General features: G+C 44.7%; 2 protein-coding genes, 1 non-coding gene and 2 pseudogenes across 3 annotated transcripts; 2 read left to right on the top strand and 3 right to left on the bottom strand.

Moving 5' to 3' along the window:
* Positions 1–4,247: 4,247 nt before the first annotated feature.
* CBR1 (carbonyl reductase 1) lies at positions 4,248–7,514 on the bottom strand. The gene is made up of 3 exons (XM_003263906.3): positions 6,979–7,514; positions 6,334–6,441; positions 4,248–4,962 (listed from the first exon to the last, which is right to left on the bottom strand). The coding sequence occupies exons 1-3, from the start codon at positions 7,265–7,267 to the stop codon at positions 4,526–4,528; spliced, it is 834 nt and encodes a 277-aa protein (XP_003263954.1). The 5' UTR covers positions 7,268–7,514; the 3' UTR covers positions 4,248–4,525.
* A 3,210-nt stretch (positions 7,515–10,724) lies between these two features.
* Positions 10,725–10,832, bottom strand: LOC115833180. The gene has a single exon (XR_004028627.1). It is a non-coding gene; the product is annotated as a U6 spliceosomal RNA (small nuclear RNA).
* Positions 10,833–19,021: 8,189 nt separating this feature from the next.
* SETD4 (SET domain containing 4) lies at positions 19,022–45,640 on the top strand. The gene is made up of 12 exons (XM_030806060.1): positions 19,022–19,085; positions 21,220–21,328; positions 23,058–23,153; positions 26,751–26,788; positions 31,954–32,042; positions 34,315–34,744; positions 36,356–36,530; positions 38,271–38,352; positions 39,500–39,580; positions 41,896–42,019; positions 43,932–44,098; positions 44,218–45,640. Exons 2-11 carry the CDS (start codon positions 21,256–21,258, stop codon positions 44,064–44,066), a joined length of 1,323 nt encoding a protein of 440 aa, XP_030661920.1. The 5' UTR covers positions 19,022–19,085; positions 21,220–21,255; the 3' UTR covers positions 44,067–44,098; positions 44,218–45,640.
* LOC105738741 lies at positions 28,207–30,306 on the bottom strand (annotated as a pseudogene).
* Positions 45,641–63,166: 17,526 nt separating the features above from the next.
* LOC100602178 lies at positions 63,167–63,784 on the top strand (annotated as a pseudogene).
* The last annotated feature ends 7,034 nt before the right edge of the window (positions 63,785–70,818 follow it).

The following is a 70,818-nucleotide window of genomic DNA, read 5'->3' as shown; positions in this document are numbered from 1 at the left end:
GCATGGGCAGGCAATCTCTGTGTGGTTCCTAGTATGCCCTCAAATGAGAGAGAATGTTTATAAAGCTCCTACTATGCTGTAAGCCATTTATTAGAATGTTTTATCTAATTGTTACATAACCCGTTTGCTAAAAGTGTCTGCATTTTTGTTTTATCCAAAGTCACAGTTAATATGTAAAATATATGGCATCTCCCCATGAAATGTGTACCCATGAAACAAAGGAATTATCAAAGGTGTGTCAAGGTACGGACGGGCAATTGGACTCCATTCATCTTCACTGTAACCCACGTGTTTGATCTGAGTGTGTTTGATTAGTGACTCTGAGATTAGCAGAGAGCTACCATCTCATCATGACTCTGCTTTACTCAGGCAGATCTGGCTGAATTGCCTGTGCCCTGCCACCCTGAGTCCACTTTCTCTATCAAAGTCAAGTTAATAGCTGGGCACCTGCTGGGTGTGGTTCCCTTTATGCCCCAACCAATATTTCTTTCTTTCCAAAGAGTATTTGAAACTTCACTTTACAGACATAGAGCTATTCAGGTTTTCCATTTCTTCTTCAGTGAGCTTAGTGTTTTTCTAAATATTAATAAATGTGTACATTTTATGTAAGTTGTTAATTCCAATGATATGAGGTTGTTAGTAAAATGCTTTTTTTTTTTTTTTTTTTTTTTTTTTTTTTTTTTTTTTTTTTTTTTTTATAGACAGAGTCTTACTCTGTTGCCCAGGCTGGAGTGCAGTGGCATGATCTCGGTTCACTGCAATCTCCACCTCCCGGGTTCAAGTGATTCTCCTGCCTCAGCCTCCAGAGTAGCTGGGATTACAGGTGTCTGCCACCATGTCTGGCTAGTTTTTGTATTTCTAGTAGAGATGGAGTTTCACCATGTTGGCCAGCTGGGCTTGAACTCCTGACCTCAGGTGATCCACCCGCCTCGGCTTCCCAAAGAGCTGGGATTTTAGGTGTGAGCCACTGTGCCCAACCCCTTATTATCTTCTTATTGATCATCATGATGCTACTTCTCATTCCTGACATTGGTAATCTGTCTTTCATTTTTTTTCTTTTTCTGATCTGTCTGGCTAGAGGTTTAGCACTTTTTTTTTTTTTTTCCTCTAGGAACGGGCTTTTGGCTTCATTGATTTTTTTTTTTTTTTTTTTTTACCTTTATTGCTTTCTTCTGATTATATTGATTTTTGTTCTGATCTTTATTTCCTTTCATCTGCTTATTTGGGGTTTCATTTGCTCTTATTCTAGTTTCTTACCATGGAAGCTGAGGTCATTGTTTGAGACAGTTCTTTTCTAGTGTAGGCATTATGTAGCATAAATTTCCCTCTAAGTACCACTTTAGTGCCATCCCACGAACATTGATATGTTGTGTTTTCAGTTTCATTTAGTTCAAAATACTTTTGAATTTAACTTTCAATATCTTTAAAAAAAATTTTATTTTTTGCTTTTTTTTTCTTAACTTTTGATATCTTTTTGACTAAGGGTGTTTGAAAGTGTATTTTGTTGGTTTCCAACTATTTGGGGATTTTCTAGCCATCTTGCTATTGATTTCTAACTTAATTCCAGTGTGGTCAGAGAACATACTTTGTGTGACTCAACTCCAGTTTTAAGAGCTGGGAGAGATATTAAAGCATGTTTTTATGCAGTGGTAATCTCAGAGAGGTGAATTTGGTGATGGGAAGAAAGGGAATAATTACAAGAACAAAATGTTTGGGAGGGCGATAATGGACGAACCAGGACTCCGGTGGGGGTCCTGCCTGGGAAGCAGTGTGCCTCTTCTTGGAAAGGGGGGAAGGGTGTGCTGTCTGGTTGCAGGTATGTTGAACGACTCTCCTCAGGGGCATCTATTTCTTTTCTAGGGAACAGATTTGAGGACATCCTCTAGCACAATCAGTCTGGGAGATATGCGGAAAGAATAATCATCTTCCAGAGGAGGAGAGTGAATTTCCTAGGGGAAAAGACAGCATTGGCTAGGAGAATTGCTTGTCTGTTTGGGATTGGGGTGGGAACATAAAAGAGCACAGTCCGCCTCTTGTTTCCTTTCTGCCCAGCATCATCATCTGTTAAGAGCTGCTAGAGCAGGCTGGCATGGTTATTAAGCATGGGGATGGGTGTTTGCCAGACTCACACAACAGAGTGAAGGGTGTTTGCAAGGCAAAACTCGTAGCATCGAACTATGGCCCTGTTCATTCTTTGAGATATTTTGCATCTCTTTCTAAATTGTAGGTAACAGAGGTGCAAGTGCTGTCCTGTCTAGTGGTGATTGAATTGACCTCCTCCTCCCTGTGAAAACACCAGTTTTGTCGTCATTTGCAATTCAGCTCAACATTTGTTGATTCCATATAATCTGTGCCCTTTTAACTTCTCCTTTGAACCAGTTATAGCATTTCCCTGGTTCCCTTATGAGTAAAATACATTTTTTTGAATATTATTTTTACATCTGTTTGACGGTCATGATTTTACCTTTTTCTGAAAATTTTATTTTAGCACCATGTACCTATCACGTGGTATAATAAAGAAATCCTTACCAATAAAGACAGAACCACGTGTGTCTTCCTCCCCTCACCCCCAGAGGTAAGCAGGTACTTGAATTTGGAACAATGCTTTCTCTAAATCTCTTAAAGAAGCTAGGTGTTATTTTTAAGGTATTAAGGGAAAAATATCTCTGCAATACAGGTATAAATTTCTAAACTAGCACTTGAGAATACCAGTCTTGCTGCAGACGTGGTTGTTTTCTGGTGTCTGTTTACAAAAACTAGGAAGAAATGAGCAGCCCTACTGAAAGGTGAAACTTGTTAAAGTAAACCTCACTTTTAACCTAAGGGACTAGGCTGGGCGTGATGCCTCACATCTGTAATCCCAGTACTTTGGGAGGCCGAGGCGGGTGGATCACTTGAGGCCAGAAGTTCGAGATCAGCTTGGCCAACATGGCGAAACCCTGTCTCTACTAAAAATACAAAAGTTAGCCAGGCGTGGTGGCAGGAGCCTGTAATCCCAGCTACTCAGGAGGCTGAGGCAGGAGAATCACTTGAACCCAGGAGGCAGAGGTTGCACTGAGCCGAGATTGAGACTCTGTCTCAATAAATAAACAAACAAATAAAATAAGGGACTCTTCTGAAGCAGTTTGGAGAATTAAAAAATAAATAAAAATAAAATAAGGGGCCTCTCCTTTTCACGGGTGATCGCTTTTTGTTTCTGTAAACCTTAATTCTCACTGGTGAAGTGTGAGAGATCACAACACTGTGATTCTGTGGAAGAAAGAGAATGGCGTGGATATTTACTGGGTGTTAGACAGTAAACACACACTTCTCATTACCAGCAGGGACAGCGTCAGGCCCATTTACAGGAACTAATGACAGCAGGGGCTGTTCTCAACACTTTTTTTTTTTTTGAGATGAAGTCTCGCTCTGTCACCCAGGCTGGAGTGCAGTGGTGCAATCTCGGCTCACTGCAACCTCCACCCCCTGGGTTCAAGCGATTCTCCTGCCTCAGCCTCCTGAGTAGCTGGGATTAAAGGCGCCCACCATCACACCCGGCTAACTTGTTCTCAACACTTTATCTCAATACATATAATCCTATGACTGTCATCCCAATTTGACAGTTGAGGAAACAGAGATAAAGCCAGATACAGTATTCTGCCTGAGGTCAGGAACTCAGCGGGCAGAGCTAGGAGTTTCCCCTCCCAACCCCCAGGTTTTGAAAGCTTTCGACAAACAGAAAAGTTTGTTTTTGCCTTACCTGTTCATCAGTCTGTGTATACTTTGCTGAAACACGTTGTACACCTGGGGCATACGTTGTACACCTCATGACACTTCATCCCTACATAACTAACACATTCCTATGGAGATCTGATAGGTCCCTTATCAGCTCGGTGTTTCACCCAAGTGCACACTCACGTTTCACACATAGCAACTGGTTGTTTTTCCCCAATGACTTTGGCTTTTTAAAGAGACCAGGTCAGCTGCCTTTGCCTTTGTGGTACTGTCCATGTTTTCCTAGAGGCTGGGAAGGGCCAGAGCCAGCTATGCTCACAGGCTTACATGCTGCCAGCTTTTGTTACATAATGTGGATTTGGGGAGTTCCAATGCATTGTTTGACCTACAACATTGAAAATATTGACTAACTGGCTCTTTCTTTACTTTCTGGGTTTGTTCACCCCCAAGTTGTACTGTCCCTTCCCTTGACCTTTTAGGTTGACTGTACTTGAGACAAAGCTTATTTAGCATCTAAACAATCTGTACAAATGGACACTTATAAGGAACCATTTATTCATCTGTTTTCATTCATTATTTTCATCAATTACAATTTTTCCTCTCCTGCATCAGAGGAAATCACAAAAGACCTGACAGATTTAGGTAGTCAACTGAGTGCGTAGGCTGCTCAATTAGTAGTACATTAGTGAGTGCTAATTGATAAGAGATCTTTTTTTCTTATATAAGGATATTTATGACATTGTAAATGCCCTTTGGACCAACTCAGGACAGGGTACAAATTGGGGCCCATGGATGGAGCTGTGAGCCCAGCTCACCACTGTTCAACTCTCTTCTCCGAAACAAATTGCCCATGGGGACCCTCAGCATCTGGGGGCAAAAGGGCCAAGTACACAGGGGTCTCTGCTCCTTCTTCTGGGCTCTTGGTGGCCTTGGGTCCCGCCATGTCAGTTCTCACCCACCCTGGGCAGCAGGCATTCAGGAGGATCTTGTCCGCTTTCCTCTGCTCACTCAGTTTCCTGGCGTGGATCCTGGACAGAACGGTGACGCCAATCTTCGTCACCCCGTATGCGCTGCTGGGCCAGCCCTCCTTCTGGTGCACTCCCTTCTTTGTATCCTCCACAAACTTGTTCATGAGCCCCACCAGCTCCTCCTCAGTGATGGTCTCACTGCGGAACTTCTGCTGCAGCTCTGGGCTGCAGCCTTTAAGGGCTCTCACACTCATGCTGCTAGATACGTTCACCACTCTCCCTAAGATACACCACAAAGCATCATGTAGAAAGGTGTGCAACAATCCCGCAGAAAGCCAAATTTGCAGAAATTTTGGAGCAGAAAATTTTCATATGAGAGACAGTTACTGGTATGAGTTCTAAGAGGAATAAGCATAGAAAGTGTGGTGGTAGTTGCATAAAGAACTTCATTCCTGCCTTCAAATTTTGGCTGAGTAGAGTCAGGTGAGATTTGGAAGAGCTGCCCTTTGAGGTCCTGGTGAACCAGAGCCTTAGAAGTAGCACAACTTAACAGGACGACAGGACAGGGAAACAGGATAAAAGCTGAGAGTAAGCTGTACATGCAAGTACCCAACTCGAAGCCACACATTTAAATTTTTCTAAAAGTGGCTGCTTGATTGCTGTGTTATTTAATGGGTGGGTTCATCTCCTGTCCCATTACTTAGGGTAACCATCACAGCAGTTTACAACCAAAGAAATGTGATAGTCATATCCAGCACCTTCAGCACGTTGAAGGGGAGTTAAAATGGGCCCAGAGTTAAGCAGCGGCAGATTATGGACATCTCTGTGAACCATGCTAAGGGCTTGGACTTTCCCAAGGATTTTGGGAGAGGCATGACCATGCAGACAGTATGCAGGATGCTGGGAAAGGAAAAGACTCAAGACCAGAGGTGCCTTGTGAGGGTTTGCAATTGTCCAGAGGGACAGGTGAGGGCCTGCTGTAGAGCCGGGATGAGACGGATTCAGGAGGAACTCAGTGGGCACAACTCCTAGGACCTAGTAAGTGATTACGAGGGGTGGGGCATGGTGATCTGCAGGATCCTGGTGGGTGGGTGGTGGGGTCTGTGTCCCAGACGACTTAGGGAAAAGGATAGGGATCCTCTGGAAATATTTTAGATTGTGGGGAAAGGCATCAGGAAGAGATGGAAAGGCAGCAAGACAACTATGTGGTTGGGAGCTTAAGGAGTGTTCCAGACAGATGACAGGTATTAGAAGGGCCTAATGAACTGGTGGTAGTAAAGGCTCCACCAGCCTGAATAAGATCTCTCTGAAAGAGCAGAGAAAGGGTACAGGATGGACTCCCATGCGGAGGGGCACGGAGCAAATAAAGGGCATCTCTCAGGAGACGTTTGAGCTAAGACCTGAAGGATGAGGGAGTCAGCTGGGTGTGCAAAGACCAGTGGGGCAGGGAGGACGAATGGCCATGGGAGTGGGAAAAGTGAGGACAAAGTCCTGAGGCAAAATGGCACATATCAACTGGCAGGAGACAAAGCACAGAGGTCAGTGCACGTGCAGCATGGAGAGGAAGCAGGAGCCTGCAGGAGAGATCCCAGGCAAGCAGGGGCCAGATCAAGCCCCAAAGAGAAGGTGCGCTGTTTCCCATCAGACTCACCTTGGGGTTTTATTAGAGGGAGTAATTCTGTGCACACATCTCGGGTACCAAAGAAGTTTGTTTTCATCGTCACTTCAGCTTGAATATGAAAGGGTGTGGGATCAGCAACTTTTAGGAGAGAAAGAGAACATAGTTAATACATTGTACCCATGGGGTAAAATTCTATAGAATGATACTAAAAAAAAAAAAAAAAAAAAAACGTAGTGCCTTCTGCCTAAAGTCTGTGTCTGGTTACAGTATTGTGCCAATGTCAATCTCCTGGTTTGATCACGTTCTAGTATTTTTGTAAGATGGTACCACTGGGGGAAGGAGGATGAAGGGCGCACACACTGGATCTTGGCATAACCATTTTTTCTTTTTTGCAATTTGTCGTTTATTTTAAAATCAGTTCAAAATTCATCCAATTGCCTTAAAGCTCAATTCAGAAAAACTGCAGAAAACCCGAAAAAGATCCCCAAGAGTCCCAGCCAGGGAAACACAAAGTTCCCTTTGGCTGGAAAACTCTCACTTTCTCCAAGGTTTCTGCACTCCCTGCATCTCCCAGCTCCTCCCTCTCCTCCCTAGGGAGCCGTTATGGACCCCGCAGACGCCAGGAGCCCCAGTGCTGCGCTTCTTCTTCGGGGAGTCCACGTCCCCTCCCCATACCCTTGAAGGCGATGCCCGCGTTGTTGACCAGCACGTCCAGGCCCCCGTACTCCTTGAGCAGGAAGTCGCGCAGGGCGCGGATGCTCTGCAGATCGTCGATATCCAGCTGGTGGAAGCGCGGGCTCAGGCCCTCCGCCTGCAGCTGCTGTACGGCTGCCTGGCCCCGCGCCACGTCCCGCGCCGTGAGCACCACGTCCCCCGAGAACAGCCGGCACAGGTCGCGCACGATGGCCAAGCCGATGCCCTTGTTGCCTCCAGTCACCAGCGCTACACGGACGCCGGACGACATGGCTGAACGGGGCGCGCGGGACACCTGCGTGGAGAACACACCTGGCTCAGGCCCCGGAGCCGTGAGGCGTGTTCCAGAGATTGCTAGAGTCTGGCGGGCGTGGGCGCGCACCTGTAGGTTACACGCCAGGTCGCTGAGCGCGCAGGCGCAGGCTCCGCCCCTAGCAGGGCGGGGCCGAACCACCCCTACCCCTCCCCGCCGGAACTTCGCCGGGGTGCGGAGTAGGCGGAGAGCCAGCTAGCCTGACTTTGCAGAACCCGCTGGCCTAAGACCGAGGCTGGTCTCTAGCTACTGGCTGCTGGCTGCCCACGTGGCAGTGAAGAACGATTCGTAGTGGCCATGTGCCTAGATCTGAACTCACTGCTTGTACTTGGTTCTCTGAGGGGTTTTCTTCCTATTCTCCCAGCTGTTCAATCATTCCTAGTTGTGTTTGAAGAAATAGTACATTTGCATGGTTTTTTTTTTTCTTTTTTTCCTGGTGTTCTAAAAAAAAAAAAAATACTGCAGGAACTGCAGTCTTTGGAGCTAGAGTTGCAGAAGAAACTGGAAGGAAATGACAGGGCATCAAGTTTTTGTTGATTTCCCCCCTAAGTATATGAAAACAAAGCTACTGACTTAGCCAGATTTTCCAATAATGGTGGGAAACAGTCACTAAATCTTTACAAGGTTACTTCTCTGGGCACTTGCAGGGCCATCAGTTTACCTGTGCATAGGTGTAGGAGGTTTCACAGCCCTATTTTACACTTACAATAACACTCCAGGATGTACCTTTTAATCCCCATCTTAAAATGAAGAAACAGGGATCTGTCCTCAGAGTTTATAACTTAGTTCAGTGGTGGGAAATTGTTAGAGAAATGCCAGGAGTTTGGTCTAGGTCCGGTGGTTCACAGCACAGAAAGCCAGTCACTGAGACCCCATTATTGTCAGGGAAGAGGGCATTATTTGGGTGCTACAGCCTAGAGGGGGAGATCAGTATCAAATCCATCTTCTCGACTGATTAAAATTAGGATATAGCAGGGAAGAAATGTACCTGCATGTGGGAAAATAGCAGGAGTTAGGAAGAGATGAGGAGGAGTGGGTCAACAGGCATCAGGCAATCCTTGCAGGTGAGGGGTCTGGTGTCTGATTGTCCAGATGTGGTGATCTGATAAGTTTCAGTTCCTTGGTGCTATCTGGGAGGCCTGATGGCTAGTTTCCTGAGAAAGGAACTCAGATAAGACAAATGTAAATTTCTCAAGTTTTTAGACTGGGAGGGTCAATTTGTTTATTCAAAGGATACCAGGCCAGGTGTGGTGGCTCACGCCTGTAATCTCAGCACTTTGGGAGGCTGAGACAGGTGGATCATGAGGTCAGGAGTTCAAGACCAGCCTGGCCAAGATGGTGAAACCCCATCTCTACTAAAAAAAAAAAAAAAATACAAAAATTAGCCGGGTGTGGTGGCAGGCACCTGTAATCCCAGCTACTTGGGAGGCTGAAGCAGAGAATTGCTTGCTTGAACCCCAGAGGTGGAGGTTGCAGTGAGCCAAGATCATGCCACTGCACTCCAGCCTGGGCAACAGAGTGAGACTCCGTCTCAAAAAAAAAAAAAAAAAAAAAAACCATAAACATCCGTCCTGTGGGGAAATTGCATGGTTTCAAAGTGAGTGTTCCTCCTTCCTACTTACAAGGGAATCGGGAATAAGGTCAAGTTTCATTTCTGTGCTGTCTGATAGGTTGCTGCTGGCACAGGTGGCCATTTAAACATAAATTCAAATTAAGCAAAATTTGTAATTCAGTTTTTTAGTTGCACTAGCCACATCGCCGGTGCTCAATATTTGCATGTGTTAGTGGTCACTGTATTGGGCAGTACAGATTTAGGATATTTCCATCCTTGCAGAAAGGTCTGTTGAACAGCACTGCTTTAAATAGATTGCAATTACATTGCAATTTCAAGGTAGGTTTCCAATTAGTTGCTTTAAAACAAGTTAATAATCAAGGAAAGACCCTTGGTTTTTTTCAACTGAAATTTTTGTCGAGCTAATTATAGACTCACATGCAGTTGTAAGAAATAATAGAGATTCCTTACCCTTTACTCAGTTTCACTCAATAGTAACATATTGCAAAAGTATAGTACAACATCACAGTGAAGATATTGACAACAAAACAGTCCACCAATCATACTCAGATTTCCCCAGTTTGATGTGTACTTTGTGTATTTAGTCCTATATAATTTTATCAAATGTTGGTTTGTGTATCCACCACTATAGTTAAATGAAAATGTTTCCATTAGCACAAAGAGCCCTCCTGTTGCACTTTTATCACCAAACATACCTCTCTATTACTCCCCAAGCCAACTCTAATTCATGGCAACCACTAATCTGTTCACCATTTCTACAAGTTTGTTGTTTCAAAATTGTTACATAGATGGAGTCATACAGTTTGTAGTATTTTGTTTTGTTTCTTTTTTCCACTCAGGATAATTCAGAGCTCTGTTTTGGATTTTCTTTCCTATCCCAGTGTGTGCGTGTTGGGTCTGTCATTGGCTGGGTTCTCTCCACTTCACTAGCTACTGTCTTCTGTAGCTGGTGTGAGTCAGTGTTAGAGTGGGATGGATTAAATTTATTAAGAGGGCCAGTCAGCAATAGCACATGGTGTACAGGGAACTTTGGACAGGGTGAGGGTCCTGCTGTTTCAAAAGGCAAATCCTACAAGGGCCATGAATCATGAGTTTGAGTCTGATTTGTTTATTTTTTTACGACTGGTACCAACATAAGAATTGACAGGTACATTGGGCAGGATGCTCCAGAAGATATATAAAATATGTATTAACAAGAATTTACTGTATGATAAAGGTGGTTTAACAACTAGTGAGGGAAAGAATTATTCCAAAATTAGCACTGGGGAAAGGGCATAATGATTGGAAAGAAAAAAGATCCCTTACAACATACACTAAATAATTTCTGAACAGAGAGAGAGAAACAGTGATTTATAAATGAATCCATAAAACAACTAAAAGAAAACAAAAGTAAAATTTTTATTTTCAATAGGGGAAAATGCTTTATTTTATACGCATAAAAATAGGGGAAGAATCATAAATGTCTGATGGGTTTGACTATGGGAAACTTTTTGAAAATTTGTTTTTGAAAAGCATAATTTAAAGCCTGTGAATTAAGCTCTACTTGGATGATTTTGTATGGTTGTCTCTCTTACATCTGGGTCTTGATTCTGGTGGTATGTGTGAGGAGCCTCCAACATGTAGCACCTTGTTTGGATTCTGAACAAGTTAAGAAATAAAACAGAAATTTAAAGATGGAGTTTCCAGATCTCTGCTATTACTGCTATTGGCTAAGTTGGAAGACATGCCTTAGTTGTAAGAATCAAAGGTCTGAGACTATATTGGCTGCTATACAGATAAAGAATTTTATCACACCAATTAACCTGTGGAATGAATTCATATCTTTACTACCCACCGTTTTTTTTTTTAATAGAACGCTTCATGAATTTGCATGTCATCCTTGCACAGGCACCATGCTAAATCTTGTCTGTATCATTCCAGTTTTAGTATATGTGCTGCCCAAACGAGCACTACTACCCACTAGTTTAAAGCAACTAAAGAACACAGTTCCCACAAAAAAGAATGGAATCATTTCCTTTGCAGCAACATGGATGCAGACGGAGGCTATTGTGCTAGGTGAATTAACACAGAAACAGAAAACCAAATAACGCATGTTCTCACTTATAAGTGGGAGCTAAACATTTGAGTACACAGGGACACAAAGATGGGAACAATAACACTGGGGATTCCAAAAGGGGGAGGGAGGAGGTAAGGGTTGAAAAACAAACTATTGGGTACTATGTTTTCTTCTTGGGAGCATTAGATGCTCAAACCTCAGCATCAGGCAATATACGGATGTAACAAACCTGCACATGTACCCCCGAATCTAAAAACAAAAACAGAAAAGCCCAAAACACAGTTCCGTGGTATATATTAAAAGAAAAGATGTTGGAAAATAATGTTGTTAAATTACGAACTGTGAGGTTCTCCGGATCGTTCCTTTGATTATTTACCCTCACGGATCTCTGCTTGACACTGGCTGTGTTCCTCTTGCATTTTATGCTTGTTTAGGATATTCAGTAAGCCTTTCTAAAGGGGTAGACCATGGACTTTGAGACCTGGAATCAATCTGTGGCTTAGGTGCTTAGTAGTTATGTAACTCAAGCAATTTACTGAATTCTGTGAAAGACAAAGCCAGACACTAAGGTGGTAAGGACAGATTTTAGTCAATAATGAACTCCTGTAATAGGAAAGAGGGTCCAGTGTAAATGAACTTTCATTTGTACAGATGTGACTGTGCCTTTTAAAGGGACAGTGAAGGATCAGGAAGTGGGAGGAGTTAGGGAAATGACAAATTACCAAGGGTTGCTCAGTGGAAATGTTGGTTAGGCCAGCTGTGTCTGTTAGCTGGCAATTAGCAAAGTTGGGATTCTATTCTCCCACTATAAAGACCGAAAGACAGAGGCCCTATAATTTCTGATGATTACATTTCAGAGGAATGGCTTTCAGGTCCTTGAGAAAGACACTCTTTTTTTTTTTTTTTTTTTTTTTTTTTTTTTTTTTGAGATGGAGTTTCTCTCATCTCTCAGGCTGGAGTGCAGTGGTGCGATCTCGGCTCACTGCAACCTCTGCCTCCCAGGTTCAGGAGATTCTCCTGCCTCAGCCTCTCGAGTAGCTGGGACTACAAGCGTGCGCTACCATGCAGAGCTAACTTTCTGTATTTTTAATAGAGAAAGGGTTTCGCCATGTTGGCCAGGCTGGTCTGGAACTCCTGACCTCAGGTGATCCGCCCACCTTGGCCTCCCAAAGTGTTGGGATTACAGGCATGAGCCACCATGCCCAGCCAAGAAACACTCCTGGGTGGGAGATACATCTCAAAGGGACAGAGAGAATTCACAGCTGTAAGCCGTTTTTAGTAAATGCTTTAAGAAAGGGCAATCAGGGGCCTATTGTCAGAAGTTGGTTATTACAAACACCACATTTTTTTTTGGCAGCTTAACATTCTCAGGAAGGGGCTAGAGTCATCCTAGGGGTGATAGGGTCATCCTAGCCATGTAGCCTTGAGCTGTGTTTAAAAAAAAAAAAAAAGAAAAACAAAACCAAAAACAACTCACAATGTATAAATTTAGAAAAGGAGACGGGGACTTTATTTCTTCTAAAGGGGTACAACCTGCAAGGTAGCCATCCTGGAGGCTGGGGAGCTGACTCCAGCAGAAACAGAGATGGGCACTTTGAAGGGGGAGGCTTTGAGGCAGGAGCTTTAGACTGAACAGTTTGGCTAAACTTACACATCAACAGTTTACAGGAGGAGCTGTGAATATTCATGAAGGTGGTCCTGATAGATGCATATTGAAGAAACATGCATGTAACATACGACTCATGTATATTCACTCTGGGATGGTGACTTGACATTTAAGTGTATTACGATTAGGCCCTATCTGTCAAAAGCTCTTTCAGGACGTCAAGGCACGCAAGTACACAGCCTCTGTAAACCAGAACCAGTCCATTCCATAGTCCACGATCTTCTTATCAGGAGAAAGTTGTTGAAATCGGTCTCTTGTCTAATCAAAGCTGTAGTTATGGCTTGTGTGTAAGAGTTAGAGAAAGAGGAAAGAAGCAAAAATGCGTTGGCAGTTAGAGACAGGCTTACATTCGATGAAACCTGAGAGGCACTCCTGGCCCATTTTGGTCAGGAGCTCTTTCTCTTACAGACTAAGAGTATATATTGGTTTTAGGGTGAGGGGGCTTATCCCAGACTTGGAATGTTTACGTGTGTGGAGAAGTTTATGGTGGGGTTGGAATCTCTCTGGGAGGAGGGGAGGTTATCTTGGGGCAGACATCTTTCTGGCCTGGAGGGGGGTTATCTCGGGGCTAGCATGTCTCTGGTCGGGGAGGAGTTTGGAATGTTTCTGGTTGGAGATGTTATTTGTGGTGTGTGTAAGGACTGTGGGATTGTTTGGCATCCATGTGGACTGGCGAGAAGAAGCAGAGGGTGTCTGTTTTTGTTCTAGGCATTCCCAGACAAAAGACAGAGACCCAGAATCCTCTTACTAAAGAGGATGGTCAAGTTGAGAAGAAGCTGGGCATCCCCAAGATTTCCTCTAGCTTAGTCCTGGCTGGTCCTCTGAGGACCGGACGGTCGACCTGACTTTTCCCAGGTACCACGAGAAAGCCAGGGGAGGGCAGATCTTACCAGTTGGCTGGATTAGTGTCCGATGTTGGATATTCTAGTTGGAATTGGCAAAGGGCCTCTTGGACTGCAGCTGCATGAGGAAGAGAGAGAAAGAAAGAGAGAGAAGGAAAGAGAGAGAAAAGAGAGGATGAGGGAAAAGTGAAGTGAGAGAAAAGATGGGACGGGTGGCCAGAGACCCTCAGGATCCAGAAATTAGCTCAGGACCAGCTGCGGTTGCCCACTGCTTCCTGGGTTGCAAGAGAGCCTCTGCCCCCAGCACCCGGCCTGGGTTTCCGCACCAAATGTAAGAGTTCAAGAAAGAGGTAAGGAACACTAAATGCGGCTGGCAGTTAGAGACAGGTTTACCTTATATGAAACCAGAGAGGTGCTCCAGGCCTGTTTCAATCAGGAGCGCTTTCTCTTAGAGACTAAGAGTATATATTGGTTTTAGGGTGAGGGGGCTTACCACAAGCTTGGAATGTTTATGTGTGTGGAGAAGTTCATGGCGGGGTTGGAATCTCTCTGGGAAGAGGGGAGGTTATCTTGGGGCAGACATCTTTCCAGCCCCGAGGGGTGTTATCTCGGGGCTAGCATCGTCCCCACTTTCCAGCCGGAGGGGGGTTTATCTTGGGGCTACCATGTCTCTGGTCAGGGAGAAATTTGGAATGTTTCTGGTTGAAGATATTATTTGTGATTTACGGTCATGGTGACCTTAGCCATTAGGCTGATGCCCTTTGGATTTAGGCGGGTTTTTTTTTTAGCCAGAGTCTTGCTCTGTCGCCCAGGATGGAGTGCAGTGGCACTACCTCAGCTCACTGCAAGCTCCACCTCCTGGGTTCATGCCATTCTCCTGCCTCAGCCTCCCAAGTAGCTGGGACTACAGGTGCTCGCCACCATGCCTGGCTAATTTTTTGTATTTTTAGTAGAGATGGGGTTTCACTGAGGTAGCCAGGATGGTCTCGATCTCCTGACCTCGTGATCTGCCCACCTCAGACTCCCAAAGTGCTGGGATTACAGGCATAAGCCACCACACCCAGCCTAGGCGGTTTTTTATTAAGGTGAACTTTAGAATGAGGGGCTTGTCCAAGATGGTGATGCTTCTGCTCTGTCATTGTGGAACAGGGGGTTAGTTAGCATCTGGTGGTGCAAGAGTGGTAATTGTTTTAATATTGCTTAGGTGGAGGTGAGTGCTCGTTTAGCTGCTAGAGAAAAAGAAAAACCTTGTAGCAATTAGAACAGAATTTATTCTTGAAGTGACTTAACCCTTTCCTGGCATGGCCTTAGGTCTTGTTTATAATTTTTGTATCTTATTGCCACAAAGAGTCTGTTCCGTCAGTCTCATGGTCTCTATTTTAACATCAATGCTGGCCAGTTGTGTCTGTACTGTAAAAGAGAGAGGGTATAATGAGGCATGTCTGACCTCCCATTCCATCAGGGCTGGGAACTAAGTTTTTAAGTTTTTTTCTGGGGACCTTTTGGCCAAAAAGGGTTCCATTCAGTCAGTAGGGGCTTAGGATTTGTTTAGTTTACAGCTATTAGAAACTATGTTAGTGTTTAAATCTTTTAGTGTTGGGGGGCAGGGGTGAATAAAATCATTTGTGTTTAGAATCTGTAGTTTAAATAGGATTTGTGCTCAGAGGAATGTGTCTGGAATTCACTGGTCAAGCAGAGAATCTTTGTCAACTGCCGTGTTAAAAATGGGAGTATGCATTATTTTCCTCCCTCATAAAAGGAAAGTCCCCATTTCAGCTGACCCTTTTCTTCCTGTCTTGAATCTAGTTGTATGAGAGTGTGATGCCTGGAGCTGCAGCATCTACCTTGAGACCACAAGCAAACAAACAAATGTGAATAGCCAACTTCTTACGGATGATAATGTGGAAAGTTAGAGTGTTGATCTTTGATGACATCATGGAATCATGGATTTGTTAAAATAATTAAATAGGGGGCCATTAGGCTGAGGTAGCTCTAATGCCATGGGTTCCTACATAAGCAAACCAAAACCTAACTCAGAATTTAAAAGAAAATGAAACTTAAGCTCAGCTAATCACAAGTGGTCAACTGGGCATTAGTTATATTGTGTTGAACTTCCCATAGGAATAATTCAAATATGGTGCTTGATCAAACTTTAACTAATCAGATAATTTCCTTGCTCTATGTCCACATCAACTCTATAAAAGCCTTCCTCTCATGCCACTTTTTTTCTTTTCTTTCTTCTTTTAGCAAGGCCCATTGCTTCAAAAACTGGCCACTTTAGAGAAGACCTAAGCACTTCTGGTTTGGAGCTGCCTGATTCATGAATTTCTGACTGCTCAAATAAACTTTAAAAATTTTAATGTACCAAAGTTTATCTTTTAACAATTCCAAATCTGGATCCATCTATTTCTAGCCCCCCATTGCCCCTTTTTAAAAAAAATAAACTTTAAATGTCAGAATAGTTTGATTTACTGAAAAGTTGCAAATGTAGTATGGAGAATTCCTGTGTATCTCCTACCCAGTTTCTCCTAAAATCAACATCTTACTACTATGGTACATTTGTCACAGCTAGAAACCATGATTGTAATAGTACTATTAACTAAGCTCCATGCTTGATTTGGATTTCACCAGTTTTCCTCCTCCTGTCCCTTCCTATTCCAGGATCCTTCAGTGTCCCATATTGCACTGAGTTGTCACGTCTCCCTAGTAGCCTCTGGTTTATGACAGCTTGTCAGAGTTTACAGCTGGCCCTCTGTATCCTCGGGTTCTGCATCTGGGGATTCAACCAACAAAGGAGGGAAAATTAAAAATCAAAATAAATAAATCAACAGTAAAACAATAAAAAATACATAGCAGTTGACAAAGATTCTCTCCTTGACCAGTGAATTCCAGATACATTCCTCTGAGCACAAATCCTATTTAAACTACAGATTCTAAACACAAATGATTTTATTCACCCCTGCCCCCCAACACTAAAAGATTTAAACACTAACATAGTTTCTAACAGCTGTAAACTAAACAAATCCTAAGCCCCTACTGACTGAATGGAACCCCTTTTGGCCAAGAGGGCCCAGAAGAAAACTTAAAAACGTAGTTCCCAGCCCTGATGGAATGGGAGGTCAAACATGCCTCATTATACCCTCTCTCTTTTACAGTTTAGACACAACTGGCCAGCATTGATGTTAAAATAGAGACCATGAGACTGACGGAACAGACTGTTTATGGCAATAAGATACAAAAATTATAAACAAGACCTAAGGCCATGCCAGGAAAGGGTTAAGTCACTTCAAGAATAAATTCTGTTCTAATGGCTACAAGGTTTTTCTTTTTCTCTAGCAGCTAAACGAGCACTCACCTCCACCTAAGCAATATTAAAACAATTACCACTCTTGCACCACCAGATGCTAACTAACCCCCTGTTCCACAATGACAGAGCAGAAGCATCACCATCTTGGACAAGCCCCTCATTCTAAAGTTCACCTTAATAAAAAACCGCCTAGGCCGGGTGCAGTGGCTCATGCCTGTAATCCCAGCACTTTGGGAGTCTGAGGTGGGCAGATCACGAGGTCAGGAGATCGAGACCATCCTGGCTACCTCGGTGAAACCCCATCTCTACTAAAAATACAAAAAATTAGCCGGGCATGGTGGTGGGCGCCTGTAGTCCCAGCTACTCTGGAGGCTGAGGCAGGAGAATGGCATGAACCCAGGAGGTGGAGCTTGCAGTGAGCTGAGGTAGCGCCACTGCACTCCATCCTGGGCAACAGAGCAAGACTCCGGCAAAAAAAAAAAAAAAAAAAAAACCCGCCTAAATCCAAAGGGCATCAGCCTAATGGCTAAGGTCACCATGACCGTAAATCACAAATAATATCTTCAACCAGAAACATTCCAAATAAAAATACATATAACAACTATTTTGTGGGGAAAAGAGAGATCAGACTGTTACTGTGTCTATGTAGAAAGAAGTAGACATAAGAGACTCCATTTTGTTCTGTACTGAGAAAAATTCTTCTGCCTTGAGATGCTGTTAGTCTGTAACCCTACCCCCAACCCTGTGCTCGCAGAAACATGTGCTGTGTTGACTCAAGGTTTAATGGATTTAGGGCTATGCAGGGTGTACTTTGTTAAACAAATGCTTAAAGGCAGCATGCTTGTTAAAAGTCATCACCACTCCCTAATCTGAAATACCCAGGGACACAAAACACTGCTGAAGACCACAGGGACCTCTGCCTAGGAAAGCCAGGTACTGTCCAAGGTTTCTCCCCATGTGATAGTCTGAAATATGGCCTCATGGGAAGGGAAAGACCTGACTGTCCCCTAGCCCAACACCGGTAAAGGGTCTGTGCTGAGGAGGATTAGTAAAAGAGGAAGGCCTCTTTGCAGTTGAGATAAGAGGAAGGCATCTGTCTCCTGCTCCTCCCTGGGCAATGGAATGTCTCGGTGTAAAACCTGATTGTATATTCCATCTACTGAGATAGGAGAAAACCGCCTTAGGGCTGGAGGTGAGACATGCCGGTGGCAATACTGCTCTTTAATGCACTGAGATGTTCATGTATGTACACGTCAAAGCACAGCACCTTTTTCTTAACCTTGTTTATGACACAGAGACATTTGTTAACGTTTTCCTGCTGACCCCCTCCCCACTATTACCCTATTGTCCTGCCACATCCCCCTCTCCGAGATGGTAGAGATAAGGATCAACAAATACTGAGGGAACTCAGAGACTGGTGCCGGCGCGGGTCCTCCGTATGCTGAGCGCTGGTACCTTGGGCCCACTTTTCTTTCGCTATACTTTGTCTCTGTGTCTCTTTCTTTTCTCAGTCTCTTGTCCCATCCGATGAGAAACACCCACAGGTGTGGAGGAGCAGGCCACCCCTTCACTATTTACATAGTATTTACATTGTATTAGATATTATAAGTAATCTAGAGATGATTTAAAGTATATGGGAGGATGTGCATTGGTTATATGCAAATATTACACCATTGTGAAAGTTGCAGAATCAAAATGGAGTCACTTGTGTCAAAACCCTGATAGATGCAGCTGGGGAAGATCTTGAAGGAAGGGTTCTCATGCACTATGCCTCATAACAAGAATTGTCACAAAAGACTCTGCATAAACCATAACCTTGCAGAAAGGCCCAATCTTACACAGAAAATACTTCTGCAAGGACATCTGTCCAGCAAAACTTGGACTGATGCTACCTTTGTGATTCTTTTAGCCAAAGATAATTGATTTAAAGCAACTCATATAATCTTCATTTTCCTTTTAAAAACATCTCCTTGCTTCAACCTCCCCCAAAACGCACATAGTTTACTATGGCATGCATATTCCCATTGCAGTGCTACTCCCAGATAAATATAATTTTCTTTTAGGGAGCCTCTTTTGTTACTTAGGTTTACATCATTGTATACAAGGGACTTGAGCATTCTAATTCTGGTATCCGCAGGGTCCTGGAACCATTCCCCCACGGACACCAAGGGACAACTGTACTTGTTTTTCATGACAGAAAACATGTTTAGGAGTACTAATTTTTTTTCCCCCATAGAAGATTTCCATAGAAGAAGGGTTTTGGAGAGAGATAACACAGGAAAATGCTATCAGCATGATTTCTTCCTGATGTTATCCTTGACTACCTGGTAAGGTACTGTTTGCCACGTTTCTCTACAGTAGCCCCCAACACCATTCCAGGCTGTACTCTTCGGAATCAAGTTACTAGGCATAGCCCATAATCAAAGTGGGGGTGGGTGGGGCAGAAATCGAGCTCCCGCTATTGGAAGAAGGGGCATTTAGATATATTATTTAGAATTTTCCTGTGAGGCGGATCCTGGGGCCAGACTGAAACGGTGGAATGGGGGCGGGGATTGGCGAGCAAAGTGACTCGACCCGGCAAATCCAGCCTGGCAGGAAAGCCCGAGGTCGGGGCGAACAGGGCCGCGCGCCCTAGGTGGTTTAACTTCGTAAGGAAAGACTCCGCAGGCCGGCTCTTTAGTGCGCAGCTTGCCCGCCTGCGGGTTACTGGGTTTTCTGACCCCTGACTCGAGGTAGGGGTTATGGGGATGTGGGGATGCCGACCTCGTCCCCCGACTGTATTGGGAGTTGGCGGGGAGTCAACTGCGCATGCGGACACTGCGCATGCGCGAGCCGAAAGCTTCCGCCTGGGGCGGAAGGGGCGGACCCGGGAGACTGAGGACTGCGATTGCTTAAGCACACCAGGCGGGCGCGATGGCCTTCAGCCTCTCCCTCTGCAGTTTTGGCCCGTTCCTTTAACTTGCGTTCATTTGGGGCTGTTTGGTGTTTTCACGTGCCTTGTGCCAGCCCACTGCAGCCGCCATCTTGGAAGCGGCCGCCGGCGCCTAGGTGAGCTAGTAGGACTTCCGGGTCGGGCCTCCAGTTGCCCTGGTAACGGGAGCAGAGTCCCCCCTGGTGCGTTCGTTAGTCTTTCATTCATCAGCGTAAAAAGAACTGAGTTCAGGTCGCAGGTCCCCTCCAGGGCGGGCATTATCGTGTGCGCTGCAGTAACCTCTCATCTTGTGGAGTCGTTCACTTAGCGCATATTGCTCCGGCGCGTTGCGTAACGCTAAGGAGCCGGAGGCCCGAGGTCCGATGCTCGCTTGGCTGGCCTGTGGCGGCGCGAGCGGTGTGTGTCGGACCGTAGGACGGCCTCACGACTACAGTTTGAGGACTATGGGGGCGGGGACGGTGCCTGTGTCTGTGGCGGTCACCGGGCTTCACGTGGTCCTCAGCAGGGTGCTGGTGGACAGCTTGCGCGAGGGCCCGGGAGTCTTAGGGACACTTCCCGGCGCGGTCTGTGGACTGAGCGCTGGGACCCGGACCGAACCAGCAGCCGTTTGCCTCTGGAGCTGGACATGCCGACTTTCGTTAGGTCAAATAATGAACTTTATACTGCGGAAGTGCGGTATTAATATTGCCTGGAGTTCTTGTCTCTTGCTCATTCTGCCCTCATATGTTTTAGGAGTAGGTTTATTTTATTTTATCTTTTATTTTTATTTATTTATTTTTTGTGACAGAGTCTCGCTCTGTCGCCCAGGCTGGAGTGCAGTGGCGTGATCTCGTCTAGCTGCAGCCTCCGCCTCCTGAGATCAAGCGATTTGTCCTGCCTCAGCCTCCCGAGTAGCTGGTATTACAGGTGCCCGCAACCACGCCCGGCTGATTTTTGTATTTTTAGTAGAGACGGGGTTTCACCATGTTGGCCAGGCTGGTCTCGAACTCCTGACCTCAGCCTGCCTCAGGCTCCCAAAGTGCTGGTTTTACAGGCATGAGCCACTGTGCCCAGCCATTATTTTATTTTTATTTATGTATTTATTTTTTGAGACGGAGCCTCGCTCTGTCGCCCAGGCTGGAGTGCAGTAGCGTGATCTTGGCTCACTGCAACCTCCCCTTCCCGGGTTCAAGCGATTCTCCTGCCTCAGCCTCCCAAGTAGCTGGGATTACAGGGCTGTGCCACCACGCCTAGCTATTTTTTGTATTTTTAGTAGATTAAGCTGTAGTCACTAGGTCTGCAAGATAAAACTGTTTTAGAGGGACTGATATAATGGGAATTCTGTTACTGTAGGGATCATGATTTAGCTCACCGTATAAACCTTTCATGTACAAAAGCACTTGAGAGAAACAGTTTACCAAAACATGCATTTGTATACTTAAAGGTACAAAGAACAGTGATTATCATATAACTGGAAAGTAAATCAAAGAAATGTTTTTTATTTTAGATTGAGCATTTCCACAGAAATACAGTTTTGTCCTTTTTGAAAAAATAGAACTGTGTTTCAGAAAAAAGAAACTGCAGTTTTAGCATGCAGAAAGGAAAAGGGAGAACAAGCCGGAACAGAAGACGAAAACTCTGCAGAAGTTCTGAATCAAGAGGAGGTACAGTTTTTCTTTTAGTTCCAGTAATGAAAAAATAAATCCTTTTGTGATTGCTTGTTTGTTCATACGTAGCTTTTCTTTCTTTCTTTCTTTTTTCTGGGACGGATTCTTGCTCTGTCACCCAGGCTGCAGTGCAGTGGTGTGATCTTGCCTCACTGCAACCTCTGCTTCCCTGGTTCAAGTGATTCTTCTGCCTCAGCCTCCCAAGTAGCTGGGACTACAGGCGTGAGCCACCATGCTCAGCCTAACACACAGCTTTTCTCAAAGGCACACAGTGTTCAAAGAGAATCTTTCTTTTTTCTTTCTTTCTTTTTTTTTTTTTGGAGACAAGGTACATTCTGTTACCCAGATTGGAGTGCAGTGGTGTGATCATGGCTCTCTACAGCCTTGAACTCCCAGGCTCAAGTGATCTCCTCCCTTAGCCTCCCTCCTGCCTCAGCCTCCCAAGTACTTGGGACTACAGGTACGTGCCACTGCATCCAGCTAATGTTTTTTTAAATTTGTTTTAGCGACAGGGTCTCACTATGTTGTGCAGGCTGGTCTTGAACTCCTGGGCTCAAGTGGTCCTCCTGCCTCGGCCTCCCAAAGCACTGGGATTATAGGTGTGAGCCACTGTGCCCAGCCCAAAGAGAATATTTCTTAAATAACACTCTTTTTAGTGGTGCCATTGTATTCTTTTAGATCCTGGTGGGAATGTGAAGATATCTAACTCATTGTTTCAACTGTCTTCTCTGGGGATGACTCCCCAGTTTCTTTTTCTGGTCTTGACCTTTAGCTACCTGTAGGATATCAATGTTTGGATGTAAATTTATGACTTCAAATTCGGGGTAACCCTGTCTGAAGAAGATACTATATCTCGTTCAACACAAAAGTGCTTGGCCATCTGGAAAGTCCTATGTAAATCCAACTGGATATGGTACAAGATATTGATAAGTTCACTTTTTTGTTTTGTTTTGTTTTTTGCTGATGGAGATCCAGTTGTTTGATCATCACTTATTGAAAAGACTATCTTTTTGCCTTTGCACTTTGTCAAAAATCAGTTGTTCATTTACATGTGGACCTCTTCCTATTTTCTGTGTTGTTCTTTTGACCTATTTGTGTTTGTCTTGACAATATCACACTAATTTGATTACTGTAGCTTTATAATAAGTTTTAAAATCAATCTTTCAAAGATATTGGGGCTATTCTAGGCATTTTATATTTCCACATGAATTTCGGGATCATCTTGTTAATTCCTGTATGAAAGCCTGCTTGAATTTTGATTAGGATTACATTGAATGAATATAGTCGTATGTTGCATAAGTATGTTTTGGTTGATGGATCACATGTACAGTGGTGGTCTTACCAGATTATAATATTGTATTTTTTTTTTTAAGAGATGGGGTCTTTCTGTGTTGGCCAGGCTGGTCTCAAACTCTTGGCCTCAAGCAGTCCTCCCGCCTTGGCCTCCCAAATGCTGGGAATACAGATGTGAGCCACTCCACCTGGCCAATACTGTGTTTTTATTGTAACTTTTCTATGTTTCGATACACCAGTTCTTAACTATTTTGTAAGTCTGTCTGACACATTTCATCAGACATGTTCTTTTAAAAATGGTAATCTGATTATATAGTGGTTTTAATTACCATTTGTTCTCTCCTTGCCTGATAGTGAATGAGAACCACAAGTCTGAATTTAATCTGATTATATAGTGCTTTTAATCACCATTTGTTCTCTCCTTGCCTGATAGTGAATGAGAGCCACAAGTCTGAATTTATAGAGCTGAGGAAGTGGCTGAAAGCTAGGAAGTTTCAAGATTCAAACTTAGCGCCTGCTTGTTTTCCAGGTAAGATCTAGCCTTCAGCTGTCCTGCCCTTTCCCACACGAGAGCCAGATAGATGGTAGGGGCCACTCTTGCAGGTGGGCCTCAGCAGATATTGTCCTTCAGCTGGTTTGCATGTGTTCCCCTTGGGTTGGAGGAGGAGCCCCCTATGTGTGGCCAGTTAATTGCAGAGTGGTGGGCCTCAGCACTGAGCTGAGGTAGACTGACATTCTCTTCTGGAACTTGTGCTTATTAGGGAGGTTAGGTTAACATTTTGCCAGGCACGGTGGCTCACATCTGTAATCCCAGCACTTTGGGAGGCTGAGGCAGGCAGATCAGTTGAGCTCAGGAGTTTGAGACCAGCTTGGCCAATATGACGAAATCCTGTCTCTACTAAAAGTACAAAAGTTAGCCAGGCGTGGTGGTGTGCCCTGTAGTCCCAGCTACTCTAGAGGCTTAGGCGGGAGGATTGCTTGAGCCCGGGAGGTTGAGGCTGCAGAAAGCCATGATCATGCCCTTGCACTCCAGCTTGGGCGAGAGAGTGAGGCCTTGTCTCAAAAAACTAACAAAAAACAAAAACCACTTTCTTCTGGAACATTCTCTCACAGAAGTTGGGCAGCTTGCTATGGGTGTGTGCCTGCATACATGGCCACTCCACTCTTCCCACGGGTGGGCAGGAGATAACCACAGGGAGGACCAAGATGCTCTTTTTTTTTTTTGAGACGGAGTCTCGCTCTTTCACCCACGCCGGACTGCAGTGGCGCGCTCTCGGCTCACTGCAAGCTCCGCCTCCCGGGTTCATGCCATTCTCCTGCCTCAGCCTCTCCGAGTAGCTGGGACTACAGGCGCCCGCCACCACGCCCGGTTAATTTTTTTTTGTATTTTTAGTAGAGACAGGGTTTCACCGTGGTCTCGATCTCCTGACCTCCTGATCCGCCTGCCTCGGCCTCCCAAAGTGCTGGGATTACAAGCATGAGCCACCGCGCCCGGCCATCAAGATGCTCTTTAAAAGGATTTGGAGTCTGCTGTAGCACAGAGATAGTGGTGCAATTAGGGCCCCAAAATTCTACATCACAGGGCAGGCTGCACCTTACAGAAAAGTCAAAGCATATACCAGACAATGCTCCCCTTGGCCATTAGAATTATTACTCAAGTACCCATTAGGTAATTGAACTTTGAGCAAATTAACTTCCTCATATACCCCACGCCAAGGCAAATGATTTCCCATATGTGCCCCTTGCTGAGTGAGGTGATGTGTGTAAAGTTGTTCTCCATGAGTCAGTTACACATCATGACTTTGAATTAAAATGCTTGATTTGAGCCATTTTCTATTAGGGCCCCTTCTAGTTGATGTTCATGAACCATATTGTCAGCCTCTAAAATAACGCTTGACTTTCTGTTTTTGTGTGTCAAAGATGGTCAGTAAAAGCCACACCCTTAAATGTACAGAACAGAGTTTTTCCCCAGATGATCAAGAGAGTCAGTAGTGTCAGCAGTAAACTTGCCATGTCTAAGGCCTGCCTACATCTCTGGTGTCATTTCCCCTAAGAAGGATGGGTTTAAAATCATCAAGCAGGAATCAGCAGATGGTTTAGTTGGAATACCTGAGAATAGGTCATCTGTTTGTAATTTGGAGCAGTAAAGAGTTCCTATTTTTAAAAGTGAGAACAACTTGCCCTGGCCCCAACCCCAGATTTCCAGTGATGCAGGTGCAAAAGCACAGTGGCTTGGCAGTGACCCATGGCCAGTGCTTACAGTTCTGGGGACAAGGAACCTTCTGTAAGTGCTTCATGTAGTTTTTAGCTCTTAATTAGTGTATGATAGGAGGTGACATTTTTGGGCTTCAGTCAAAATGTATGAACTCTGGGGAATTCATCTTAGTTTGTGGAGGGGCACAGGAAATCTCCTAAGCAGGATTCCATCTTTAGACTCTGTCTTCTTTTCTGCCTTGGGAACTGACCCCAGCATTTCCTTTCACCACCAAAAGCACTAGCCAGGTCAGGGCCTCCCATGTAGATTGATGATAGTGGAAATTTTGAGGCTTTGAGACATTTGTAATAAGCTTTACTCTTATGAGTTCCTAATGGCCACTTCTACTTTGCCTAGTATATCCAATATGAAAATGAAAGTAAGTGTAGATTACTATATGTTTTTTGATATTAAACACTATCTATCATATAAATATAGGTAAAGGATCTTCTAGATGTATTCCATAGGCCAGCTTTTGTTCATATATATGTTTGGAGAGAATTTCTACTTAGATTAGCATGTAAGTTTTTGGAAGGATAACCACGTAGAAGAAAATCTTCCCATTAGTAATTGATTCCAGGAGGAGTTCTGGCGCACAGGGATGATTAACTCCACAATGGGGTACACAAAATCAATGAAGTAAGTTAACGCTAGAACTAGCTGTATGAGCAGTCAGTATCCTCCTGGGAGGGGAGAAGAATTGGGACTCATCAAATCCAACTTGCTGGGAAACCGATGGAGGACTTGAGGCAGGAATTGCCACCAAGAGCCAGGGGCATCAAATCCAACCTGCCAGGAAACTGATGGAAGACTTGAGGCAGGAATTCCCACCATGAGCCGGGAGCATCAACTCTAACCTGCCAGGAAACTGATGGAAGACATGAGGCAGGAATTCCCACCATGAGCTGGGAGCATCAAATTTAAGTTGCGGGAAACTGATGGAGGACTTGGGCAGTGAGCCACCGTGAGCCGGGAGCTCCCAGTAGTCCTGCATTGACTTGACTGAATTATTTTCCCTCCGAGCTAAGAGAGGAAAGGTGAAGAATGATGAATTGGAGACATTAATGCTTTAGGCCTCTTATGATCATGTAATACCTATGCCTGCCAGAAAAGCTGTCATCTGATCATCCTTTCAATGTTCGTCTGACTGTTCCAGGAGCAGAAGCTTAGGCATGGAGGGAGAAACTTCTGGAAGTTGGTATTAATTTTTAAATAAAGGAATTTATTGAATTAATTGGTACTAATGCAGCTGCTGAGGTTACTATGGTGACTGTGCTCCAGCCGGAGCCTTGGCTCACAGGGAACAGCTGGAGCTGACCTACCCAGCTGAGCTCACCAAGTCATGGAGAGCCCATCTCATGGGTTACCTGATCAGAGGGGAGGATGTCTGCAGGCTTTGTGGGGACTTGAGTGGGGTTTGCTGGCCAGCCGGCCAATCAAAGGGGTCTCAAGGTCTTTACTCGGGAGAGCTGAGTTTGGTAATGGGGATAAGTGGCCTGGGGCTCTAGCCTCAGAGGTTGGCTGGGCATTGGGAATAGCACCTTGTTAGCTGGTAGGACCCAGGGGAGAGAGTCCAGCCCAAAGCGTCCTGCAGGAGGCCCAGCAGTAGGTCTGTATAAAGTCCATGGTGCTCTTTAGGTCTCACCTCTGAAGCTGACTTTGCCCTTCAAGGATTATAACTCACTGGAGGTCAAGACATTTTCTGGAATAGCTTTCTTACTCCCTGTTTTCCCTGGGAACCAAAGGCTGAGAGACATCCAGCTTCAGCCTTGTGTAATTTTGAAGTTCACATTTTTTTTTTTCCATAATGGTATCTCTAGGACCTTGAAGTGTATAGTAGGATTTACTCTCTTTCTGTCTTTGCTTTCCTAGGTACAGGAAGAGGGCTGATGAGTCAAACATCCCTGCAGGTGAGAACTTTTCTTTGATCCCTGAAACCCAATGTAGATTTTGCTGCTTTGTTTTTGTGCTTCAAACGAAGTGGATTAAAAAAATTTCAGACATATAGTCATTTCTTACTTACCTAATAGATATGTTTGAATATGGTTCTATCAACTAGGATTAAGTTTGTTGCAATAAAAGACAAGCCCAAAATTGAGGTGCTTAAGCAGCATGGAAATTTATTTTGTTCTCACTCATAGAAACAAGCTTGGAGTAGGCTACCCTGGCTGGTGGGGCAGTCCCATGGCTGGCAGAGGCCCCAACTCCTTCCAGCTCTCTCATGTCCTTAAGGGAACTTGCACCCTCAGGTCAAGGTGCGGGTCTTGGAACTTGGGCAGCAGGAGAGAGCAAGCGGGTGAGGAAGGGCAGGCTTCCTTCCTTTAAGGAAATTCCAGTCCCTCTGTCCTTGGCCAGTGATCAGGTACACAGCCCTAGCCAGCTGCAAGGGAGGAGATCCATGCTGGCCTTTCCCCAGCCACGTGCCCTCTAAGTAGGATTCCGTTAGTGAGGAGGGGGAGAGAAGGCGTGTTGGGATAGGCAACTAGCAATCTCTGCCACAGCACATGTTACATGTCAGATCACGTTTTAAGTATGCTAAGGGAGCTGCTGCTGTCTGTGAGGCAGTCGTGGTGCGGCAGGTAGAAACCAGAGCTAGGGGAGGATGAGGCCTCAGGCTTGGGCCAGAGTTGCCTTCAGCTGCCTTCAGCTGCCTGGGGGCCCCAGCATGAGACCCCTCATACTCTTGGCTTTTGTTTCCTCACCTACAAAATGAGGAAGTAAATGACAGCCTCCAGGCTTTATTTTCATTCTTCCGATGCTATTTTAAAGGATCTCTAGCGCACGATTTTCTGTGAAGCCAGAAATTAATTTCTTCCTTTATTTAAAAATTATCTTATTTTTAATTCTCTATTTAAAACTCGCACTCAGATGTGTACATATATTTAGGCTAAGGAATGGTATCTTTTTTTTTTTTTAAGTAGATAAAAGGTCTTTTTTTTTTTTTTTTTTTTTGAGACAGTCTTGCTCTGTTGCCCAGGCTGGAGTGCAGTGGCGCAATCTTGGCTCCTTGCAACCTCCGTCTCCTGGATTCAAGCAATTCTCTTGCCTCAGCCTCCCGAGTAGCTGAAATTACAGGCGTGTGCCACCATGCCCAGCTAATTTTTTTTTTTTTTTTTTTTTTAAGTAGAGACAGGGTTTCACCGTCTTGGCTAGGCTGGTCTTGAGCTCCTGATCTCAGGTGATCTGCCCGCCTTGGCCTCCCAAAGTGTTGGGATTACAAGCATGAGTCATTATGTCTGGCCCAAAAGTAATTTTAATTGTTAAAAATGTTGTGTTAAAAAGATAAGTTTTTAAAATATTAAAGTATAGTTTCTTTAAAATGCAAGCATAGTCAGCAAGGGAATTCAGGTTATCTCTCCTAAACAGATGAAAATCACAAACACAAGAAGTCCAATATATAAAGAATGGTATGTTTTAATGTTGTAATTCTATTATGCCGTGTTAATGTTTTCAGCATTTAAAAATTTTTAATTGTGGTAAAATATATGTAACGTAAAACTTTTTTTTTTTGTCATTAAGAAGCCTTTATTGGGTTATATTCACTTTGACCCTCCTGCCAAATTAAGAGGGAAAAAATGAAAAACAAAAATAAGAAATCCCAGTAAAAGAGCCCCTCAAGATTTCATAAACTACAAACTAAAGCTGCTAGTTAATAAGGAAATGGCAGAATTTTCAGAGCTGTGTAATACAAAAATTCCTGTAATTTAAGCAGATGTTTTCCTCACTGATGACAAATCTTCCAACACAATGTGAAGTTATGCTGCTTGGATATTTGTAGCAAAACCGTTTTTTTTTTGTACAAAAACAAAAGCAAGGGACCATGAAAAAAAAGTATTTGTTCCTCATGGCCTATGAGCGTACAAATTTTTTAGCAATTTAAAAGGGTAACTGACAGCCTGACATTTTTCTATACCCCACCTATTCTGCCTGTCTGTAGGATTTGTAAATGAAAGTAACATCTTTCTAGCAGAGGTCTCATCTATCTCCCACTCTCTCCAACTAATCCTACTAATTTTCTCTCATCTTCCTGAGCATCCTCTGTGAACAGCATTGCAAGTTGGTTTTAAAAATAGAAAAGAAAAAAGAAAGAAAGTTTTACAAGGGTTTTGTTGGTTAATTACCAGTGGAGTCAGTCCACCAGTAGTTTGATTTCATTGGCTAGCAGCTGGTTCATGTTGAACAGGCCCCCTGGGAGCTTGGTGAGCAGCTCTTGCTCCATGCTTTCAGGGTCACTGTCAACAGAGCCGGAACTTGCACTCATGTTGTCAACAGCAGTGCTGGCTGGAGGACCCAGCTCCAGCTCACTAGTCTCACTGGCAGTGGACACCACAGAGAGCAGGGACATACGCCGGGTGAGCCAGCCAGAGGGTAGAAGGGAGGCGGCATAGTCTGCTATGATACCAGCTACATCTAGATTACAAGCCTTATCAAAGGTGATGAAACCTACATTTGCATTGGCCTCACAGACACAGAAGGAGCCGCCATCTTTCATCAACAGGTCAATGCCACACACATCTGTCCCCAGGATATTAGACACCTGGATAGCTAGCTGCTTCCCTTGTTCACTCAATGAGCACATCATTCCCCACACCACCTAATGAGCAGTTGCTCTGCATTCTCCCATCTGTTGAACAATGTAACATGGTGCCAACCACACGGTCTCCCATGACAATGACATGTACATCCCGTCCATGTGACTCTTTAACATACTTCTGGAACAAGTATGGTGCTTCATGGCAAATAAGATGGCTTAGATCAGCCAAATGGTGCTCATCTCGAGCCAAGAAAACGGCTTTACCTCTGTGACCCCGCGTATTCTTTACTACCATTGGGAACTCCAGTACTTCAGCTTCATCAATCATTTTAGCAAAATTTTCATGGCCACCATAAGAGAAAGTATCTGGCAGAGGAACACCGTGGCCAGCCAACTCTTGAAATATCCAGAACTTATTAACGCAGTTCAGGATGGCTTGAGGTCGGTTCACTAACTGGCATCCCATCTTCTCTAGATGGCACAAAACAGTGATATCACTATCACTTTGCACCCAAGGGGTTGGTACTCTGACTACCACCACTTGTGGGTAGGCAGTGATTAGCTCTCCATTGATCCGCAGACCCAAGTTTCCTTTCTCGATTGTCAGCACCACCTCATCCATCACCACAGCCCTGAAGTCCAGTTCCTCCTCACAACGTTTGGCCTTCAATGCTCGTAAAATCTGTTTTTGAGGATAGTCTTCCCTGATGTGATGATCTGTCGAAAACCACAACTTGGCAGCCACAGAACTACACATCTTGATCAGCTTGTGCTTCCTTGCCTAGATTATTTCCTGTTGGATGTAACGTCTGCCAGCTGATTATGGAAGATGAACAGCCAGATATAGAGGTCTGCAAGAGTCCTGAGCACAGGGGCTTCTGTCCCCGAGTTAGAGTGCACCACCCTCCTAGCAGGTGGAAGCAGCCCATGAATCCATAAACCCGGAAGCTCATCTGACATAAAACTTACCATCTTAACCATTTTGAAGTTCAGTAGTATTAAGTACATTCATATTGTTGTACAATATTTTTATTTTTGGAGGAAGGTGTAATTGACTTTATTCTGTAGCAGAATTTGGGGATGAGAAATGTCATGTATGCAGCAGTAACTACAGGTAGTTTTTGTTTAGGTCATGAAATAATTGGCAGTTGTTTCACATATACATTCAAATGTGGTTGTTTTATTAAAAGTTTTTGAAAATTGAGACATATTTTACATATAGTGAAATGCACAGTGAAGTGTACAGTTTGCATTTTGATGATAAAGAGATTTACCCAAATATTTTCAAACCAGAAGATCATAGGATGTTGGAATGGGAAGTGACCATAGTGATCATCCAGCTTAATCTTGCTTTACAGATGAGGAAACCAGAAATTGATCCCGGAAGATTTTTTGGCTGAGATTTTTTTTTTTTCTTTTTTGAGATGAGAAATTTGTCACGCTCTGTCGCCCAGGCCAGAGTGCAGTGGCGCAATCTTGGCCTCTCGAGTTCAAGTGATTCTCCTGCCTCAGCCTCCCGAGTAGCTGGGATTACAGGCGCCCACCACCATGGCCAGCTAATTTTTGTATTTTTAGTAAAGATGGGGTTTCATCATGTTGAACTCCTGACCTCAAGTGATCCACCTGCCTCAGCCTCCCAAAGTTCTGGGATTACAGGCATGAGCCACTGCGCCCGGCCTTGGCTGAGATTTTTAACCAACTTAGATGCCAGTTAGAATTAAAGGAGAGTCTTACATCTGGCTTCTTCATGCTGTGTTTATTTAAACTGTTTTCTATTACTTTACATCTGATTTTTCTTTCTATGGTTCTATCTCAGTGGGAGACACTGAAAACGATACTCCTGCAAGTGGTAGAGTTCGATGCTTACTGTGTTGGGCATGCTGGCCTTCCTTTAGCTCATAGGCGCGGGTTATGTAGAGAGCAGACCATCGCCTGGCCACTTGGATTTCACTGGATACAATTTTTTGGGGTAGTTTCTGTCTGTTTGCTATTGGTAGCACTATTTCCTGACATAAGAAAGTGAAGAAACAGGTGAAATCCTGTTTCTATTAAAAATACAAAAATTAGCTGGGCATGGTGGTGGGCGCCTGTAATCCCAGCTGCTTGGGAGGCTGAGGCAGGAGAATCGCTTGAACCTGGGAGGTGGAGGTTGCAGTGAGCCGAGATCGCGCCATCACGCTGTAGCCTGGGAGATGAGCAAAACTCCATCTCAAAAAAAAAGTGAAGAAACAGTATAATTTGAATTGTCAACATGTTTCCACCACTCATTCTGGTGAAGGGTTGACTGCTTGTGGGCGTCAGTCACGTAATTAACCTTTCATTTTTGTTGGGGCTGTGGGACCTGGCATTGGAGCAGCCTCGTGTGCATCTGCTGACTCACAGAGTTGGGAGTGACTCCATTGGTGGGCTCATTGGTGGCTTTTGGTTGAGTTATAGTAGGTTACTGGTAGGTGATTGTGGGATCAAAGACTTTGTAAGACTCATACTCATGGGTCCTTCCCAAAGCACAGGCGTCCTCAACTTTACTTTCCTTTTGGCCAGGAGGGACAGATGATTATTTCATTGCCTGAGAGTTGCCTGCTTACCACGGACACAGTGATTCGAAGCTACTTAGGGGCATACATTACTAAGTAAGTGACCACACACATGCTTACCTGGTGCAAGTGCTTCTCCTTAAGGTCTGTCATTGGCAAATATGTCACTTGAGACATAATTCATTAGAACCCAGTCCTTTGTAGAGCTGATAAATACCTGAATGATGTGAAAAGTTTACTCCATTCTAGAAAGTTTGCCTGCCCTTCCTTCCTTCCTTCCTTCCTTCCTTCCTTCCTTCCTTCCTTCCTTCCTTCCTCCCTTCCTTCCTTCCTTCCTGTCTCTCTCTCTCTCTCTTTCTCTCTCTCTCTCTCTCTTTTCTTGCTTGAGACAGAGTCTCACCTGTTGCCCAGGCTGGAGTGCAGTGTCGTGATCCTTGGCTTATTGCAACCACTGCCTCCCGGGTTCAAGCGATTCTCCTGCCTTAGCCTCCCAAGTAGCTGGGATTACAGGTGCCTGCCACCACGCCCAGCTAATTTTTTTTTTGTATTTTTAGTAGAGACAGGGTTTCACCATCTTGGCCAGGCTCGTCTTGAGCTCCTGACCTCGTGATCCACCTGCCTCGGCCTCCCAAAGTGCCAGGATTACAGGTGTGAGCCACCGTGCCTGGCCAGAAAGTTTGTTCTTAATTCACTGTAAATGGCATTTCTAAGGTTTTTAATAGGCTTCCTGGAGTGTGGGTATGATATCCCGATCCATCACTGACTAAGAAATAAAAATTAAATGGGATAATATATGTAAATCACAGCTGAGTGCCTTGGCTCATAGTAGCCTGTTCTCTTCCATCATAGTAGCTCTTGGCAAATGTAAGTTACTCTCTCTTATTTCTGCCCTTATTGTACTTCAGTTTTTCTTGAACTTTGAAGAGCTGTTGACATTGTGAAAGAATTAGTTTTATTTAGGTATAGAAGAGAGGAGGATGATGTGACAGAACTGTTTTCTGGCACACATTCTGCTGGGCCTTTGTTTTGGGGCATCTTTGAGGACAGAGTGAGACCCGCAGTGGAAGGGATTTCTAAATACAAGGGTTGAAAGAGTATACCGCTTCTTTCTTTCTGAGACAGGGTCTTGCTGAATTGCCTAGGCTGGAGTGCAGTGGCATGATCTTGGCCCCCTGCAACCTCCACCTTCCGGGTTCAAGCAATTCTCATGCCTCAGCCTCCTGAGTAGCTGGGATTACAGGTGTGCGCCACCATGCCCTGCTAATTTTGTATTTTTAGTAGAGACGGGGTTTCTCCATGTTGGTCAGGCTGGTCTCGAACTCCTGGCTCAAGTGATCCACCCACTTTGGCTTCCCAAAGTGCTGGGATATAGGCAAAGGGCCACTGTGCCTGGCGTATACTGTTTCTTAACCATTAGGTAAGTGCTGGTCTTTTTTTCCCCCTGGCATGTTTTTGGAAGAAAGTGAATAAGTCTTTTAGGCCTGTGTAGAGGCAACGATGCTGTCATTATTAACATTTTCTGAATCATTCTGAAATTTTGAGTGGAATGTATGGCAGTATAGGAATCTGGATGTTAAAGGATTGATGAAAACTTTTTCTAAATACATTCAGGCAACATGAGATCTTTTTATTGGCAATTGTGCAAATAAAAATACTGTGATACATAATTTGTAATAAAGCAGGTAAACTTAGGAATAAAAGCTTTAGAACTGCAACAAGTGTATATGAGCATATTTAGTTTTGTTTTAGGTTGGTGCCCTCCAATAGAGCTTTTAGCAATGACAGAGATGTTTTTTCTGCATTGTCCAGTATGGTGGCCACTAGCTCTGAATGGCTATTGCGCAATTAAAACATAGCTTATCTCACCAAGGGATTGAATTTTAAATATTCAATTCTAAATAATTAAAGGTTAAATTTAAATAGCTCTGTGTACCCAGTGATTACTATATCAGATGCTACAGGTCTCAGTTCTTTCCACCATTTTTTCCCCACCATATTTTATATCTTTATATAGGTGAGACAAATGGACTTAGTTAGGTCAAAAGCTTTACAACTGGAGAACCAAGTTGGAAGCAAAGAGGTTTTTTTGCAAAGAGGAATCTCTTGCAAACAAACCTGGAACTTGGCTTAGTGAGTCAGTTTTTCTGACATGTAAGTATGGCTCTTTCAGAGCACTAGCACTGGGGCTGTGTTCCCCCGGAGAGGAAGAGCCTTAAGGAAGGGAGGAAGGAACTCTTTTGAGTCTGTTAAGTAAACTGAGCGTGTTGACAGTTTGAACACACTCCTTCTGGCAGCAAAACAAACTGCTTGGCTTATTTCATATTTTGAATCAAAGTAATTCCTTTAAACTGGCTTTTAATTTTCAAAGGTGGAAGCCTCCTCCATCTCCTCTGCTGGCGCTGTGCACCTTTTTAGTTTCAGAAAAGCATGCTGGGGACCGATCTCTTTGGAAGCCTTACCTGGAGATTTTACCCAAGGCCTATACCTGCCCTGTTTGTTTGGAGCCAGAAGTGGTGAACCTTCTTCCCAAATCTTTAAAAGCAAAGGCTGAAGAGCAGAGAGCCCACGTGCAGGAGTTCTTTGCTTCCTCCAGAGACTTTTTCTCTTCTCTGCAGCCTCTGTTTGCGGAGGCTGTTGACAGCATCTTCAGCTACAGTGCCCTGCTGTGGGCTTGGTGCACCGTCAACACCAGAGCCGTGTACCTGAGGCCCAGGCAGTGGGAATGCCTTTCTGCAGAGCCGGACACCTGTGCGCTCGCTCCGTACCTGGACCTGCTGAATCATAGCCCACATGTCCAGGTGAGAAGCTGACAAGGGAGCAGCTATTCTATTTGGATAGGAAGGCTTCCACCGCCCAGAACCTGTGGCTGTAGATGGCGTCGGCGGCTTCAGGTGACCCTGTCGGGTTGGCCTGACGTCAGGAGGCTCCTGTTGTTCTTCTAGACCCCACTGTCCCTCCTGCAGTGCTTGCCTCGGCCCCTTTTCTCCACTCTCCTCTTCAGGCCTGCAGAGCCTCGTGCTGCGTCCTCTGTCCGGTCTTTCCCAGCAGCCCGTGGTGCGGAGCCTTCCTTCCTTCTCCCTTGTTCCTCCTTCCGGGACTGAAGCCCAGCTTGTTTTCCTGCCCTGTCCTTTTAAACTTGGTGTTATAGCTGTCACAGCATTTCTCTTTGCTCTGATCACTGACTGACTTGCTCTTTTTCCCACTGAGCTCTGAAATCTTTGAGAATGGGGTCTTTGTCTTGTTCCCCTTTGTCACCCCAGTGCTCATGGCAGGGCCTGGCACATAGTAGGTGTTCAGTAAATGTTTATTGAATGGATGGGTATTTGTGGGGAAAGGGTTCTGGGAAATAATGAAAGAAACCTGATTTGGGAGGTGGTCACAGATCGCCTCCTCCCCAGCGTTTTCCCCAGGTGGCTCATTTAGGAAATGAGTGTATTTGCGGGGCATGCAGGGGTAGAGGCCTGGCTTGGAGAGCAGAAGAGAGTCCATCAGTCGGCTCACCTGTAACCCCTTTGGGGTGTGTTGTGGAGGGACATGGCTGGGATCCATGTCCTGGCCATCGCCTTCACGTGACGTTCCACTGGAGAAGAGCAGCCATGCCTTGTGAGCCCACGTGCTAAGCTCACGTGCTCTCCACGTGAGATCAGAGCTTAGGGAGGTTCCTGCTCTGCTTTCTTAGCCCAGGAACAAGGGCTGTCTGCTTGTTACTTTTGTAGAAAGAAGTATCTTTAACAATCAGGAGCAAAGGAGCCTGGGATTAGGTGAGGTTTCTGTGGTTGATGTCGATGAAATAATATCGGGTGTGTAGTGCTTTAGGATGCTAGACATGAGGACTCTGTCAGTCCCCAGTGCAGTGATTTATTTTTATTAGGACTTCTGGTACATTTATGTGCCAAAACAATGATTTTATAGTTTACTGTAGGAAGACCACACCACAAACTACAGCCTGTGGGCTTGTGGCCCGAGAACCCTGAGCTAAGAATGGTTTTTACACTTTGAAAGGATTGTAAAAATACAACAACTTGTGACAGAGACCACATAGTGCTGGCAAAGCTGAACATATTTACTCTGTAGCTTTTTACAGATAAAGTTTATTGGCACCACCATGTCCTCCTTCCCTGGGCTGTGAGTGGACGTGACTAATAAACTGCTGATGATCTCATCTGTGCTGTGTCGGGTGTTGTGGTGTGGCCATCCCCAGACCCCTAGGGCAGGGCTCCCTCCATCATCAACGGGGTGAAGTCGAGGTGGATGAAACCGGAAATGGCATTTTCCCTGTGCGTAGTTACATGTATTGATGGGTGTTTGAAAGCTGCACCTGACTCACATTAATATTATGTAATAACTTAATCAGCTTTGTAGTTTTACACCTTACTTTAAAAAATACCTTTAACAGTTTTTCTTTCTAGGTAAAAGCAGCATTTAATGAAGAAACTCACTCTTATGAAATTAGAACGACTTCGCGTTGGAGAAAGCATGAAGAGGTATTCATCTGTTACGGCCCTCACGATAATCAGCGGCTGTTCTTGGAATATGGATTTGTTTCCGTCCATAATCCTCATGCTTGTGTTTATGTCTCAAGAGGTTGGAATCAACTTTGTTCTTAACATTAACACTACACAATTTTTTTCCCCATTTGGAGATGTGTATTTTCAGTTTTAATAAAAATATCAAAACCGTGAGACTGACAGACACATCACTAATTTTCTAATAGGTAGGCCTAGCCTTACTGTTATGTAATTTCAGTGTTGAAGTAAAAACAGCAAAGTTTTGACTGATATTCAGGATAAGAATAATTGAGAAGTTTTCATTGCATTGGGTCAGAAGATAGAATGGAAGAAAAGGAAAACTGCTAAGGAAATAAATACAGTATTAAAGGATGGAAATGTTTATACTGAGACGTTGTCACTGGCACTAAAGAAAATAGGATTAGAGAGCAATGAATACAAAATATTTATTAAGCACCTACTGTGTGTAAGACACTGTTAATCACAGAGATAAATCTATCTATAGTCCTTGTTTCTGGAGGTGGATGCCATGATGAGATTTGATTTCATGTATGTTCTTTTGTAATCTGTTAACTAGCCATTATCATTGGTTTTATAATTCTTGAGTCAGAGTTGCACTCTGTTGCTCAGGCTGGAGTGCAGTGGTGTGATCTTGGCTCGTTGCAACCTCTGCCTCCCAGGTTCAGCCAATTCTTGTGCCTTAGCCTCCAGAGTAGCTGGGATTACAGGCACACACCACCATGCCTGGCTACTTTTTGTAATTTTAGTAGAGACGGGGTTTCGCCATGTTGGCCAGGCTGGTCTTGAACTCCTGGCCTCAAGTGATCTGCCTGCCTCAGCCTCCCAAAGTGCTAGGATTATAGGAGTGAGCCACTGTGCCTTGCCCAGTTTTATTATTTTAAAATAGTAAGTTAGCCATTACACTTACAATGTGAAAATTCCAAATATAGTGTTAAAAAAGTACATAGAAGACTGATATTTCCCTTTCTGAAACTGTAGAGAAGCAGTTTTCTAGGCCATGAAAAAACGGCAAGAGATTTATTAAATATATAATTTGAAGCATTTTTAAATATAGATTTGATTGGAAATAGAAACTTGGCCAAGCTGTTACTACTGCATCTTATAGGCAGAATAATAATGTGATTTCTCAAAATAAAAATAGAAAAGCAAAAACTGGGTCTTGTTGCTAGAAAACCAGCTTTGAGATTGGCTTCATGTTTTCAAAATCCTGATACATTTAATATTGATGTCCATGAAGTGTTCATTTGTTGAATAAATTAATTTGAGCAAAAATTATATTTTAGTTATATTTACATTTTAAAAATAAAATAGAAAAATCCCTCATTACCCTGCTTCTCCAAATAGCTTTGTTAATTTGTGCATATTTACTTTGAGTTTTTTGTAGTTGCAGTCACTAATATCCAGACTCCTTTGAATTCTGGTTTGGAAAAAGCTCAGTGTTGTAAACCTTTCCTCCTGTTTTTGCAGGGCCTCTACTTCTGTTGACTGTAATTTTCCAACAGTCATGCTCATGTCCTAATGACCTGCTTGTTTTTGGTGGATTTACTTAGTGGGAGCACAAGCTGAGGTTATGCGTGTTTAGTCCTCCAGCCTTGAAATTCTTACAGCCTTTCAGGGACTCAGTACTGATGTGACTGAATTGGACTTGAAGAGTAGACTTCCTTTGTGTGAATTAGGTGGAACTGTTTATGCATGTCTGGGTTGCTAAGGAGAAAGGAAGTGAGTTGAGAAGGGAAGGGAGACATACTTTTGTCTAAATTCATGCCCTAACAGTCTGATTTTTTTTTTTATGTAGAAATACTTGTTAAATATCTTCCATCAACAGATAAACAGATGGACAAAAAGATTTCTATTTTAAAGGATCATGGTTATATAGAGTAAGTGTTTCTCTTTCCCTCTTAAAATTATTTCTTTAGGAAATTTTCATGGAAAACCTGGGGTTAAATTTTTGATGGGGGTGAGACACCTCCTGACCCTGTATCAGCTGACGGGTAGGTATTGAGCACTTACTATGTGCAGTAAAACTGTGCTTGATGTTGTGGAGGACATAAGGGGTATAAGATACTTGAAAGAAACTTCTTTAGGGACATAAGGTACAAGCTAGAAATATTAAATTATGGTACCAAAAGAGAGCTTGGATGCGTTGATGGGTGGCCCAGGGTGAGTCTGTCTCCCTTGTGGTCATGTGGAAAGGCCAGGCTGGGCCTCAGGAGGGCCCACGCACCTGGCAACATGGTTCAGGCTCTTGGGGTAGGTGGGTAGCGAGGTGATTCCATGCCAAGTGGCTAAACAGGGTTCAAGGCTCTCCCTTTTGGATTTTCTTTTCTGGATGAAATTAAGTTTGAAATGATCCCACCGTGGTGTGAGAGCAGCCTGGCAGTGGTGGCTGCTATCAGTGGGATGCCCAGGGTAGTTCCAGTTCTTAAGCGTTTCTTTTACTGGGAACTCCAGTGCATGGGCCTTGCCTCTGGCCCCTCATCCATGTTCAAGCTTCTGTCTTTTTTTTTTCTTTTATTTTTTGAGACGGAGTCTTGCTCTGTCGCCCAGGCTGGAGTGCAGTGGCGCAATCTCGGCTCACTGCAAGCTCCGCCTCCCGGGTTCACGCCATTCTCCTGCCTCAGCCTCCCAAGTAGCTGGGACTACAGGCACCTGCCACCACGCCTGGCTAATTTTTTGTATTTTTAGTAGAGATGGGGTTTCACCGTGTTAGCCAGGATGGTCTCAATCTCCTGACCTCGTGATCCGCCCGCCTCAGCCTCCCAAAGTGCTGGGATTACAGGCGTGAGCCACTGTGCCCGGCCAGCTGTTTACTCTTTAGAAAAAAAATGGGGAGAGAATTTTCTGTTACTTAGGCTTTCTTCTTAAGTATTTGCGGACTGATTTTCTCTTGTCCTTTGACCAAGATGGCAGGTTACATAACATTTAGCAACCCCTTTAAAAAGGTATTTGGCTCTTCAGTCGTTTGCTATGAGGTCATGAAATACTGAAATGACTGATTTGTCATTATTTGTTTTTCTACTTCAGAAATTTGACATTCGGATGGGATGGACCATCTTGGAGGCTACTCACAGCCCTTAAGTTGTTATGTCTGGAAGCTGAAAAATTGTAAGTTTCACATGTGTTGGTCTTAAGCTGTAGCAACAGGCTAGATAGAACTTTGGAGGGTTTGTTTGTTTTTGGCTTGCATTCAGATACCCAACCAGGGAGGAAAAAGGAATGTCAGACACTGGAGTTGCTTTCTCATTATGTAACTTGCCCATGTAGTGAATGTTTCATTTCTAAGTTTTAACTGTTTTGGAATTCTGGTTTTAGACTCGTAATCAGAATACATAGTTTTGATAATTTTTTTGTTTCTACTCATATTTTCTTCCTGGTGACCTGAAATCCTTTAAAAAGTGTGGGCATTGGCACTGTTCAGAGGAAAGTCTTAGAGTAGGTAGCTTTTGTCGAGGACAAGTAGAGCTAGAGCCCCTGACGTCGGTCCTGCCCTGGGGCAGATCCAGAAACCTGACTGAAGGGCTGGACTTTTCCATGGGGGAGGCAGGTCGGGGAGTCCCCGGTGTGGATGTGCATCCTGGCCAGGCTCCCTCATGTTCCTGCCTGCTGTCAGTCCTGTTCCCCGCAGCCACCTGTCGGCACATCCAGCTGTGCTGTACCCAGTGCAGGGGCAGCTTTAGCCTGAGTCCCTGGCAGGGAGAGCAGCCTTCAACCTTCTGCTGCTAGATATCCAGGGAGAACCTCTTGAAGATGGTGCCGGCTGTCCTTGAGCAGTTGGGAGGACTGACTGAGAGGAGGAGGCACAGTGCCTGGGAGCAGTTGGTGCCCCTTCAGTGACGCCTGTTCTTCTTGTGGATGAGATGATGGTGCTTCCTTCTTTTTCTCTAGGAACTTTTGGAGTAAAATTTCTCTCTGGTCTCAACACTAGACGTAGTTTTTGTTTTTATTCTTAGCAAATAGAGTGTTTTTATCTCACAGATACTATGAATTCTTTAACTGATGTTTCCTTCTTTTTCTTGTTCACTGGAAAACTGAGAGGCAAATCTGAGGTCCATCCAGTCGTACCTAGTGTTAGGGTGTGTGGTTTCGCACTGGCCCGTTCCTGCTGTCTTGTCTTTTCTCCTTTTGTCTTCCTTTGTCTTGTTTTCTGCCTTCATTCATCTTACCTTTTATTTTGTATGTACTTATGTTAGCTTCTTTAAATCCTTCTGGCAACAAGGTATGAGTCCTTTTTGGACACTTCAGCCTAAAATTAAATACAACAACTGGCTGTTTCCCAGAGGTCTTCCTTAGGCCTCTTTTCTTCCATTTGAGTTACTGCTTACGGAGTGGGTGGCGGAAAAAGCACGTGTGGGGCTCTGGCTGATGCGTGTTTGCAGTTCTTTCTGCCTCATTAGCTCTGTCACTTAGGGTGAGTGCTTCAACTTTCCTGAGTGTTTCTTTGAGTCTAGCATGGGGATAATCGTGCTTTCTTTGCTAGGTAACTGTGAAGATTAAATTAGGTAATGGTTATTCATGAATAACCATTCTGACTGACACACAGTCATTTCCTTTTTCTTTACTGAGAACTCATTTCACCTGTCATCTCTGAAACTGAAGCCTTCCGAGACTATTCCGGGCTGTGTCTTGCCAGCTGTTCTGAATCTAATGGGCTCCTGTTTACTTCCACAGCAGCCATCTTTCCTCCCCTTCGAAGCCACTTCCACTTCCAGATTCTCGGTGTTCAGAATCTGGTCCTCTATCCTCTTTTCTCCCAGTAGTTCTTCTTTCTAGTGTCTAGGTCTGGCGCTGCCACCTCTGCTCCGCGTCCTGCTGTGGCTCCCTTGCACCTGCCACAGCAGACCTGCCAGAGTGGGCCCTGCCTGCTGACTGAGCCCCATTTCCTGCGAGCCTTTGTGGTAGAGCACTGGAATGACCTGCATGGGGATGAAGGCTTGCTGTAGATTCCTCCTTCCAGACACGGAGCATTTGGCTTTGTGAATTGTGTCCCAGTTTGCTACTATTTTGGACAGACTGTCACTTGAAGGAAAACTCCTGCCTTTGCTCCTTAGTCCTCTGCCTTTCGGCTGTGGACTCGCCCTCCTGTTCTGTCACTGGCTTCGTTCCCATGGCCGGGAACAGGACTTCATTCACTCATGGGTCAGACACAGGCTTGTGATGATAATAACATTCAGTCCTTGCTTGCAGAGAGTACCCACCCCCCGTGCTTTTTATTCTCAGCTCCTCTTCCTCCTTTCCCATTACCTGGTCAGCTTCCACACAGGAGCTGCAAGTGGCGTGGAGGTTTGGGGAATCTGCTTATGGAATGAGTTGTATTATGCTCCTGGAGAAATAGGAGAAGGAGTTTATGTGTTGCATTGAAACAGAAAAGTCTGTTTTTTGAGAGTCTGCTAAAATTGTGTCATGGAACATTTTGGTTCTAGTACATGCTGGAAAAAAGTACTTCTTGGGGAGGTAATTTCAGATACGAATGAGAAGACAAGTTTGGACATAGCCCAGAAAATATGCTATTATTTCATAGAAGAGACTAATGCTGTGCTTCAAAAGGTATGTTTCTAGAATATGACATCCTTAAAGAAGTGTCTTGATTCAGCAGTTCCTTGTTTTGTACATGTTATTAGGGATAGTGCATTTCATAAGAGCATTGTTTAGTGCCTTAAATAAATAAATGTTGATGTAATCTCTATTTTTGTTTTTTTTGAGATAGAGTTTCACTCTTGCTGCCCAGGATGGAGTGCAATGACACGATCTTGGCTCACTGCAACCTCCACCTCCCAGGTTCAAGCGATTCTCCTGCCTCAGCCTCCCGGGTAGCTGGGATTACAGGCACCCGTCACCATGCCCAGCTAATGTTTGTATTTTTAGTAGAGACGGGGTTTCACCATGTTGGCCAGGGTGGTCTCGAACTCCTGACCTCAGGTGATCCACCCGCCTCAGCCTCCCAAAGTGCTGGGATTACAAGTGTCCACTGCGTCTGGCCTGAACCACCGCATCTGGCCCCCATTTTTGACTGTTAACATTGTACCTATGCTTTTTCTCTCAATTTTTTTCTTTCTTTATTTTCATTGATTTTTTCTTTTTCTTTTCTATTTTTTTTTTTTTGAGACAGAGTCTTGCTCTGTCTCCCAGGCTGGAGTGCAATGGCATGATCTTGGCTCACTGCAACCTCCACCTCCTGGGTTCAAGTGATTCTCCTGCCTCAGCCTCCTGAGTAGCTGGGATTACAGGTGCCCACCACCACGTCTGGCTAATTTTTGTATTTTTAGTAGAGACGGGGTTTCACCATGTTGGGCAGGCTAGTCTCAAACTCCTGACCTCAGGTGATCTGCCCACCTCAGCCTCCCAAAGTGCTGGGATTACAGGCGTGAGCCACCGCACCTGGCCTCTTTATTTTTAATTGGTCAGTAAAAATTGTACATGTTTATAGTGGACCACATGATGTTTTAAAATAGGTGTACATTGTGGATGGCTAAATCAAGCTATTTAACATATGCATGATCACATATACTTATTTTTTTGTGGTGAGAACACTTAAAATCTACTCTTAGCAATTTTCAAGTACATAATATATTGTTACTAACTGTAGTCACCACGATGTACCATGGATCTCTTGAACTTCAGCCTCTGGTCCAGCTGAAATTTGGTGTCTTTTGATCAACATCTCCCTAATCCCCCTCCAACCCCTCAGCCTCTGGTGACCACAATTTGACTCCCTGCATCTATCAGTTTGATGATTTAGAGTCCACATACAGCGAGATCATGCAGTATTTGTCATTCTGTGCTGGCCTATTGCCATGTGACAACATGTCCTCCAGGTTCATCCACGTTGTCACAAATGACAAAATTTCCTTTTTTATAAGGCTGAATGTACTTCACTGAGTATACATGCCACAGTTTCTTTATTCATCTGTTGATGAATACTTAGGTTGATTCCATATCTTTGCCTTTACTTTTTATTAAAAGGCAAAAAGTAAAAGTTACTGTGTGACTTGAAGCATTCTTTCTCATTGATGTGTTTATTTAGTAAATGTTTTAGTTAAATGAGAAATCAGCTCATTTGTATGAAAACATGCCTGGGATTTAAAGAGTGATTTTAATGAAGCTTGAAGACGTTATTGGAAATGAAATAAGCCAGACACGAAAGGACAAATACTGTATGATTCCACTTCTGTGAGGTTCCTAGAACAGACGAGTTCATATAGAGACAGAGAGTGGAGTAGAGGTGACTGGGGGTTTGGGGAGAGGGGAATAGGGTTATTGATGAATGGTTGTAGAGTTTCTGTTTGGGGTGATAGAAAAAGTTCTGGAGCTGGAGAGTGGCAGTGGATCTATAACAATGCGAATGTTCTTCATGCTGCTGAACCATACACTTAAAATTAGTTAAAAAGGTACATTCTATGAGATATATATATACATATATGTTTTACTATAATAACAATAATTAAAAAATAACTTTCAGGTGTCTCATATGAAGGATGAAAAAGAGGCCCTGATAAACCAACTAAGTTTGGTGGAATCCTTGTGGACGGAAGAGCTAAAGATTCTCAGGGCATCTGCCGAGACCCTGCACAGTTTGCAAACAGCTTTTACCTGATTTCACCGAAGCGCGTTTGGTCACCTCCTCTGGTGGGTGTTAGTCACACATTTTAGACTAAGGTTTGATGGACTAAATTAATATAGAGTCGATGAGTGGTATCTATTCAACAATTAGGAATTTAATCCTTTTCCTTTTGCTTTTCCTACAGAAACAGAAGTTAATTTGAAGAGCATCATCGTGGGCTGGTGTGGTGGCTGCCCCCAGGACACGCAGGATTTCTGCAGGGGGCAGCACAGGTTCTGGGATTGTGAGGCTGTGAGTGAAGGTGGACAAGCTGTCTGGATGGCATGTCTAATACTCTTTTGAATAAAGTGCTGAACTGTGAGAAGAGAGGTGGACTGTGAGGCAGCCAAGAGCCAGCTGCGTCCGTGTGTGGTCTGTCACTACGGGGCCTGCTTCTTATCTGACACAGCAGCTATCAGAGTCTAGTGGTTGTGCTTTTAAGATGCTCTGATACCATTGGGTTAAGGGGCAGATTGGCGGTGGGTGTGGGGCAGTGTGAGGTAGTCCTAGGTCCCCATCAGGGTGGCCTAGCCGCCAGCCCTTCCCTGTGTGGCTGCACTGAGGTGGGTGTTGAAGAGCCCCCTAGGGGACACACGGCTTCTGGGAGGAGGGAATGTCCTCTAAGCATGCTCCTGGCCTCTCAAGGTGGCGCTTGTCTAATTATTCACCTGGGAAGAATGACTGGCTCAGCCAGCGGCTCTTTCCGCTTTGTTCTGGCGACTTTCCTGGGCAGGCCTTTCCACCTGGGGAGCTGGCTCGTCCTGCACAGCTGGGCCGTGGTGGGCCTGTCTGCTTGATTCTGGGGTTCAGTGTAGGTCAGCTGATGGCAAACCACGGTGGTGGTTTGGCCTCTGTTCTTATTCTTGAGTTTTGATACTGCTCAGACCCTGGGTAGGGAGAAGGGGACGCTTCCTGCACAGCTCTCAGTGGCCTGTGGCCTTGGGACTGCCTGCATAAGTAACGGAGGGGCTGCTGGTCCTGTTCAGGCCCGTGCCGGGGACGCCACTTAGACAATGTTGCCCAGAGTCCTGTTTACTCTCCCATGGTTCATTCTTCCCAAGAACTCAAATTCCTTTCTCATTGGAGCCTAGCGAAACCAAATGAATGTGGCCTGCTGGCCTGAGGAGGCAGGCAGAGTTTAAAATAAAACTTTCTCATGATTTCTTGAACGTCTTTCCCTGTTTGTATATACAGTTTGTGTTTATTTTTCAATAGTTGCAGTATATTTTTTTTCAATATTCAGTATAATGCAGTGTATTTCATCATATGCTGTATGGAGAGTGGGCAGACTTCTGTGGAGGGCCCGATAGTAACCATTTGAAGCTTTCTGGACCTGTGGTCTTAGTCCCAGCGATTCTGCAGAGCGGCCATCGGCAGCATGTCAACCATTTGCAAGGCTGGGCTCCAGGGAAACTATTGACAACGACAGGTGGCGGGCCGTAGTTTCCTGACTGCTGTGCTATGCCAGAATTTTTTTTTCCTCTTCCCTATGAGTGGACCTAAATATGTTAATTACATGACACCTTTCAAAACGGCAGCCCCTTGAGCATTAAACACTTCGCAGACCCCGCATGGTCATTGTGCTTTCCTTGTCCAGTGATTAGAAAAAATGCGCGATGGGTGGGTGCAGTGCTTACACCTGTGGTCACGTTAGGGGAGGCTGAGGTGGGAGGATCTCTTGAGCCCAGGAGTTCAGGAACAGCTTGGGTGACGTAAAGAGTCCCCCCGCCCTCCAACCCGGTTCTTACAAAACAATTTAAAAAATGAGCTGGGCGGGGTGGCCCGTGCCTGTAGCTGCAGCCACTCAGAAGGGTGAGGCTTGAGCCCAGGAGTTTGAGGTTGCAGTGAGCCAGGATCGCGCTACTGTACTCCAGCCTGGGCAACAACTAACTGAGACCCTGTCACTAAAAATAATAATAAAGAAAAATTTAAAAATACACAGTGACAAAAAGCAGCTACTCAGAAACATTTACAACTAATAGTTCATCAGCACAGCAGATTTACATTTATTTACAGCTGAGTAATAGTTCATCAGCACAGCAGATCATCAGCACAGCAGATCTACATTTATTTACAGCTGAGTAACACTCCATCAGCACAGCAGATCTGCATTTATTTACAGCTAAGTAATAGTTCATCAGCACAGCAGATCTGTATTTACAGCTGAGTAACACTCCATCAGCACAGCAGATCTGCATTTATTTACAGCTAAGTAATACTCCATCAGCACAGCAGATCTGCATTTATTTACAGCTAAGTAATACTCCATCAGCACAGCAGATCTGTATTTATTTACAGCTGAGTAATACTCCAGCAGCACAGCAGATCTGCATTTATTTACAGCTAAGTAATAGTTCATCAGCACAGCAGATCTGTATTTATTTACAGCTGAGTAACACTCCATCAGCACAGCAGATCTGCATTTATTTACAGCTAAGTAATAGTTCATCAGCACAGCAGATCTGTATTTATTTACAGCTGAGTAATACTCCAGCAGCACAGCAGATCTGCATTTATTTGAAGAATAGTAGTATGAGACTGTAGACAATGCTATAGTTAGGTGAAGTCACGGACCCCTTGCAAGAAGCTTGTGGCCCCTTGTGGGGCAGTCCGTGGCCACAGGGTGAAACCGTCGCTTACTGTCCATACACTTCCTTTCGGCTGCTCTTTTGTTTTGGACTCAAAGACTCCAGTGACAGGCTGTTCTTGTCAAGTCATTCTGAAGGCAGCAAACCCATCTATCCCCACCTAGGGAGAGGCAGCGTGCAGTGCTGTGTGCAGTGCTGCTTAACCAACGGTGCTATTTTCTTCCTTATTCTCTAATCACCACCGCCCTCCCCGGACTCCCCCTAGCCATCTTTCTTCGTTTTCTCTTTGCTGGTGCTTTGGGTGTGCCTGAGGCTCCTAAGGACTTGCACCCCTGTTGGCGTCTGGTTCTGAATTTGGGTGGTAAACCTCCAACTGCTGACTTGGCCCGAGGGGACAGACAGCAAGAAGTTAAGGGTGATTGGAGGCATTCCTCGATCATCTTTCCAGCTAAGAATAGAATAGGCCCTCCTCTGTGGAGGGTGTTGAGTCTGGAGGCTGGCAGTGATGTTTGAGGAAATAGGTCTGTAATTCGGTGAAAATGGCTTTCTCACCGAAACTCCTGGCTGTGCCCCTTGAGGGCCCATGGGGTCCAGCAGAGGCGTTTCTGGCTCCTCCTTGGTGGTCGGCTGCTGCCTTCCGTACTATAGGTAAATGCTGGGCAGCAGATTTTGTCCCGAGGGGGAACATGTAACAGAACCCATGACTTGTGGGCTGATATTTGAACAGCCTTGTCAGGAATGCCACCTGTGGAATCCCTTGTAAAAGAGCTTTCTCCCACAGTCCAGAAAGTCCTGTGGGAACTAAAGGGAACAAAACGGAGGAAGGAAGGAGCAGGGACAATGCATCTTTCTCCAGCCCGGCCAGTGTATCCATGCATCAGCGCCCCACAACAGGACAGCGACCCCCACACACTTCAGCGGCCCCCACAATAGGACAGCGACTCCCCACACACATCAGTGCTCCTCACACAATGCACCAACGTCCCCACACACAACATGCCAGCATTTCCCACACACATGCCAGTGACCCCCACACAACACGCCATTGCCCCCACAGAACATGCCAGTGTCCCCCACATGACACGCCAGTGTCCCCCGCACACGCCAGTGTCCCCACACAACACACCATTGCCCCCACAGAACATGCCAGTGTCCCCACACAACACACCATTGCCCCCACAGAACATGCCAGTGTCCCCCACACACACCAGTGTCCCCACACAACACATGCCAGTGTCCCCCAGACATGCTAGAGTCCCACTGACAGCACGCCAGCACCTGCCCCTGCCAGCAGACATTTCTCTCCCATGCTCATCCCTCTCACCTTTCAGAGGGCATTTCTCCATGTTGTAACCTTTCGCTATTTTCTTGTTTTAATATCCTTTTATTCTATGTAGTTTTAACATTAGGCTATAAGAAAATTAAACAAAAAAACCCCAAAACTCCTGGGCCAGGCGCGGTGGCTCACGCCTGTAATCCCAGCACTTTGGGAGGCCGAGGTGGGTGGATCACGAGGTCAGGAGATCGAGACCATCCTGGCCAACATGGTGAAACCCCGTCTCTACTAAAAATACAAAAAATAAGCTGGGTGTGGTGGCGGGCACCTGTAATCTCAGCTACTCCGGAGGCTTAGGCAGGAGAATCGCTTGAACCCAGGAGGCGGAGGTTGCAGTGAGCCGGTATCATGCCACTGCGCTTCAGCACAGGCAACAGAGTGAAAACTCCATCTCAAAAACACAAAAAACAAAAAACTCCCTAAAATAGAATGTATTTAATAAAAATGTAAGGTTACCACTCCACAAGGTAGATAGTAGCAGGTGCTGTTACTATCCGAGGTGGGAGGATCACTTGAGGCCAGAAGTTTGAGACCAGCCTGGGCAACATAGTGAGACCCCCATGTCTCTACAAAAAATAATAATAAAAAAATAGCTGGGTGTGGTGCTGCGTGCCTGTGGTCCTAGCTACTCTGGAGGCTGAGGCAGGAGGATGGCATGAGTCCAGGGGTTCAAAGCTGCAGTGAGCTACGATCGCACAGCTGCACTCCAGCCTGGATGACAAATCTGTGAAGTCCTAATTAGGGCAAAGGAGTCAGGCTGGCGGAACTGAGGGAGTTAAAGAGATAAAGCAGATAAGTTATCGGCCTGCCTTCTTCATGGTCCATAGCCCTCCAGTGCAGATAACGTACATTACCCTCAATCCTCCTGCACCCAACTTAACATCAAACACTTCCGTTTATCATCAGACACCTTGGCTGATAGAAAAAGGCACGTTAGCTCCTTGCAGCCCTGGGGTTATCAGTATTGCGCGTAGCCAGCCCTATATAGCCGAAACCATCCTATAAAATCTCCAGGAGCCTTTGTCTCTGGCAGTCAGCTCCTCCTCCGCTGATCTGCCCGTTGCCTCCTAACGACGTGTTTTCATTCTTCCTCGTGTAAATCTGCCTTTCTTTACCTACAGCTGTCTTGGTAAATTCTTTTACCCCTGCATGCCACTGGCCCAAATGGTTGTCACACACCTGCGACAATTGAGACCCTGTCTGTAAAAAAAAAAAAAAAAAAGGTGGAGTGGGACTCAACAGCCACTGTGTCCTCCTGGTACCCGGCGTGATATTCCTCTTTCTCATCTAATTGTCACAATAGCTCTATGAGGTAGGTGTTCCATCTTTTGTTAGAGTTGAAGACACTGAGGCACAGATGGGTCAAATGACTTCTCCCACACCACGTGGCGGGGATTAGAAGCCAGCAGTGTCTGAGTTCCTGCCTCTGATGTGTGAGTGATACCTGTTTTTGCCTCCTAAGTTAGGCAGTCTAGGGTAAGGGAGGGGACCCGCCACCTTCAAGCAGTTTGTGTTGTCTGGTTTTGCTTTGTGAAAGGCCGAGTGACTACCTCACCTTGCAGGCTGTTCTGGAGGAACCAGGCAGCTCCACTCCCTGGCCCCGCTGCAGGGCAAAGAGTGAGCCAGTCTCTCTCACTGCAGCCTCACCTCGAATGGTCCTATTTCAGTTTTACAGCCCACTCCTCATCACACTGACAGCTCATATCTCATACAGGGCATAGCTGTTATTAGAGGGCCGAGAAGGGGTGAGTGAGCCCAAAGCAGGCCTTTTCTCGTTTCCGTGGAGTTCGTCTCAGGGGAGAGGCTCTCCTGCTGCAGCTGAAAGCTTTGTCTCGGTGCCACAGAAACTGCTCAGAACCCTGAAATCTCTTCCTAATGCCCAGAGTCAGAAGATAGGGCCAAGATCAGAACGGCAAAGACCCCACTCAGTAATGCTTGGGACAGTCAACAATTCCAGTTTTTACTGTGATAATCACAAAGGGAGACTAAACTGTTGACAGATAAAAGAGAGTTTGGGATGTCACAGAGGAGGCAGGTTGGGTCTAAGGGGAGTGTGTTTGGGACAGGCAGCGTAGACCTCTGCTTCTCGTGCCATGTCTGAGACCTGTGTCACTGGATGTCTTTGCCTTCTAAGCCTCTGATGGTAAAGGCTGTAGCAGTGGTTGGTGGCTTTGCTGTTCACTAGAATCACATGCGGAGCTTTAAAAAATTCTAAGGCCGGGTTCCCACTGCAGGGGTCTGAACTAGTTGGCCTGAGGTGTGCCGAGGCATTGGAGATTTAAAGGTCCCACGTGACTGATGTTCACCAAAGTTCCCTTTCTGAACCTCTGGGATATGGGAGCAAGCTGCTTTACCTTTTCGCAGCTGGAACTTTCTGGTTTTCAGAGGTGTGGGAGGCAAGCTGGAGAGTGTCAACTATTTATTTATTTATTTTCTAATATTTTTGGAGATAGAGTCTCGCTCTGTCGCCCAGGCTGGAGTGCAATGGCGTGATCTCGGCTCACTGCAACCTCTGCCTCCTGGGTTCAAGCAATTCTCCTGCCTCAGCCTCCCGAGTAGCTGGGATTACAGGTGCATGCTGCCACACCCAGCTAATTTTTTGTGTTTAGTAGAGATGGGGTTTCACCGTGTTGCCCAGGCTGGTCTCGAACTCCTGAGCTCAGGCAGTCCACCCGCCTCGGCCTCCCAAAGTAATGGGATTACAGGCGGGAGCCACCACGCCTGGCCAAGAGTGTCAATTCTTATACTACACAAGTTCATGCTGCCTAAATGATCTTTTAAATAGTACCACTTCATGTTGAGTACAGATGAATCCAGAGATCAACTCTTTATCATTTGGCTCAGTAAATACAGTTGGAGTGCCCGCCCAGTCCACAACAAATGATTAGCCAACGTTAATTCCACGTGTCTCCTTTAAAAGGAGCCACACCTCTCCGTGTCCAGAGTGTTTGGGCTGATGCTTGGTAAGTACCAGGTGGATCTTGGAATCCCCGTGGGACTTGGCAACGTGCTTGAGCCACTTCCACCTTTCGTACACTAGATGGCGCAAGAGGACCGCCGAGCTGACCTGGGTACTGAGGCTCGGTCAAGTCAGGCAGCAGAGAGTGGTTTTCCCAAATATTAGTAGCATCCAAACAAGGCAAAAGCAACTCTCTGCGTTTCTCCTGGAGGAAAATGCCAACGTTCACATTCTCCTTTGGGCGGATAAACACCACTTCAAGGTGATAGCTGCTCTGGAAGGGACCTGGCCAGGTGGGGCAGGGGCTGGAGAGGGCAGTGGTGGCTCAGAGGTCATGGCGAGAGGGGGAGGGGGTGAGACTGTGCAGGAACCATCCTGGCTCTGCCTACAGAGGAGCCACAAATAAAGGCATATATTTAGCCCTTACTTTTGAGGAGGAAAGAACTTTTCACACCGGGTAGCAGGTTTCAATTTCTATCCTAATTGATAGCAGGTAGACTCAGGCTGTTTCAGGCAGGCCAAAAGAAGGATGGCTCTGTTTTTTTTTTTTGAGACGGAGTTTCACTCTTGTTGCTCAGGCTGGAGTGCAATGACGCGATCTCTGCTCACTGCAACCTCTGCACCCCAGGTTCAAGCAATTCTCCTGCCTCAGCCTCCCAAGTAGCTGGCCTTACAGGCATGCGCCACCATGCCTGGCTGATTTTTTTATTTTTAGTAGAGATGGGGCTGGTCTTGAACTCCAGGCCTCAGGTGATCCACTTGCCTCAGACTCCCAAAGTGCTAGGAAGTGCTGGGATTACAGGTGTGAGCCACTGCGCCTGGCCAGAAGGATGGTATTTAAGGAGCTGAAACTGACCACCCACAGAAAGAGGGACGGATCCTGTGGCTCCTAGCTTCTCATCCACCAGGTATTTCTAGAATAAGAACGTGAAGCATTTTGTGGTGAGGTGGAAAGAATCCATTTCTGCTGACCAAGGGGAGGCCTGGCCCATCTGTTGTTAGAGGTGCATGATTGATCAGAGGTTGGGGCCTCAAGGTAGAGTGAAAAAACCATCAGAGTGCCCTTGAGCTTCTCTGTCCGCGGGTGACTGAGACACTGTAGATCCCCAAATGGCTGGTGATGGGGACTGACTCAGTACAACATCACATGGTGACTTGACGCTGATGGCCTCACTTGAAATGATTTCTTTGGTCAGCTGGACTTTATCAGAGGCTCTGTCATCTGCTCCTATGTGTAGACAAATTCAACTTGTGAACCGGGAAGCTGTTATAATGCTTTTCTCCCTCCTGATACCCTTCTCCTCCCCAGCCCCGTGCTATTGATACACATTCTGGCTTTATGTTGAGTGGAAGTTTGTTTTCTCTTTGGCATGTTGATCTAGAGGGTGCTACCAAGACATCGATGAGGCCAATATTCAATATCACAATATTGAAGGTTTTTTTTTTTTAATTGGAGGAGTAGAGAAAGGTATACATTACTGTTTATGTGATTGGAGTTGCCTCACTGGTGATGGTGATTATGTATATGGAATTCAGATATTATTTAAGGGAATTCAGTTTGGGGCCAGTCATGGTGGCTCATGCCTGTAATTCCAGCACTTTGGGAGGCTGGGGCAGGCGTATCACTTGAGGCCAGGAGTTCCAGATCAGCCTGGCCAACACAGCAAAACCCAATCTCTACTAAAAAATACACAAATTAGCCAGGCGTGGTGGCACATCCCTGTAATGCTAGCTACTCAGGAGGCCAAGGCATGAGAATCGCTTGAATCTGGAAGGCCCAGGTTGTAGTGAGCCTAGATCATGCCACTGTACTCCAGTCTGGGCAACAGAGCAAGACTTTGTTTCAAAAAAAAAAAAGAGTAGGCCGGGTGGCTCACGCCTGTAGTCCCAGCACTTTGGGAGGCTGAGACAGACAGATCACCTGAGGTCAGGAGTTTGAGACCAGCCTGACCAACATGGAGAACCCCCCGTCTCTACTAAAAATACAAAATTAGCAGGGCATGGTGGCTCACGCCTATAATCCCAGCTACTTGGGAGGCTGAGACAGGAGAATCACTTGAACCTGGGAGGCGGAGGTTGCGGTGAGCTGAGATCGCGCCATTGCACTCCAGCCTGGGCAAAAAGAGTGAAACTCCATCTCAAAAAAAAAAAAAAAGAAGTATTCAGGTTGGAATAACAAGTTTTTTTTGAGACAGTTTCATGCTCTGTCACCCAGGCTGGAGTGCAGCAGTGGCACAATCTCAGCTCACTACAACCTCCACCTCCTGGGTTCAAGTGATTCTCCTGCCTCAGCCTCCTAAGTAGCTGGGGATACAGGCGTGCACTACACCACCACTCCCAGCTAATTTTTTTTGTATTTTTTTAGTAGAGATGGGTTTTGCCATGGTTAGCCAGGCTGGTCTTGAACTTCTGACCTTAGGCGATCCAACCGCCTCGGCCTCCCAAAGTGCTGGGATTACAGGTGTGAGCCACCCACACCGGGCCACAAGTGATTTTTGATGGTTGTGGTTCAATGTTAAGAGTAGGTGGCCACCAGGTAGTCTAGGCAGGGAGTCTTGACTCACAACCATGGCAGCAATCGTGCGAGAGAAGAAATACTGTGTCTCTGTATTAGAAGGCAGTGTCTCTGATACCAGCAGGAGAAAAGTACTGGCAGGGGGCAACTGCTAGGATCTAGCTTCTTTCTTTTATAGGTCACCAGGGAAAAAGTCTATAAAGGAGGCCACTACCACCAAAAAATGTCCCCCAGGAAGCTAAATAAGTGCTTTCAGCTTTGTTGATTGGGGCCGTTTGCTTTAGAACCCTGGTCCTCACAGGGTGATCTGCAGAGCACAGCATCAGCAGCACCTGGGAGCCTATTAGAAATTCAGGCTCTCTGCTGGGCGTGGTGGCTCACACCTGTAATCCCAGCACTCTGGGAGGCAGAGGATCACCTGAGGTCAGGAGTTCAAGATCAGCCTGGCCAACATGGGGAAACCCCGTCTCTACTGAAAACACAAAAATTAGCTGGGTGTGGTGATGGCACCTATAATCCCAGTTACCCAGGGAGGCTGAGCCAGATCACTTGAGGTCAGGAGAATCGCTTGAACCTGGGAGGTGGCGGTTGCAGTGAGCCGAGATCGCGCCTCTGCACTCTAGCCTGTGCGACAGAGTGAGACTGTCTCAAACACACACACACACACACACACGCACACACACACACACACAAATAAAAAGAAAAGAGATTCAGGATCTCAGGCCCTGCCCTGGACCCACTGAATCAGAATCTGCATCGGAACAAGATTCCTATGTACGTGAACGTTAGAAAAACAGTGTCTTCGAGGTGTGACCAACTCCAGGGATCGAGCCAGTTGGGCAGTTTATGACCCGTCTTATGGGCTGTCCATTGGCAATCCCTTTAGCCCTGTTGTGGTTCACCCTTCCTTGACACGAGGTGCCAGTGGAGATGGCTCATTTACAGAAAGTGAGGTAGGGCTGGCTGGCGTTCTGCTCAGAGGACCCACGAGGCCCGATTATCAGCACAATGAGCATGGTTTTGCTCCTTTTACTTTGGGGCATGGCAGTTGCCAAAGACTTCTTGAAGTGGGAGGCAGCTGGACAGAAAGCCACCAGCCCCTTATACCACATGCTGGGGACCCTCTGTGCCATGGGGCTATGGACCTCCAGCCTAAATCACATGCATTCATGCGTTTCTCATTCACCGGGAAAAACAGATCCCAGTGCAGCAGTGTGGTTACAAAATCGCCGAGCCCCACAGGTGCATTAGGACTGGTGCACCCTGATTGGAGGGGGTCCCAGGATGTTCAGACTGGACCGTGGCATTGACTTAGCATTTCTAGGTGCCAGCACAGTACCACAGGCTGCCAGCCCTGAATCAGTTTCATCCTCAATGGCTACACTAGTCTACTCCCAACAGATGGGGAAAGTCCAGCTCGGTCAGTCAGTCCAGCTTATTTTTATTAGCTAGCAAAGTCCCTTCCTTGTCCAAGGTTCGTGGCTGGTATAGACAGGCCAGCTTTGGGTCCTGGTCTGCTGGATACCATGTGGGCACTTGGTACCCTCGCAGCCTTGAGAGGGTCCTGCTCTTTTGCCCAGGCTGGAGTGCAACGGCCAGTCATGGTTCACTGCAGCCTCAAATTCCTGAGCTCAAGCAACCACCCTGCCTCCGTCTCCTGAGCAGTTGGAACCACAGGCATGCACCACCACACCTGGCTAATTCTAAAAATATTTTGTAGAGACAGGGGTCTCACCATGTTGTGCAGACTGGTCTCAAACTCTAGGCCTCAAGCAATCCTCCCACCTTGGTCTCCCAAAATGCTGGGATTACAGGCATGAGCCACTGTGCCCAGTTACCACCCAGCCTCTTTCCAGTCATTTCCCCTGGCTGCTCTCTGATTCCCCACAGCACTGAGGTCAAGGTTGAGTTTCAGTGGAATCTTAAAGAACAAGCAGAGAAGGATGTTGGGAAAGGCGGTGGTGGAGGGGGAGCAGACTTCTCCTTTGCTTTGTCTTGGCCATCATAGATTCTGGGACAGGAACCTCAGAAAAGGAGGAAACTTGGCTGGGCGCGGTGGCTCATACCTGTAATCCCAGCACTTTGGGAGGCCAAGGTGGGCAGATCACTTGAGATCCGGAGTTTGAGATCAGCCTGGTCAACATGGTGAAACCCCGTCTTTACTAAAAATACAAAAATTAGTCGAGTGTGGTGGTGGGTGCCTGTAATCCCAGCTACTCGGGAGGCTGAGGCACTAGAATTGCTTGAATCCAGGAGGTGGAGGTTGCAGGAGCCGAGATTGCAGCACTGCACTCCAGCGTGAGCAACAGAGGGAGACTCTGTCTCAAAAAAAAAAAAAAAAAAAAAAGAGGAGGAAACTTCGGGAGAGATGGGGGTAGGGGGGTGGGGGTGGGACCAGATGACTGCACTTTGAAAGTTGGCTGTGCCCTCTCTTTCCTTTGGCTTTGGTTGCCTTCAGCTGGTTCTAACATGCTCAGAGCTCGTGTACGGAGGCAGGTGGGGCTGCCGGCCGCCCGGGCATGCTGGCCAGGCTGATTTCACGGGATTGTTTTCAGCCATTAGTGCGTATTGTGCAGAATGACGGGGAACAGGGCCTAGTGCCTCTTTTTCCCTTCTTTTGTTTATATACTTTTTTCCTCTTTGTGAGGGAGAAAAAAGAGCTGACTCCCTTTCAAGGGACATGAAAACTGAGTTTTGTCTTCCCTTCCTATTACTGTCAAACAAAAGTCACCTTCAAACTCCAGCTCACATGGAGTCTGTCACTGGCAGGAAGCAGGGCCTTCCCTCCTGAATGTATAACTTACAGTAAGTTCTCAGCAGACCAAAAAAAATTCCTTTTATCATGTTCTGGTTTTTTTCCTTCCACTGTTTTATTTCACTTATAACATCACTCAGGCCCAAATGGTATTTGTCAGGAGTAATTGGCAAACGCTGGAGGCTGTGTTCAAGGCTGCTTGAATGGAAAATCTCAAAGCAGTTGTCCATGTTGAAAGAAAATATTATATTTGATCTTTTTAAAAAACGATTTTTGCAGACATGATGCATGTCTGCATTCTTTAGCCTTACAACCTCTTTATATTTGGGGGGGAAAAAAACCTCCCTGCAGGAAGTAGCACTTCACAGTTAATTTACAGCACGTCGGAGAAGTAATGACAACACATGAAAAGTCATTTTAAAAACACGACTATGATTTATTTTATTAGCTAGCTCATAAACCTGTACTGGTTTGCAGGTTGTTATGTATTGAGTTATGACTTCAAGCTTTGCATTTCATGTGTATTTCTCTGAGGATGTTTATTCTTCTGGATGAAAATATGCTTAAGGATGGTGGCAGCCATTCACCGGGGGTGGTGTAATACCTTCACATGCAGTCTCATTTCTAAGCTACATGCTTTTCCAGAGCAGGACATCATATAGCCAGCAAATGAGAATCATCTGATTAAACTGAGGCCCAGAGAGCTGGGATAATGTGACTGAGGCCATGCAGTGAATGGTGACTGGGTACCCTAAGCCTGTTAACATCATGCTGTACCAGCTGGTTCCTCTGTGCATTTTCACTTCCAGGAACAGAGCATAGCATCAATGACACAGTTTTGAGGCTTTTAAATCCATACTACCCCCTATTAATATGCCTTCCTCCATGTTCCAGGGGCGTATGTGCACATTCCCAAATGACGCAGTCCAGGGACTGAGGATGGCAGAGCTCATGGGAAGTACCACCTCATATCTGCTATGCTGGGATAATTCTGGAACAATCACATACCAAGAGCCACTTTGATGTTATAGAAAATTCCATACCAGGAGTTGGCAAACTATGGCCAGTTTCTATTTTTGTAAATAATTTTTTTTTTTCCTAAGCCGGGTATGGTTGCTCACACCTGTAATCCCAGCACTTTGGGAGGCTGAGCTGGGTGGATCACTTGAGGTCAGAAGTTCGAGACCAGCCTGGCCAAAATGGCAAAACCCCATTTCTACTAAAAATACAAAAATTAGCTCGTTGTGATGCACACCTGTAATTCCAGCTACTCAGGAAGCTGAGGCAGAAAGAATGACTTGAACCTGGGAGGCAGAGGTTGCAGTGAGCCAAGATCACGCCACTGCACTCCAGCCTGGGTGACAGAGTGAGACTCTGTCTGAAAGAAATTTTTTTTTCTAAATGCAAACTTTTTTATTATGACAAAATATGCATAACATAAAATTCACTATTTTAACCATTTTAAATTGTACAATTCAGTGGCATTGAGTATATTCACACTTTGTATAACCATCCCCACTATCTAATTTCAAAACTTTTTCAGCACCCCAAATAGGAACTCTGTACCATGAATCAGTAACTTTCCATTTCCCACTTTCTCGAGCTTCTGGTAACTTCTACCTTCTATCTCTATGAATTTGCCTGTTCTAGGTACTTCATGTAGGTGCAGTCATACGATCTTTTTACTTTTGTGTCTGGCTTATTTTACTTAGCATCATGCCTTCAGGTTAACTCATGTTGTAGCATGTGTCAGAATTTCATTCCTTTTTAAGGCTGTATACTATTCCTTTCTATGTATGTGTATCTACACATTTCGTTTGTCCATTCATCTGTTGATGAACACCTGGGTTATTTCCACCTCTTGGCTGTTGTGAGAATAACATTCATATACAAGTATCTGTTTGAGTCCCTGCTTTACATTTTTTTGGGTATAGACCCAGGCATGTGTAAATAAAGATTTTCATGTGTATTTGTTTGCCAGTCGCATATGCTTGGTTTCAATTCTCAACTTCAGAGCTGAGTAGGTATGACAGAGACTACTTAGGTTTGTGGTTCACAAAGCTGAAAATATTTACTATCAAGCCCTTTGCTGGCCTCTGCTAGAGCTGATACAGTATGTGCTCTCTTCGATGGCTCTGTTGGCGAGTGCCTCTCTCCATCACTGGCTTTGAACAAGGCCTAAGTGTTTGCCTGGTACTTGGTACCCACAGAGTGATAGCATCAGGCATGCTCCAACCACCAGCAAGCTTGCTCGCCCCCCTCGCCGGGTCTGCCATCCTCCCAGGGGTTTGCTGACAGCCATGAGATGCTGCTTTTTGGCTCTCTTAGAACCTGGAGCAAATCTTCTCTATACTGGGGCAGCATTTTTTCCCCTGCCTTGACCCATAGGTGTTAGTTTTCCAGGGCTGCCATTACAAAGTTCCACAAGCTCGGTGGCTTAAAACAACAGACATTTATTCTCGCACAGTCCTGGAGGCTGGAAGTCTGAAATCATGGTGTCAGCAGGGCTGTGCTTGCTCTGAAGGCTCTCAGGGAGAATCTGTTCCCTGCCTTCCTCCCAGCTTTTGGTGGCGGCCGGCCATCCGTAGGGCTCCCTGGCTTGCCACTGCGTCACTCTCATCTCTGCCTCTGTGGTCACATCACCTTCTCCCATGTCTCTTTCTGTATCTGTTTCTCCTTTTGTCTTGTAAGGCTCATTGCATTCAGGGCTCACACAGCTAATCTAGTATGATCTCAACTTGAGATCCTTCTCTTAATGACATCTGCAAAGATATGATTTCCAAGCAAGGCCGCATTCACAGGTACTGGGACTTAGGGATTGGGCATGTCTTTTTTTGGGGGAAGGGGACACAATTCAACCCACTGCAACATATAATGGATGGCATTCAAATCCAAACGGAATAGATGTATATATATAGCTAATAAAATGACACATCCCATGAGTGGACTCCGATTTTGAGAAAATATAAGTTTATTATTATTTTTTTTAAAGAAACGGAGTCTTGCTCTGTCACCCAGGCTGGAGTACAGTGGTGCAGTGACAGCTTACTGCAGCCTTGACCTCCTGGGCTCAACTGATCCTCCCACCTCAGCCTCCTGAGTAGCTTGGGGTTACAGGCTCATGCTCCTGCACCCAGCTGATTTTGAGAAAATATCAAAAATCTGGTAGGGAAGTAAGGCAAATAACGCTGCTTTTTTTTCCCCCCCAGGGACATTGATAAACACATTCATCCACATGAGTAAAGCAGCCATGTAAAGGTCTCAAAAACTAGTCATTGAAAATCATTTAAAATGTATTTTATTTTTTAGTTTTTTTTTGGAGACAGAGTCTCATTCTGTCATCCAGGCTGGAGTGCAGTGGTGCAATCTCGGCTCCTTGCAACCTCCACCTCCTGGATTCAATAGATTCTTTTGCCTCAGCTTCCTGAGTAGCTGAGATTACAGGCGCTCACCACCGCACTTGGCTAATTTTTGTATTTTTAATAGAGATGGGGTTTTGCCACATTGGCCAGGCTGGTCTTGAACTCCTCACCTCAAATGATCCACCCACTTTGGCCTCCCAAAGTGCTGGGATTACAGCCATGAGCCACTGTGGCTGGTCTAAAAATGTGTTGTAAGGACTAGATTATTTTTTAAAAGAGTATTGATTTGTCTTCCTTTTCTATATTCCACAGATAATTAAGCAAACAGGCCAAGGGTAGTGATGGCTCACACCTGAAATCCCAGCACTTTGGGAGGTTGAGGCGGGAGGATCACTTGAGGCCAGGAGTTTGAGACCAGCCTGCTCAACACAGCAAGACCCCGTCTCCACAAAAAAAAAAAAAAAAAAAAAAAAAAATTAGCTGGGCATGCTGGCACAGAGCTGTAGTCCCAACTATTCTGGAGGCTGAGGCAGGAGGATTGCTTGAGCCCAGGAGGTTAAGGCTGCAGTGAGCTAGGATTGCATCACTGCACTCTAGTCTGGGCTACAGAGTGAGAATCTGTCTCAAAAATACAATAAATAAAATAAATAAGATAATTAAGCAAGCAAGTAGCACAATAAACACATTTAAATAAACACATTTTTGTTAAAAATCGCAGTAAATGGAATTCACACATTTTTGGCTATGTAAGAAGAACTCCAGTAGAGTAGCCTTGATTCTCATAAGGGCTGCTAGTGGCTTCCCCTGCTGATGAGGAACACAGGACAAATCCAGGACATCTGATTTTTCTTGTGGTATGTGCATGAAAGCTAATCTGAATGATAATACTGGAAAAAAGCAAAGAGGAGTTCATACAGCCTGATGGCAGATTTCTCCTCTTTGCTTGGAGAGAGGCAGGGTGGCGTATTTGTTCATCAGCAGTGCAGGTGTTACTCACACGTGTGTTTAGCCTTGACCTCTTTCCTGTTAAAAATCCATCTCAGGGCCGGGCACGGTGGCTCACGCCTATAATCTCAGCACTTTGGGAGGCTGAGTGGGGTAGATAGCTTGAGGTCAGGACCTCAAGACCAGCCTGGCCAACATGGTGAAACCCCATCTGTACCAAAAATACAAAAAAAAATTAGCCAGGTGTGGCGGTGGGCACCTGTAATCCCAGCTACTCAGAAGTCTGAGGCAGTAGAATCACTTGAACCTGGAAGGCGGAGGTTGCAGAGAGCCGAACCTGGAAGGCAGAGGTTGCAGAGAGCTGAGATCGCATCACTGCACTCCAGCCTGGGCAACAGAGCGAGACTATGTCTCGAAAAAAAAAAAAAAAAAAAGAAAAGAAAAAGAAAAAAGAAAACGAAGAATATATTTCAGAATGAAATGCAAAAGAAAACAACAGAAACTATAAAACCACACCTGCAAGCAGCAGAACAATCTGTAGTTCCCACGGCTGCTCACTGTGGATCAAGGGCTTCTGGGTTGTGAGGGGAAGCGTAGGTGGTTCATTCATTCTCACCTAACTTCTTTTTTTTCACTACAGAAAGCACATCGGAAGTGACATTATTTTAGGGATGATGTTTAAGCCATTCTAGGCTTTTGAAGGCATAATTTAATTTTATGTCAGGGAGGCTAAATTTGGATTAATAACAAATGACTCGTGCACACCTCGTAGCTGCTTGGGATAATGTTACAGTTGGTCTCAATGTATGAGATTATTTCCCTGTTGGAAAAATAGGGGCTTCCCCAGCCAGAGCACAGCAGTGTTACAGAGCAGTGGAAATGGGAGCCGCAGCTGAACTTTCTGGAAAAAGAAATCTGAGAGCAGGACAATGTCGAGAGGGCCTTTCTTGGTCCCACATAGAGCGGGCATCAGGATTCTGCAGTTGTCTGGAGCTGTGCAGGTAGAAATGGCGGCACCCAGGGCCATGCAAGTTTTTCTTAGCCAGACTGATCCTTCGAGGGAAGCTTTTTAGAGTGGTCCATTGAGAAATGGAGAATGTGCTAGAATTAGACTATGAAGCCCTCATGGAAGCAATCAGCTCCACCAGCATCAAACCTCGGAGTTGTGATGGGGACACATAGAATGGTATCCTCAGACACGGTGGGGCCCAGGACCTGTTACCAAGCCCAGGAACACCAGCTCTGGGCTTCACTTCCTGAAGCCCTGCTTGGCCTCCCATTCAAAAGCACAAGGAATATCAAAACATGTCTCCCCAAATCTTACCACGCAAAATCTCATTCTGAAAGGGGAAGAAGAGAGGAAGTTAAGGACTGAGGAGGAGAAGCGAAGCGTTTCTTTTTGTTTTTTGGGGGGTTTTGTTTGTTTTTTTTTTGTTTTTTTGAGATGGAGTCTTGCTCCATCACCCAGGCTGGAGTACAGTGGTGCTATCTCGGCTCATTGCAACCTCTGCCTCCCAGGTTCAAGCAATTCTCCTGTCTCAGTCCCCCGAGTAGCTGGGACTACAGGCGTGCACCACCACGCCCAGCTAATTTTTGTATTTTTAGTAGAGATGGGGTTTCACCATGTTGGCCAGGCTGGCCTCGAACTCCTGACCTCGGGTGATCCACCCGCCTCAGCCTCCAAAGTGCTGGGATTACAGGTGTGAACCACCATGCTTGGTGGAAGCAGAGGGATTTTAGAATCATTTCACTATTTCCACTGAAAACTTCTTGCTCCACTCCTCCACAATCATTCATTTTCATGGGGGTATAGGATAGCGGTGGGAAGGCTTGGAGTGATGTATATTTGTCTCCATTATCACAATCTTTCCTTCCCATTAAAATGTGTTACCTCCAAATTTGTGATATAGCATTGCAATGTAATCTGGCAATGTACAAAGAGAAAAGGAAATAAATATTGGTCTGAAGTAGGGTAAATATGACGTACAATCACTGATGTCAGCAGCTATCAAAATTGTAAAACATAATCATGGCTCTTGATTCTAGCATAGTGAAGATCTGGGTTGATGAACTGTGACCCATGGGCCAAATCCAACCTAATGCCTGGTTTGTTTGTTTGTTTGTTTGTTTTTGAGATGGAGTCTCGTTCTGTCACCCAGGCTGGGTGCAGTGGTGCGATCTTCGCTCACTGCATGCAACCTCCGCCTCCTGGGTTCAAGCGATTCTCCTGCCTCAGCCTTCTGAGTAGCTGGGACTACAGGTGCGTGCCACCACGCCCAGCTAATTTTTGTATTTTTTGTAGAGACAGGGTTTCACCATGTTGGCCAGGCTGGTTTCGAACTCCTGAGCTCAAGTGATCTTCCCACCTTGGCCTCCCAAAGTGCTGGGATTACAGGCATGAGCCACCGTGCCCAGCCCCGATGCCTGTTTTTATTAATAAAGTTTCATGGAAACACAGCCACACACACCCTTCATTTACATACTGCCTATGGCTGCTTTGTTCTTACAAAGGCAGAGCTGAGTAGTTGCAACAGAGACTGTATGTATGGCCTGCAAAGCTGAAAATATTTACTATGAAGAAATAGAAGAACTTTACCAATCTCAATTTAAAAATTAAGATGGGCTTTTCATAAGATGGCACCAAAAGCAAAGAAGGAAGCTCCTGCCCTCCTAAAGCTGAAGCCAAAGCGAAGGCTTTAAAGGCCAAGAAGGCAGCGTTGAAAGGTGTCCACAGCCACAAAAAAAATGATCCACATGTCACCCACCTTCCAGCAGCCCAAAACACTGTGACTCCAGAGGCAGCCCAAATATCCTCAGAAGAGCACCCCCAGGAGAAACAAGCTTCACCACTATGCTATTATCAAGTTTCCGCTGACCACTGAGTTGGCCATAAAGAAGATAGGTGACAACAACACATGTGTGTTCATGGTGGATGTTAAAGCCAACAAGCACCAGATCAAACAGTCTGTGAAAAAGCTCTATGACATTGACATGGCCAAGGTCAACACCCTGATTCGGCCTGATGGAGAGAAGAAGGCATATATTCCACTGGCTCCTGATTACGATGCTTTGGATGTTGCCAACAAAATTGGGATCATCTAAACTGAGTGCAACTGGCTAATTCTAAATATATGTATATCTTTTCACAAAAAAAGTTAAGATGGAAACCAAAGCAAAGATGAACTATGGAGACAATCTAAGCAGTGATCTTCTACTATAATATTGGATTGCATTTGTGTCTGCTTTCCCTCTCGCCCCACACCTGCTTTAACTTTTTTTTTCTCTCTGAAATACTTCTAGGTAAAAGTGACAAGCTAACTGGCAAACCTGCAGAAATTAAATTACATTCAGAAGATGGCCTGGGATGGGAGCAGTGGCTCATGCCTGTAATCCCAGCACTCTGGGAGGCTGAGGCTTAAGGACCGCTTGAGGCTAGGAGTTTGAGACTAGCCTGGGCAACATAGCAAGAGCTCGTCTCTACTAAAAATTAGAAAAAAAAAAAAAAATGAGCCAGGTGTGGTGGTGTGCACCTGTAGTCCGAGCTACTTAGGAGGCTGAGGTGGGAGGATTGCTTGAGATTGGGAGATTGAGGCTGCAGTGAGCTATGATCACACTACTGCAGTCCAGTGTGGGTGACAGAGTGAGACTCTGTCTCTAACAACAACAACAAAAGGAAGGTGGCTTAAGATTCTTGTCTATTTCTCTCTTCCGAAAGGATCTGCTGGATATCTTCACTGTTGCGTTCATAGCACAAGTAGTTCCTCTATGTTTCTGAAACACTGATTCACTTTAATCAGTTCCTAAAATGTTGCTAAATAGTGACTAATGGATGTTTCCAACATTTGTAATGCACTTGAAAAGCCGCTAATCAGAAACACAGCAATCAAGTCATTTATCACATATGAGAAGTCCCTGTTCACAAGACTGTGAATTCTCGTGATTGATTCCATGACTATAAAATAGCATCATGGTTTTTTACATACTCAACTTGCAACGGCATACGCCCCATATTTTGACAATGGGGAAAAAAAGCCCAGTTATCTTGTGTCTTCTTTAAAATTGACGTTGAATATTCAGAGCTTTGAGACTTTCGGGATGCCTGAGTCACATCCAACATTTTACTCAGCAATTTTAAAAAATAGCAGAGGTTGCAGCGAGCTGAGATCATGCCATTGCATTCCAGCCTGGGTGACAGAGCAAGACTCTGTCTCAAAAAAAAAAAAAAAAAAAAAAAAATAGTGGCTGCATCATCTTACATTCCCACCAGTAGTGTATGAGGGTCCCAGTTTCTCCACATCCTCACCAACACTTGTTTTTTTGTCTTTTACATTGAAGCCATCCTAGTGGGTGTGAGGAAGTATCTTGCGGTTTTGATTTGCATTTAACAATTGAATTATTTATCCTTTTATTGTTGAGTTGTAAGATTTCTTTATATATTGTGGATGCTAGACCCTTAACAGATATATATGATTTGAAATATCTTCTCCCATTCTGTGGGTTGCCTTTGCACTTTCCTGACAGTGTCCTTTGAAGCACAAAAGTTTTTGATTTTGATGAAGCCTGATTTATCTATTTGTTTCATTTGGTTGTTTGTGCTTTTGGTGTCATGTCAAAGAAACCGTTGCCTAATTGAAGGTCATGAAGGCTTATACTTATTTTTTTTTCTTCTAAGAGTTTTAGAGTTTTAGCTCTTGCATTCAGGACTTTGATTCATTTCAATTACTTTTTGTATATGTTAAGAGGTAAGGGTCCAACTGCATGACACTGTCTGGGCAATTATTTTTTTGAATTTGACTCCAAAATCACGGGTACAGCAAAAATAGACAAATGGGATTACTTCAAACTAAAAAGCTTCTGCACCACAAAGGAAACAACAGAGTGAAGAAACAACCTATAGATTAGGAAAACATATTTACAAACCATACATGTGATAAGGGGTTAATATCCAAAATCTATAAGGAACTCAAACAACTCAATAGCAAGAAAACAAATAATACAGTTAAAAATGGTCAAAGGACTTGAATAAACATTTCTTAAAAGAAGACATACAGGCTGGGTACGGTGGCTCACTCCTGTAATCCCAGCACTTTGGGAGGCCGAGGCAGGGGATTGCTTGAGCCCAGGAGTTCGAGACCAGCTGGGCCAACATGGTGAAACCCTGTCTCTACCAAAAACATGAAAATTAGCCAGGTGTTGTGACACACACCTGTAGTCCCAGCTACTCAAGTGGCAGGGCACAAGAATCGCTTGATCCCAGGAGGTGAAGGTTGCAGTGAGCTGAGATCATGCCACTGCACTCTAGCCTGGGCAACAGAGAGAGACTCTGTCTCAAAAAAAAGAAAAAAAAAAAACAGAAGACATACAAATGGCCAACAGCTATATGAAAAAGCACTCAACATCACTAATCATTAGGGAAATGCAAATTAAAACCACAATGAAATATCACCTCACACAGTAGAGTGGCTATTATCAAAAAGATGCAAGATAAGTGTTGGCAAGGATGTGGAGAAAAGGGACCCCTTGTACACTGTTGATGGGAGTATAACTTAGTACGGCCATGATGGAAAATTGTATGAAGATTCCTCAAGAAACTAAAAATAGAATTACCATATGATCCAGTAATCTCTGGGAATATATCCACAGGATTTGCAATCAGTATGTCAAAGACATACCTGCACTCCTGTGTTCCTTGCAGCATTATTCACAATAGCCAGGTTTTGAAATCAACCTAAATGTTCATCAGTGGATGAATGGATAAAGAAAATGTGGTATGTACACAATGGAATAATATTTAGCCTTAAAAAAGAAGGAAATTCTCTTGTTTGCAACAACATGGATGAACCTGGAGGACATTATGCTAAATGTAATAAGTCTAGCACCGAAAGACAAATACTGCGTGATTTCACTTGTATATGGAATCTGAAACAATCAAACTCATAGAAGCAGAGAGTAGAAAGGTGGTTGCCAGACGCTGGGGTTGTGAGAAGAACAGGGAGGTTATGGTCAAAGAGTATAAAGTTTCAGTCAGAAGGAATAGGTTTCGGAGACCAATTGCACAACAGCATGCCTATAATTAACAATAGTGTATTGTATATTTCAAAATTGCTGAGAGTAAATTTCAAATGTTCTCACCGCAAAAAATGGTAAGTATTTGAGGTGATGGGTATGTTAGCAGCTCGATTTAATCATTCCACATTGTATAAATATATCATAAATTTTTGTACTTCATAAATACATACAATTATAATTTGTAAATTTACAGTGAAAAATATATTAACTATGAGTTTTTGTTTATGCCCTTTGTCAGGTGGAGAAAGTTCCCTTCTATTTCTACTTTATTCATTGTTTTTATCATGGAAGAGTGTGGGGTTTCGTTAAATGCTTTTTCCATGTCAGATCATGTGTTTTCGCACTTTATTCCATTAAAGTGTATTACATTGATTGATTTTCATATCAACCAACCTTGTATTCCTGAAATAAATCCCACTTGGTTATAGTACATAAACCTGTTTTTATGTTGCTGTTTTCAGTTTGCTAGTATTATGTTGAGGATTTTTGTTTCTATATTCATAAGGGATATTGGCCTATAGTTTTCTTTTCTTGTAATATCTTTGTTATGGTTTTGGTATCATGGTAATACTGGCCTCACAGAGTGAGTTTGGAGGTGTTTCGTCTTCTTTTTGTGGAAGAATTTGTGAAGCACTGGTGTTTTTCACTATTTTGCATTGCAATTTAGCTCTTCTCAGCCTCTATTCTAAAAGGTAAAAAGAGGCAAGTGAGAAGGACCACACTGTGCTTCTAGATGTCATCACTGTGCTATACCTATATCTATGGCAGCCTCTCTGGGAATATAATGGGAGATATTCCCAAGTCAACATCCTAAGGGTGGCAGAGGAGAAAGAAGGAAAGAACCCATGTACTTTATGAGTAATTGAATAATTAACCTGGAGCCTCCCTGTCTCCATACCTCGTATGGACACGTCTTTACTGTTGTTTAAGCCTCGTTTGGTTAGGGTTTTAATCATTTGCAGCTGAAAGCATGTCTGATCGTTAATATCATATCCACTGCAACAGGAGCATTCTCTGTTTATTGTCTTCCACTTTCTGTGTCATCAGGCTGAGAACATTAATTGTGCCTACAGAAAAGTCTCCCAAGGGGGAAGTGACAGTCACTGGTTTCTGGGTAAACTAAACCAATGACAACCTCAAGGTTACATAGAATTCCAGTCTGCTGGAGCCCTCTGGGCTGAACTGAATATTTAAGCATCCTTGAGGGTTAACATTCTTGCCCCTTGTGTGAAGGTAGTTAAAATACAGGACAGATTGGGTTTGGAGAGATGCACAGTGGACCCGAATTGTAACTCATGCACTAACCTTGTGTATGTGCCAGGGTTCTCCAGAGGAATGCAACCAATAACATTCTAAGATGGCCCCAATTCCTGCCTCTGGTGAACATACCCTATATAATCTCCTTCCTTCTTAAGTGTGGATGGGACTGTGAATACAATGTTATAAGACAAATGTGAAAGGGTTTTGTTGATATAATCAAGGTCCCAAATCAGCTGATTATGAGGCAATTAAAAGAAAGACCATTCTGGGTGGGCCTGACCTAATCAGGTGAGTCCTTAACTGTCTAGATCCTTTCTGAAGAGAGAGATCTGAAGTGGAGAGGGCCTACTGAGGGGACCATATGTCAAGGGCTTGAAAGCAGCCTCTAGTCACTGAGAATGCTTCCTAGATGATGGCTAGCAAAGAAAGTGGGGACCTCAATCATAGAACCACAGAAAAATGAATTTTGCCATCGACCTGATGGAGCTTGAAGATGGCACTTTTCCTGGTTGAACCTCCACATGAAGATGAATCTGGCTAGCAAGTTGATTTCAGCTTTGTGAGACCCTGAGCAGAGAATCCACTTAACATGTGCTGGGCTCCTGGCCTACAGAAACTGTGAGATTATAAATTTGTATTGCTCTAAGACAACTAGGTTTATGGTCATTTGTTATGCAGTGACAGAAAATTAATACAGGTACCATTTCAAATATTGCACCTTTATATTGGAAAAAAAGATAAAGATCAACAAAGAGCAAATTGCAAAAAGTAATGTTTGACAATGCAGAAAATGACAGAGACGAAATGCTCCAGAGAGTTACCTTTTGTTTTTCTTCATTCAACTTTGTCACTTCTAATGAAACTCCGTGGACAAGAGACTGGATTGGGCAGAATTTAGGGGATGCACTTTTATCTTCCTCCAGATGGTTGACCACACATGCTCAGCCCTTGGGAGGCTAGTGCACCTGTGTGGCCCTCGTCCTGGCCCTGGGACAACCTTGGCCAGTGGAAGTCACAATCAGCCCTGGCCTGTACACATTCTGGGGTTCCTTCTGTCAACAAGAAATCTAGTCTAGGTGAGACCATCCAAGTTAAAAGGAGTTACAGCTTTGACAGAGAGTACCTACAATACATGGGACAGGTATCTGGTTGAATTGTTTTTCTCTATGGTGTGAGACATGGTTATTTCTTAAAATCTTATAACCCAGTAGAAATTATCTGGGCGGATCAGTCTGCTACGTAGCTCCACTTGTGCTGTGACCAGTTTTGGCATCAGAGTAGTTAGGGATAGCAGGAAGATCATGTCCCATCTATAAGTGACTAAATTATTTATAAATTGATTTTTTAAAATGATCAAAACTGCTGACCTTTTATTAACCTTAGAGAGGAAGTTTTTGGGATTATTTTTTAATGTCATAGATCTGTACAGAACAATTTTCTTTTCTTTCTTTGGCTTTGATGGGATCAAAGGTAGTTATGAGAATTTCTAGCTTGCAAGACAATGGAAAATGAGAAGAGAAGTGTATACTTTTTTGTTGTTGCATTGATAATGAAAATGAGAATCAGATGGACGGCTTTTTTTTTTTTCAAATTTAAAAAATGTCCAGTCATTTGTACAAATGCTTTAAAAGCCTTGAGATTTTAGGAATGTTGTATTTGCAATTATTCTCCTTTAATAATTAATTACTAATATGTTTTAATCACTGAGAACCTTGTTTGGATCATTAAGAATTTACAATGTAAAGATTATTTCAAGGTCAAATTTCAGATGTTAATCATCATAATGCATGTAAATCTCTGCTGAATTCAGTTTAAAAATAAAAAGTAAATCATTAGTTCGAACTGGCATACTTACTGGAAATTGTCTTTTATTTTTCTTTGCTGTGGTTCAAGGTCATTTCTTTAATCAAACCTCAGAGTTGGATATAGAGTCATCAAAAGAAAAATCATTCTTCTTCCTCTCTGTTTCCCTAAAAATAAAACAGTCACAGGAGACCTTTCCTTTTTTCTTAATTGTTCTTATCTCATCTTTAATTATTGCTGCTGCTGTTATGTGTTTATGTTTACCTTTTTTTTTTTTTTTTAAGTTTTGAGGGCAGATCATGTCACTGGGCATAAGATACTGAGAAATCAGCTTCACTGGCTGGTAGGGGACTTTTGCTTTTGAAATGTCACAGGCTGTCTTCCTTTGGATGTAATGGACGTCCTGATGACCCAAGCCATCTGCTTAGCTGTGTTCTAACCAGGGCCTTGGGGATATAGATGACCAGCATGGGTTCTAGAGTGGGCTTCCCCGGGTTTGAGTCCTCAGCACCACTTATTAGTTCTGTGACTGTGGAAAGTTTCCATCCATCCTGTGCCCCACCTCCTCATCTGTAAAATGGGGACAAGAAGAGCACCAATTACTTAATTAGCCAATTAATTAACTAGAGATGGTGTTGCTTGACCACTCAGGCTAGTGCACAGCAGTGAGATCATAGCTCACTGCAACCTCGAACTCCTGAGCTTAAGGCACCCTCTTGCCTCAGCCTCCAGAGTAGCTGGGTCTACAGGCATGAGCTACTCCATCTGGCCAGGTAATCTATTTAACTCATGCTACAGAGAAAATGTAACTCCTTTACTTTGTTTTCTTTTCTCTTTTTTTTTTCAAATGGAGTCTTGCTCTGTCACCCAGGCTGGAGTACGATGGTGCAATCTTGGCTCACTGCAACCACCACCTCTCAGGTTCAAGCAATTCTCCTGGCTCAGCCTCCCGAATAGCTGGGATTACAGGTATGAGCCACCACACCTGGCTATCTTTTTTGTATTTTTAGTAGAGATGGGGTTTCACCACGTTGGCCAAGCTGGTCTTGAACTCCTGACCTCAGGTGACCCACCCGCCTCCCAAAGTGCTGGGATTACAGGTGTGAGCCACCGCGCCTTTACTTTGATCTGGTCTTCTCCTGAACTCACTCCAC

The sequence above is a fragment of the Nomascus leucogenys genome, chromosome 25 (assembly GCF_006542625.1).
Source record: "Nomascus leucogenys isolate Asia chromosome 25, Asia_NLE_v1, whole genome shotgun sequence".
Lineage (NCBI taxonomy): Eukaryota > Metazoa > Chordata > Mammalia > Primates > Hylobatidae > Nomascus > Nomascus leucogenys.
This window is presented reverse-complemented; position numbering and strand designations above follow the sequence as displayed.

Bases quoted from the DNA above. Each gene is read 5' to 3' on its own strand.
- CBR1 (XM_003263906.3), bottom strand. From the start codon at position 7,267: ATGTCGTCCGGCGTCCGTGTAGCGCTGGTGACTGGAGGCAACAAGGGC. The intron at 6,442-6,978 runs GTATGGGGAGGG...CTCTCCTAAAAG, and splicing joins CGCGGGCATCGCCTTCAAGG to TTGCTGATCCCACACCCTTT. The intron at 4,963-6,333 runs GTGAGTCTGATG...GGTGTATCTTAG, and splicing joins CCCTCTAATAAAACCCCAAG to GGAGAGTGGTGAACGTATCT.
- SETD4 (XM_030806060.1), top strand. From the start codon at position 21,256: ATGCAGAAAGGAAAAGGGAGAACAAGCCGGAACAGAAGACGAAAACTC. The intron at 32,043-34,314 runs GTAAGTGACCAC...TAATTTTCAAAG, and splicing joins TTAGGGGCATACATTACTAA to GTGGAAGCCTCCTCCATCTC. The intron at 36,531-38,270 runs GTTGGAATCAAC...TTTTTTATGTAG, and splicing joins TTGTGTTTATGTCTCAAGAG to AAATACTTGTTAAATATCTT.